Source organism: Macaca thibetana, chromosome 14 (genome assembly GCF_024542745.1).
Source record: "Macaca thibetana thibetana isolate TM-01 chromosome 14, ASM2454274v1, whole genome shotgun sequence".
Classification (NCBI taxonomy): Eukaryota; Metazoa; Chordata; class Mammalia; order Primates; family Cercopithecidae; genus Macaca; species Macaca thibetana.
In genome coordinates this window covers 17,117,451-17,189,539 of record NC_065591.1, presented here as the reverse complement: position 1 = coordinate 17,189,539, position 72,089 = coordinate 17,117,451, and the positions used below count along the sequence as shown (strand labels likewise).

At 38.6% G+C, this 72,089-nt stretch overlaps 4 protein-coding genes and 1 long non-coding RNA gene across 7 annotated transcripts; 3 read left to right on the top strand and 2 right to left on the bottom strand.

Moving 5' to 3' along the window:
• Positions 1-2,287: 2,287 nt before the first annotated feature.
• LOC126936433 (olfactory receptor 4C12-like) lies at positions 2,288-3,233 on the bottom strand. Its single transcript, XM_050759229.1, is given in 2 exon segments — positions 2,288-2,805; positions 2,808-3,233. Coding segments are annotated over 2 exon segments (909 nt in total). The 5' UTR covers positions 3,199-3,233.
• Positions 3,234-23,238: 20,005 nt separating this feature from the next.
• Positions 23,239-24,461, top strand: LOC126936108 (olfactory receptor 4C13-like). Its single transcript, XM_050758552.1, has one exon. The coding sequence runs from the start codon at positions 23,310-23,312 to the stop codon at positions 24,459-24,461; it is 1,152 nt and encodes a 383-aa protein (XP_050614509.1). The 5' UTR covers positions 23,239-23,309.
• Positions 24,462-36,080: 11,619 nt separating this feature from the next.
• Positions 36,081-41,270, top strand: LOC126936159 (olfactory receptor 4C45). Of its 3 annotated transcripts, XR_007719382.1 has the most exons (4): positions 36,081-36,165; positions 37,997-38,014; positions 38,130-38,271; positions 40,809-41,270. XR_007719382.1 is itself a non-coding variant. In XM_050758613.1 (3 exons), the coding sequence occupies exon 3, from the start codon at positions 38,157-38,159 to the stop codon at positions 39,084-39,086; it is 930 nt and encodes a 309-aa protein (XP_050614570.1). In that variant the 5' UTR covers positions 36,092-36,165; positions 37,997-38,014; positions 38,130-38,156; the 3' UTR covers positions 39,087-39,210. The 3 variants fall into 3 exon arrangements, 2 of the variants coding, with proteins under 2 accessions (XP_050614570.1, XP_050614571.1); XM_050758613.1 differs by lacking the exon at positions 40,809-41,270 and having other exon boundaries at positions 36,092-36,165; positions 38,130-39,210; XM_050758614.1 differs by lacking the exons at positions 37,997-38,014; positions 40,809-41,270 and having other exon boundaries at positions 36,092-36,165; positions 38,130-39,210.
• Positions 41,271-52,287: 11,017 nt separating this feature from the next.
• Positions 52,288-59,659, top strand: LOC126936193 (uncharacterized). Its single transcript, XR_007719389.1, has 3 exons — positions 52,288-52,397; positions 57,863-58,024; positions 59,302-59,659. It is a non-coding gene; the product is annotated as an uncharacterized LOC126936193 (long non-coding RNA).
• A 333-nt stretch (positions 59,660-59,992) lies between these two features.
• Positions 59,993-61,057, bottom strand: LOC126936154 (olfactory receptor 4S1-like). The gene is given in 2 exon segments (XM_050758608.1): positions 59,993-60,786; positions 60,788-61,057. Coding segments are annotated over 2 exon segments (933 nt in total). The 3' UTR covers positions 59,993-60,123.
• Between the last annotated feature and the right edge of the window lie 11,032 nt (positions 61,058-72,089).

The window sequence follows — 72,089 nt, the reverse complement described above, 5'->3', positions numbered from 1 at the left end:
GCACAACGTGCAGGCTTGTTACATAGGTATACATGTGCCATGTTGGTTTGCTGCACCCATCAATTTGTCATTTACATTAGGTATTTCTCCTAATGCTATCCATCCCCCTGACCCCACACTCCATGACAGGCCCTGGGGTGTGATATTCCCCGTCCTGTGTCCAAGTGTTCTCATTGTTCAATTCCCACCTATGAGTGGGAACATGTGGTGTTTGGTTTTCTGTCCTTGTGATAGTTGGCTCAGAATGATGGTTCCCAGCTGCATCCATGTCCCTGCAAAGGACATGCACTCATCCTTTTTTATAGCTTCATAGTATTCCATGATGTATATGTGCCACATTTTCTTAATCCAGTCTATCATTGATGGACATTTGGGTTGGTTCCAAGTCTTTGCTATTGTGAATAGTGCCACAATAAACATACATGTGCATGTGTCTTTACAGTAGCATGACTTATAATCCTTTAGGTATATACCCAGTAATGAGATGGCTGGGTCAAATGGTATTTCTAGTTCTAGATCCTTGAGGAATTGCCACACTGTCTTCCACAATGGTTGAACTAGTTTACAGTCCCACCAACAGTGTAAAAGCATTCCCATTTGTCCACATCCCTCCAGCATCTGTTGTTTCCTGACTTTTTAATGATCACCTTTCTAACTGGTGTAAGATGGTATCTTGTTGTGGTTTTGATTTGCACTTCTCTGATGACCACTGATGATGAGCATTTTTTCATGGGTCTGTTGGCTGCAAAAAGAGACATTCAGACTTCTAAGGTGAATTGTTCAGGCTTAATCTCATCCATCCTGCATTAATTTTGGGAGGTTTACGCTCAGGAATCAGAAAGTTCCTCATGACTTCCTAATATAATACCTACACACAGTTGAATATCTATAAATCATGTAGTTTTTTTCCAAAGCAGACAGAAATAAGACACTGATGATGAAGTAAAGGCAACAAAAACAGTGACATTTATTAAGCATCCACTGAGTGACAAGTACTATCCTAGACACTTTGCACATAGTGTCTCATCTAAGGCTTAAAATAACCCTATGAAATATGTACTACCATTTCATTGTACATATAAACAAAGATTAAAATAAGATATTGAGAGATGTGAAATACATACAATGTTACGTGAACTAGTGAGATAGAGTTCCATCCTAGCTCTATTGACACCACAGTCAAATTCTTCCACATCATCCAAAACTCTGCTGTTAACAGGACTTCCAGAGGTTAAAGAATCACCCTAAAAGTCAATCATGCCCTTGCCTGAAGTCCAAGGAAACAGTGATATGACATAATATTGGCCACACGTGAAGGTGTCTTTTCCATCTAAGGAGACGAGGACCAGGGCGAGACCCATAAAGATCCCGATCCAGAAAAAAACAAACATCCTGCTAGTTCTGAAGGAGACATAAGGCAAAATTGGCCCCAAATGGAAGTTGGGTCAGCACTAGTCAGTATGTTTGGCTTTTAAAAAATACTTTTAGGCTGACTCCTATAATCCCAGCACTTTGGAAGGCCTAGGTGGGCAGGTCACTTGAGCCCAGGAGTTCCACACTAGCCTAGGCAAGATGGTGAAACCTCATCTCTACTAAAAACACAAAAATAAGTCAGCTGTGGTGGCTCATGCCTATAGCCCCAGCTACTAGGGAGGCTGAGGTGAGAAGATGGCTTGAGCCTGGGAAGTCGAGGCTGCAGTGAGCTGAGATCATGCCACTGCATCCCAGCCTGGGTGACAAGGCAAGATCTTGTCTCAAAAAAAAACAAACAAAAAACACTTTTGCAATATTTACCATTCATACTGTTATAAACACTTAACAAATACTAACCACTTTAAATGTCCCAACAACATTTTGAGAGAGATACTATCATTAATATTTTTACAAATGAAGAAAATGTGAGAATAAACAAGTTAAATAACTTTCCTAGGTCACAGTCAAACCCGGGAAACTGACTCTAGAATCTGTTCTTACCTCTGCAGCATACTACCTTTTCTGAACAAATTTCTCACTTTATTTTGTCTATCCATACTCTAATTGCCTGTTTTGTTGATTTCAGATTCATAATAAAGTCACTCTTTGGTCCTTGAAACAGGGTTTGTCATGATAGAATTAGACTGACAAACGGATCAGCCTCAAGGACCAAAAGACAAAGGGCCAAAGGAGATTAGAAAACCAGGAGGAGAGAAATACAGTAATGAGCATGTTAGGAGGTGCTCCAGCTCCCAAAAATCTTATAGACTTCAGTCAGATCAGAGTATTACATATCACAGCAGTGGCAGAGAAATTACATATTAACCATGAGCATCTTCATAGCATTTTTCACCTCTGCATTTCTAAGGGTGTAGATTAAAGGGTTTAACATAGGAGTTATCATGGTATAAAACACAGCTACCGCTTTGTCAATGGAGAAGGTGGTTGCTGGACGTAGATACACAAATATGCAGGGCACAAAGAACAAGATGACTACAGTGATATGAGATACACAGGTGGAGAGGGCTTTGCGCCTCCCCTCCAAGCTGTGAGATTTCAGATTATATAGGATGACCACATAAGACACAATCAAGAGGAGAAAGTTCAACAGGCAGACAAATCCACTGTTGCCAGCAACAAAGAGACCAAGGGTATAAGTGTCCATGCAGACGAGTTTCAACAGAGGGATCAAGTCACACATGAAGTGATCTATGATGTTTGGGCCACAGAAGGGTAGCCAGACTGTGAAGAGGATCTGAATTGTTGCATGAACAAAGCCTCCAACCCAGGCTGCTCCCACAAGGAATCTACACACCTGTTGGTTCATGATGTCATGTAGTGCAGGGGTTTACAAATGGCCACATAGCGGTCATAGGCCATCACCGTGAGAAGCACAATCTCAGCAGAACCAAAAAGATGCCCAGCAAAGACTTGAGTCATGCACCCCCTAAAAGTAATGGTTTTTTTCACAGAAAGAGTATCAGCTAGCATTTTGGGGGTCATGCATGAAGAACAGCAGCCATCCATGAGGGATAAGTAAAACAGGAAAAAGTACATGGGGGATGCCAGGGACCTGCTGGTGCTAATGGTAAGGATGATGAGCAGGTTGCCTGCCAAGGTGACCGAGTAGACAATCAAAAACACAACAAATGAAAATTTCTGAAGCTCCATATTTCGAGTCAAGCCCAGGAGAATAAACTCAGTCACATTATTCATCCTCATCATCAGCTGTGTTCAGGTGACAGGTGACTGCTCTGAAAAATAAGTCATATTCATCCTCAACAATAAGGCTTTCACTTAGTGAATAAATATATCTTTGATGTCATATGTTTTCTAGCTTTACAATAAGTAAAAAAAAACACAAAACCATGTCAATTGTTTATTTGTTTCTATTTGACATTTGACAATGTAAGTATTAATAGTATGCATTTTCTTCTTTATAATTTTCTGGTTTGTTTTTAATTTTCTACAGTAAAAATGTGTAACTTTTACAATCAGAAAATAAAAATAAAAATACAAAATGTCAAGTTTCAAGAGCCATTCCATGATGTGGCCATATGTGTAACCCATTTACGGGTACACCAAGATGGATATACTTCACCTGACAACGGGTGCACATACTTAGCAGAGAAAATTCCAATTTGCTCTGCCAATTTTAAGTCATACAAAAAGACCAAGCACATAGAGAACTTCTTTCTTTCCTGAGCCATCCCTTTTTCCATGTTGCCTATCTGGAAGCTTCTTGGTGTCCTCAAGGCTGAAAATGGTGCTGCTACATTTGTCCAACCTCAAAGGCCATGTTGAATGGCCATTACAGTACACATAGCCTCATGATCATCTCTCTGTGTTCAACACTATGGGTTCTTGGAGCAAAAGTCTTGCCCTACTACAACCTAGTCTTATTAATTTTTGTATCCCTAGTGCTGGCAAAAACAAACACTCAAAGCATTAACTGAGAGAGAGAAGAAAAAAAAAGAGTAGGAGAGAAAAAGGAGAAGGGGAAATTAGAAATGTATAAAAGACTAAAGAAAGAGAAACGGACCTAAAATCCAAATATATTGTTTACAGTCCTGAATCCATAACTACTGTTAACTAAATATTAATGGATTTTATGTATCTGTGCTTCAATGTTTTTCATCTGCCAAAAAGGAGGACTAAATATACATTTCAGGCTTGTTGTGAAAAATGACATAATTTTAAACTTACTATTGTTGTTATATGATTTTATTGATTCATGGAAGTATCACTGAAAAAAACTTTAAAATTCATTTCTTAAATCTCCAAAAGTCAAACATTCTGAAAACTTAAGCTAACCAAGTGAAGACAAACAGAACAAGGAAAACAATAAATAAATATCAAAAAACTCAGCAGATTAAAAAAGAAGACAATACAGCAAGCTATTAAAATAATATTAACATGATGATTTCATAATTCTTTACTTCCTACTTGTTTGTGGGATTTATAACCTATTTTTTCATAAATTAATTAACTAGTTAAATCCATTTTTCAATACAGAGAAAACTTACTCCTTCCAAAATTGACTCTTATGACTGAGTGTGAGGATTTCCAGGAAACATTAAACCCATTTCACTATTAAAATAAATGCTTTGAGGATGCATTTTCATATCTACAATGATGACCAATATTAGATATTATAAAGCATTTACAGAAAAAGGGTGTGGGGAGAGGAAGTAAGAGGGAGAGAAGGGAAGAAAAAAGGGAGAAGGAGACAGGACAGAAACAGAGATGGAGAAGAAGAAAAGGAGAGGAAGGAGGAGAGAGAGAAAGAAGGAATAGGATGAGGAGAAAAGCTGAAACCAATAAAAAAGAGGAAAGAACAAAAGAAAGAGGAGGGGCCATGCAAGGTGGCTCACACCCTATAATCCCAACACTTTGGGAGGCTAAGGCAGGTGGATCACTTGAGATTATGAGTTTGAGACCAGCCTGACCAACATGGTGAAACCCCATCTCTATTAAAAATACAAAAATTAGCTGGGCATGGTGGCACACGCCTGTAATCACAGCTACTCGGGAGGCTGAGGCAGGAGAATCTCTTGAAACCAGAAGGCAGAGGTTACAGTGAGCCAAGATCATGCCACTGTGCTTCAGCCTGGATGACAAAGCAAGACTCTGTCTCAGAAAAAAAAGAAGAGAAAGATGGACATATACACAGTCACCTAAGAATGATTGTTTATTGAATAGGTGTGGTGTAACATTTCAAACAAGTGTTGTACTTGAAACCTAAACTTTTTATCAAACTTACTTGCTGATTGTCACCCTTAAGCTCAACAAGGGCCTACGTACAATTATATAAGTCACAAGTTGTTCTTACAAACTCTTCAGGAAAAGTTTACACAACTCACTATTAAGGGCTATAAACTATTGACTTGTCATCAATTAATGTTTTGCAAACTCAACAATACTTAATCAGGGTTTTCTTCAATTTAGTGTGTGTGCAATTAATGGTCATGTTAATTTACCATAAACTTACTGCAAATTTGTTATATATATATATATATATAGTGTTTCCAGAAGAAAAAAAAAAACCTGAAGTAAACCTTAACAGAAGAAAAACTGTACTTCTCCTACATGACAATTTTACGTGTGTCTAGGACTCCTCACTCTGGCCTGAACTTGTTCAGATAATAAATTATCACAGATAGTAAACACATTCATTTTGTGCTAAAATGGAATTTGGATTTGGGAAAGAGTGGGATGATTTCAGTAGCTCTAGCCCCTTTACACCTCTATGGAACTCACAGAAATCTTAGAGGCATTATAATTTTTAAGTAGAATCTGATCTGAAAGCCTTGATATGGACATAAGAACTAGACTGCCATTGTTAAAACTAGAAAAACAAATCCAATTACCAAGACAGAAGTTGATTAAAGGTCTCCTGGATGAGAAATCTCCTGTAGCGAATTCTTCCAAGTATTTTTTCAGAGCATCAATGCTCAGTGCTTAGCCACATAGTTTGGTCCTTGGGATTCAGCCTTCCTTCTTCCAAAATTTCAGTAGAACCAATCTGAAGACCCAAAGTATGTCAGGGAGATGCAATGCTTTGTGATTAGCTCTGCCCAGAAATCTTCACAGCTGCACCCTCCTCGACTTCCTTCAGTTCTCACAATATAGAGACACCAGTGTCATTCAGGTGGGAAACTCACATCTGTCCTGTTTACTCAAGGGAAGAGCAATTTACTCAAGGAAAGAGCAATTAATTTCACTGGCCTTTGCCGAAATGGCAACTAGATGCTTATCTCTTCTTTCAACTATACTTCTTGCCAGTGAAACATTTCTGACAAAGGTTAGAATTCATCTAGGATCATCATCTGGCTTCAGTCAGAACATGAATGCTTTATTTCTTTTTTATTTTTCAACAAAGGTTCATTCAACATCAAAAATGTATGAGGCACAATGTTGTTCAATAATAATGACGGTACAAATTCTTGAGTGCTAAATACCAACCCCTATATTAGACACATTATATTGGGTACCCTTTATGATGGGTACTATTATTATTCCTATTTTACAGATAAGAAAATTGAGGCACTATGAGTCTCAGTAAATATACAAGAGCAAAAAGAGTAAGTGGCACAACTGATGTTTAAATGTGCCTGTCTCAACAGCCCAGAAATTGTGTCTGCCCTCACAATGCAAGAATATAACTATGAAAAAGAAAAGAGTCATAAGGACTATCAAAAAGGACACAGCACTACACATCTGTGTAATGAGGATATGGCTTAAACTGGGATGAGGTGGAGCATTCAAAGATTATCGTCAGGAAATAATATTGAATTTGAAGCAAAAACTATTGTTCAAAGCCTAGATTACATAGGAAAGTAAGGGCTTTAGATGGCTCATAAATTTAGGAATTGAGCTCAACTGTGTCATTTGAACAACGAGCAGGGAATCTATGTGACCGCACTGTTGGCACTGTAGTTCATACATTTGTAGTTCCACCCTGTGTTGAACTAAATCTAATCAACCGCAGTTTTCCCAAGGCAGCTTCAAGTGAACAAGAGTGACTTCGTTGTCACTCTCAATTAGCTGTAAATTACATGGGTAGAAAAGTCAAAATGCATCAAGCCAGTAAAAAACCCCAGTTAAAACTGATTCACCTACATATAAGCAAAGACAGCTCAGTAGAAAGCACATAGACATTGGATAAACACAGACCAGTCTCTAATCTAAACTGAGTCATAAATACTGGCAAACTGAATGCAGGAGCATATCAAAAAGCTTATCCACCATGATCAAGTAGGCTTCATCCTTGGGATGCAAGGTTGGTTCAACATATACACATCAATAAATATAATTACATAAACAGAACTAAAGAAAAAAATGCATGATTATCTCAATATATGCAGGAAAGGCTTTCAATAAAATTCAACATCAATTTATATTAACAGCTCCCAATAAACTAGGTATTGAAGCAATGTACTTCAAAATAATAAAAGCCATATGTGACAGACCCACAGCCAACATCATACTGAATGGGCAAAAACTGGAAGCACAAAACAAGGATGCCCTCTCTCACCACTCATATTCAGCCTAGTATTGAAAGTTCTGACCAGGGCAATCAGGCATGAGAAAGAAATAAAGGCATTCAAATAGGAAGAGAGGAAGTCAAACTATGCCTGTTTGCAGATGATGTAATCCTATATCTAGAAAATCTCATCATCTCAGTCCGAAAGCACATCCAGTAATGGGATTGCTGAGTAAGCAACATACACAAATCAATAAGCTGATAAATAACTTCAGCAAAGTCTCAGGAAACAAAACCAATGTGCAAGGCTGGGCATGGTGGCTCACACCTGTAATCCCAGCACTTTGGGAGGCCAAGGCAAGCAGATCACCTGAGGTCAAGAGTTCAAGACCAACCTGCTCAACATGGAGAAACCCCTTCTCTACTGAAAATAAAAATTAGCTAGGCATGGTGGCAGGTGCCTGCAATCCCAGCTACTCAGGAGGCTGAGGCAGGAGAATTGTTTGACCCTGGGAGGCAGAGGGTGCAGTGAACCAAGATCATGCCAGCGCACTCCAGCTTGGGCAACAGAGTGAGACTCTGTCTCAACACAAAAACAAACAAAAAAAATCAATATGCAAAAATCACTAGCATTCGTATACATCAACAACAGTCAAACTGAGAGCCAAATCATGAACAAACTCTGATTCACAATTGCCACAAAAGGAATAAAATACCTAGAAATATAGCTAACTAGGGAGGTGAAAGATCTCTGCATGCAGAACTACAAACCACTGCTCAAAGAAATCAGACATGACACAAACAAATGGAAAAACATTCCATGCTCATGGATAAGAATAGTCAATATCATTAAAATGGCCATACTGCCCAAAGCAATTTATAGATTCAATGCTATTTTAAACCACCATTTTTTATAAACTAGTCTGTGATATTTTGTTACAGCAGCACAAAGGAAGTAAGACAAAGACCAAATTAAACAGAAACCCATCTACTGTTCATAGATGGAAGACTTAATGTAACGAAGGTGACAATAATAGTATAATAGTAGTCAAGAACATTTAGTAGAAAATTAATTTTCTCTTCAGCAAATGATACTGGGACAACTGGATACCCAAACACAAAAGAATAAATTTGGATCCCTTTCTCTTGCCATATACAAAAATTAATCCGAAATGAATCAAAGATCCAATGTAAAATCTAAAACCATTTAACTATTAGAGGAAAACAGGGGTAAATCATCATGATCTCGGGATTAGACAATGGTTTCTTAAATACAGCCACAAACAAGCAACAAATAAAAAATAGACAAATTGAACTTTATCAAAATTTAAAACTTTTGTGCCTCAAAGGAAACTATCTGGAAAGTCAAAGCCAATTCACAAAATGGGAGAAAATACTTCCAAATCATGTATTTGATAAGGATCTTGTATAAAAATATGTAAAGAATTCTTTACATCTCAAAAATAAAAAGACAAGCAACTAAATTAAAAATGCACAAAGGGAGTGATGTCAAAAGATAGAATAGGACGTTTCACATCACATTCCCTCACAGAAACACCAATATACATATCCCATCTGCACATGAAAATACCTTCACAAGAGTTCTAGATCACAGGTGAGAACTTACAGTACCCAAGTGGAATGCACAATCAAGAAAAGATGCGCTGAATGGGGGAAGAACAGCTTTGCTTTACCCAAGTCACCCATTCCCCAAGCCCATGCCGCACAAGGCTAAGAGATACCCTCTCTGTTCCAGGACTCTCCTATGTGGAAAAGAAAAGTGAAGTGAGCATTGGCTTCACTGCAGACGCCTATTCAGGCCTGCACCAACAGTCTCAAGCACAAGGCCTATTTGCATGAACATAAGCACCAGGCTCACCCCAGAGCCAGAGCAGGTTCCCACAGACCCAGGCTCCTAAACCACCCAGCACTAGGCCAACTCTCTTAGACCAAGGCACAAAACCAGTCCTAGTACCAATTAGGCCCTCACTAACCCAAAGCCAGGCTGGCACAAGTAGATAAGTCACCAGGGCTGCACCAGTGTCACACCACCCCTTCACACACTAAAGCTTCAGGCCAGCCTCTTTGCAAGACCGGCTCATGTAGATACAGGAACCAGACCCACCCCACTGCCAGACTGGCCCCAGTTCCAGGTCTATTCTATGGTTAGACTGCTATGTGGATCTAGGTTCCAGGCCTGCCTCAGTACCAGGCCAGTCCTCATGAAAATAGGCTATCAGACCACCTCAGCACCAGGTCAGGAATGCAAACCAGACACTAGACCAACTCCTATGGATTCAACCTAGATGTCTGCCCCAGTGAGCATCTGTGGAAGGCCAGTACCCATGGACCCTGGCACTAGGCTTAACACAGGTCCAGCTCCACCATGGAGGACTCAGTTTACACCCTACCCCAGTTCCAAGCTGTTCCTCAAAAATGCAAACTCAAGGCCTGTTCCAGTGCCAGGCCAGCCCACATAAACCCAGGTTCTAAACTCACCCTGGTGGACCCAGGCTCCAGGCTCACACCTACAGACCCATGTGTCAGGTCTGTTCCCATAGGGCTCTAATGCAAGGCCAACCCTGTGGAAACAGATAGCAAGGTTATCTGCCTGGAGACCTCCACAGTCAACCTGCCCACAGTCTCTTCAACTGTTGGCTCACATAGGAATTCTAGACAAGCTGATTGGTGAAGGACTTTCCCAGCAGAAGCCAGACTGTAAAGGCTAGAAGAGATGACAACTTCTTCAAATGCAAAGACACCAAAGCAAGTTTATAAGAATCATGAAGGATCAGACAAACATGGTACCACCAAAGGAAATAAATACATCAACAGTAATTGACCCTAAAGAAATGGAGATATATGAACAGTCTGACAAGGAATTCAAAATAATTGTCTTCAAGAATTCATGGGAATACATGATAACACAGATAAACAACTTTAAAAATTAGGAAAATAATGCATGAACAAAATTAGAAGTTCAATAAAAAGATATAAACCATAAAAAGAAATCAAACAGAAATTCAAGAGAGGAACACAAACAGTGACCTGAAAAATTCAATAGAGAGAGCTGCAAAGCAGACTCAACCAAGCAGGAGAAAGAATCAGCAAGCTTGAAGACAGATCGCTTGAAATTTGTCTCACTCAGAGGGAAAAAAAAAATAAAAATAAAGTTAAAAAACCCTTTGGTATTTCAGGAACACCATCCTGTATGTCAGTGTAAGTATTATGGGCTACCCAGAAGGAACAGAGAAAGAAAGAGAAGCTAAAAGTATGTTTAAAGAAATGATAATAAAGAAATGGTCCCCAAATGTAGGAAGGGATATAAACATTCAGACCCATGAAGCCCAAAGAACTACAAAAGTGAGGACATAAAGATGTCTTCATCAAAACACAACAGAATCAAATTGCCAAAAGTTAAGGACAAAGAGAGAAGTTTGAAAGCATTAAGTAAAAACTGATTTATCACATACAAAGGAATGATAAAACTATTAGTAGATTTGTCAGCAGAAACCTTGCAGGCCAGGAGAGGGTCAGATAATATATTCAAAGTGTTGAAAGAGAAAGAAAGAACTGTCAACACAGAATACTCAGCAAAACTGTTCAGAAATAAAAAAGAGATAAAACTTTCCCAAACATAATCTGAGGGAGTTCATCACCACTGGACCTGCCTAAAAGGGAATACTAAAGGAAATTCTTCACACTTAAAACAAAAGTGAGCTGAAATGAAAGGACACTAACTAACGACATGAAAGCATAAACTCATTGGTAAAGATACACTATTCTAACTCTATAGTAGCCTAGAAATAAACCCACATACATCTATTAACTCATCTTTAACAAAGGTGCCAAGAACACACAGTAGGAGGAAGAAGAGTCTCTTCAATACATGGTGTTAGAAAAACTGAATATCCACAAACAGAAGAATGAAATTTGACCCTTATCTCACACCATATACCAAAAGCAAATGAAAATGGATTGAGATCTTAAATGCAATACCTGAAACTATAAGGTCAGTAGAAGAAAACAGGAGAAAGAAAATCTTGATTTTGGTCTGGGCAATGATATTTTAATATGATACCAAAAGTACAGGTCACAAAAGCAAAAATAAATGAGTAGTATTGCATCAACTGAAAAGCTTCTTCACAGCAAAGGAAACAATCAACAAAGTGAAAAGGCAATCTAGGGAATGAGAGAAAATATTTGCAAACCATGTATATGATTAGGAGTTAATATCCAAAATACAAAAGGAGCACATACCACTCAATAGCAACAAAATTAAAAATGGACAAAGAGGAGAATAAACATTTCTCAAAAGAAAATATACAAGTGTCCAACCAGTATATGAAAAGATACTCAATATCACTTATTATTATAGTAATGCAAATCAAAATCATAATGAAATATCACCTCACACATGTAGGATAGCTATATCAGAAACAAAGATGTTAGTGAAGAAGTGGAGGAAAGAAAACCCTTGTGCACAGTTGGCAAGAATGTAAAGAGGTTCCCCCCAAAACTAGAAAGCTTCTGATCCAGCAATCTCACTTCTGGTTGTATATCCAAAGAAAATGAAATCAGTATCTTGAAAAGATACCTGTATTCCATGTTTATTGGAGTATTATTCACAATACAAAATATAGTAACAACCTAATTGCCTGTTGGTAACTTAATGGATAAGAAAAGTGATTTTATATATATGTATAAATATTATTTAGCATTAAAAGAAAAGAAATTCTTGGAAAAAAACTACTTTAAAGTTTATATGGAACCAAAAAAGAGCCCGCATTGCCAAGACAATCCTAAGTCAAAAGAACAAAGCTGAAGTCATCACGCTACCTGACTTCAAACTATACTACAAGGCTACAGTAACCAAAACAGCATGGTACTGGTACCAAAACAGAGATATAGACCAATGGAACAGAACAGAGCCCTCAGAAATAATACCACACATCTACAACCTTCAGATCTTTGACAAACCTCGCAAAAACACGAAATGGGGAAAGGATTTCCTATTTAATAAATGGTGCTGGGAAAACTGGCTAGCCATATGTAGAAAGCTGAAACTGGAACCCTTCCTTACACCTTATACAAAAATTAATTCAAGATGGATTAAAGACTTAAATGTCAAACCTAAAACCATAAAAACCCTACAAGAAAACCTAGGCAATACATTCAGGACATATGGGTGGGCAAAGACTTCATGTCTAAAATACCAAAAGCAATGGCAGCAAAAGGCAAAATTGACAAATGGGATCTAATTAAAGAGCTTCCACACAGCAAAAGAAACTACCATCAGAGTGAACAGGCAACCTACAGAATGGGAGAAAATTTTTGCAATCTACCTATATGACAAAGGGCTAACATCCAGAATCTACAAAGAACTTAAACAACTTTACAAGAAAAAATCAAACAACCCCATTAAAAAGTGGGCAAAGGATATGAACAGACACTTCTCAAAAGAAGACATTTATGCAGCCAACAGACACATGAAAAAATGCTCATCATAACTCGCCATCAGAGAAATGCAAATCAAAACCACAATGAGATACCATCTCACACCAGTTAGAATGGCGATCATTAAAAAATCAGGAAACAACAGGTGCTGGAGAGGATGTGGAGAAATAGGAACACTTTTATATTGTTGGTGGGACTGTAAACTAGTCCAACCATTGTGGAAGACAGTGTGGCGATTCCTCAAGAATCTAGAACTAGAAATATCATTTGACCCAGCCATCCCATTACTGGGTACATACCCAAAGGATTATAAGTCATGCTGCTGTAAAGACACATGCACACGTTTGTTTATTGCAGCACTATTCACAATAGCAAAGACTTGGAATCAACCCAAATGTCCATCAATGACAGATTGGATTAAGAAAATGTGGCACATATACACCATGGAATACTATGCAGCCATTAAAAAGGATGAGTTCATGTCCTTTGTAGGGACATGAATGCAGCTGGCAACCATCATTCTGAGCAAACTATCACAAGGACAAAAAACCAAACACTGCATGTTCTCACTCATAGGTGGGAATTGAACAATGAGAACACTTGGACACAGCGTGGTGAACACCACACACCGAGGCCTGTTGTGGGGTGGGGAAGGGGGGAAGGATAGCATTAGGAGATATACCCAATGGAAATGATGAGTTAATGGATACAGCACACCAACATGGCACATGTAACACATGTAACAAACCTGCACGTTGTGCACATGTACCCTAGAACTTAAAGTATAATAATTTGAAAAAGAAGAAATTCTTCCATTTGCAGAAACATGGATAAATCTGCAGGACATTATGCTAAACAAAATAAGCCAGGCACAAAAACACAAATATTGCATGTCATCACTTATGTGTAAAAACTAAAATAATAAAACTCATAGAAACAGTGAATAGTATGGGGTTTGTGAGGGGCTAGAGCAGGGAGAAATGGGAATGTTGGTCAAGCTGTATAAAGTTGCATTTATGTAAAATAAGTTGTAGAGCTAAGGTACAGCAAGGTGACTATAGTTATTACTACAGTTTTGTATATAGTACAGTAGATTTAAGAAGGTAGAGCTTAAGTTTCTCACCATACCAATAAAAATGATTAACTATATAAGATGATGAGCATGTTAATTATGTTGATTATGGTGATCATTATCCAATGTATACATATATAAATCATCAAGTAGTACACCTTGAATATAAAAATTTTTTGTCAAATATACCTCAATAAAGTAGGAGGAGGGAAAGAAAAAGAGCATTTGGAATCAAGTCCTTTAAAATGGCTGCCATTAATTTCGTACCCTCAGCGCTCTAGATCTCAAGCAATCAATAACATTTTTCCAAAAAAAGGTTTTATATTAGATGAAAAAACAGCAGCTCTTTCTGTAGCATGAGTCAACAGGGGAACTACATGAGGTGCCCACTCTGGAATTATGCCACCTTGCCATTTAGGTGGCATTCAGCTTTCTTAGAAACCTGGGTTCAGATAGGAAAAAGGGACTCTCACAGGCTTAAGTTTTAAATATAGAGAATTCAATTCCCCATTCAGGATGGGCATTTTTCAAACATGTCTCTCCAGGATATCTGCTTCTAAGACAAAGTCTTTCCATCAAAGGAGATAATTAATTCCTGGGAGAGAAAGCAACAGCTATGAGACAAGGTCTCTGAATCTTTGTAGAAACCTCTTTAAATACACATGCAGTACAAGGTAAAAATGTTTTTTTTTTTGTTTTTGTTGTTGTTCACATCTCCAGAGCAAGATTCATCATGAGCTGAGTGACTCATTTAAATGTATTTCCTCCACACTTTCTTCATCTTGCCCTGAGGGGACCAGAGCCATGTCAAGAAGAGCAGTTTTTTGTGAAAATGTTCAGAGGCTTTAGGCTAGAAGAAAATATTTAGACTTACAGACTTTCTTAACAACTGTTGATTTGATGTTGAATCATCTGAATAAGCTCTTTGGAAGGGTGAAATACCTTTCACATTGAAACTTACTTATTCCAAGAAAAGATAATTTCAAATAAGATTGTGTCTGAGAACCCCTAAACATCATTAAGATCATCAAGGACTACTAAGGTAAGTTTTTCAATAGCGCTGAAGCTTACCAAAGATTGTTACTTTCTATATATAGTAATCAGTATTTTTCAACACTTTTCAAAAAGAGTAATAGAGTCTTGCATTCTCACTCCAATTCTTCAAAAGGTAGTTGTTAAATATCATTAACCTAATTTGACAGTTGAAATATTTGAGGCTTACAGAGATTAAGCAATATATAGAACCCATCTCTCTGATATCAGGTACCATACTTTTGCCATGAGACACCTCCTTAGTGAGTGAGACAAGTTGTGAGGACTAAAAATTTAAACACACTTCACACACACAAAAGACGTAAATATAAATATTAAATGGCAAATCATCAGCTGATTAGTCCAAGCACCAACATGGAGAAACTTTCCTGGGATCACTTGCTATGAATAAAATAAATCCCTGTAGCTTCTTGAAAAGGAAAATTGGAGATCTTTGTGAACTTAATGCATGGTCAAATGTTTCTCTGTATTATATTGATCACACTGTCAATTTATCGTGCCTCCTAGGCTTATACAGCCATAAAAGTAAATGAAAGTCCTGTGTATGTCCCTAACAGTAGTATATTCATATATGCTCTCCCAATTAATTCTCTCGTAACAGTATGTGAGGTGAATATTATTCTTATCATTTTATGGATGATAAGATTAAGATGTAAGGTGCCAAGAAATATACCCCAGTTAAAAGAAGTTATAGGTGGAAAAACAAGGATTCTAATCTGGTCTTTCTGATTCTCAAACTAACACCCTTAACTATTGTGATAATGGTTTTTAACACTTTGCACAAAATTCTGGCCAGGGTCCCATGCTTTGGAAGGGGGTTGAGAAGGAATGGATAGTGCTGACAGGGAGACTAAGCAAAAACAGCCCTTCAATGAATGTAATACCACATTTTTCTTAATATTTAGGCCCCAGTTCCAGGTCTATTCTATGGTTAGACTGCTATGTGGATCTAGGTTCCAGGCCTGCCTCAGTACTAGGCCAGTCCTCATGAAAATAGGCTATCAGACCACCTCAGCACCAGGTCAGGAATGCAAACCAGACACTAGACCAACTCCTATGGATTCAACCTAGATGTCTGCCCCAGTGAGCATCTGTGGAAGGCCAGTACCCATGGACCCTGGCACTAGGCTTAACACAGGTCCAGCTCCACCATGGAGGACTCAGTTTACACCCTACCCCAGTTCCAAGCTGTTCCTCAAAAATGCAAACTCAAGGCCTGTTCCAGTGCCAGGCCAGCCCACATAAACCCAGGTTCTAAACTCACCCTGGTGGACCCAGGCTCCAGGCTCACACCTACAGACCCATGTGTCAGGTCTGTTCCCATAGGGCTCTAATGCAAGGCCAACCCTGTGGAAACAGATAGCAAGGTTATCTGCCTGGAGACCTCCACAGTCAACCTGCCCACAGTCTCTTCAACTGTTGGCTCACATAGGAATTCTAGACAAGCTGATTGGTGAAGGACTTTCCCAGCAGAAGCCAGACTGTAAAGGCTAGAAGAGATGACAACTTCTTCAAATGCAAAGACACCAAAGCAAGTTTATAAGAATCATGAAGGATCAGACAAACATGGTACCACCAAAGGAAATAAATACATCAACAGTAATTGACCCTAAAGAAATGGAGATATATGAACAGTCTGACAAGGAATTCAAAATAATTGTCTTCAAGAATTCATGGGAATACATGATAACACAGATAAACAACTTTAAAAATTAGGAAAATAATGCATGAACAAAATTAGAAGTTCAATAAAAAGATATAAACCATAAAAAGAAATCAAACAGAAATTCAAGAGAGGAACACAAACAGTGACCTGAAAAATTCAATAGAGAGAGCTGCAAAGCAGACTCAACCAAGCAGGAGAAAGAATCAGCAAGCTTGAAGACAGATCGCTTGAAATTTGTCTCACTCAGAGGGAAAAAAAAAATAAAAATAAAGTTAAAAAACCCTTTGGTATTTCAGGAACACCATCCTGTATGTCAGTGTAAGTATTATGGGCTACCCAGAAGGAACAGAGAAAGAAAGAGAAGCTAAAAGTATGTTTAAAGAAATGATAATAAAGAAATGGTCCCCAAATGTAGGAAGGGATATAAACATTCAGACCCATGAAGCCCAAAGAACTACAAAAGTGAGGACATAAAGATGTCTTCATCAAAACACAACAGAATCAAATTGCCAAAAGTTAAGGACAAAGAGAGAAGTTTGAAAGCATTAAGTAAAAACTGATTTATCACATACAAAGGAATGATAAAACTATTAGTAGATTTGTCAGCAGAAACCTTGCAGGCCAGGAGAGGGTCAGATAATATATTCAAAGTGTTGAAAGAGAAAGAAAGAACTGTCAACACAGAATACTCAGCAAAACTGTTCAGAAATAAAAAAGAGATAAAACTTTCCCAAACATAATCTGAGGGAGTTCATCACCACTGGACCTGCCTAAAAGGGAATACTAAAGGAAATTCTTCACACTTAAAACAAAAGTGAGCTGAAATGAAAGGACACTAACTAACGACATGAAAGCATAAACTCATTGGTAAAGATACACTATTCTAACTCTATAGTAGCCTAGAAATAAACCCACATACATCTATTAACTCATCTTTAACAAAGGTGCCAAGAACACACAGTAGGAGGAAGAAGAGTCTCTTCAATACATGGTGTTAGAAAAACTGAATATCCACAAACAGAAGAATGAAATTTGACCCTTATCTCACACCATATACCAAAAGCAAATGAAAATGGATTGAGATCTTAAATGCAATACCTGAAACTATAAGGTCAGTAGAAGAAAACAGGAGAAAGAAAATCTTGATTTTGGTCTGGGCAATGATATTTTAATATGATACCAAAAGTACAGGTCACAAAAGCAAAAATAAATGAGTAGTATTGCATCAACTGAAAAGCTTCTTCACAGCAAAGGAAACAATCAACAAAGTGAAAAGGCAATCTAGGGAATGAGAGAAAATATTTGCAAACCATGTATATGATTAGGAGTTAATATCCAAAATACAAAAGGAGCACATACCACTCAATAGCAACAAAATTAAAAATGGACAAAGAGGAGAATAAACATTTCTCAAAAGAAAATATACAAGTGTCCAACCAGTATATGAAAAGATACTCAATATCACTTATTATTATAGTAATGCAAATCAAAATCATAATGAAATATCACCTCACACATGTAGGATAGCTATATCAGAAACAAAGATGTTAGTGAAGAAGTGGAGGAAAGAAAACCCTTGTGCACAGTTGGCAAGAATGTAAAGAGGTTCCCCCCAAAACTAGAAAGCTTCTGATCCAGCAATCTCACTTCTGGTTGTATATCCAAAGAAAATGAAATCAGTATCTTGAAAAGATACCTGTATTCCATGTTTATTGGAGTATTATTCACAATACAAAATATAGTAACAACCTAATTGCCTGTTGGTAACTTAATGGATAAGAAAAGTGATTTTATATATATGTATAAATATTATTTAGCATTAAAAGAAAAGAAATTCTTGGAAAAAAACTACTTTAAAGTTTATATGGAACCAAAAAAGAGCCCGCATTGCCAAGACAATCCTAAGTCAAAAGAACAAAGCTGAAGTCATCACGCTACCTGACTTCAAACTATACTACAAGGCTACAGTAACCAAAACAGCATGGTACTGGTACCAAAACAGAGATATAGACCAATGGAACAGAACAGAGCCCTCAGAAATAATACCACACATCTACAACCTTCTGATCTTTGACAAACCTCACAAAAAAACACGAAATGGGGAAAGGATTTCCTATTTAATAAATGGTGCTGGGAAAAAACTGGCTAGCCATATGTAGAAAGCTGAAACTGGAACCCTTCCTTACACCTTATACAAAAATTAATTCAAGATGGATTAAAGACTTAAATGTCAAACCTAAAACCATAAAAACCCTACAAGAAAACCTAGGCAATACATTCAGGACATATGGGTGGGCAAAGACTTCATGTCTAAAATACCAAAAGCAATGGCAGCAAAAGGCAAAATTGACAAATGGGATCTAATTAAAGAGCTTCCACACAGCAAAAGAAACTACCATCAGAGTGAACAGGCAACCTACAGAATGGGAGAAAATTTTTGCAATCTACCTATATGACAAAGGGCTAACATCCAGAATCTACAAAGAACTTAAACAACTTTACAAGAAAAAATCAAACAACCCCATTAAAAAGTGGGCAAAGGATATGAACAGACACTTCTCAAAAGAAGACATTTATGCAGCCAACAGACACATGAAAAAATGCTCATCATAACTCGCCATCAGAGAAATGCAAATCAAAACCACAATGAGATACCATCTCACACCAGTTAGAATGGCGATCATTAAAAAATCAGGAAACAACAGGTGCTGGAGAGGATGTGGAGAAATAGGAACACTTTTATATTGTTGGTGGGACTGTAAACTAGTCCAACCATTGTGGAAGACAGTGTGGTGATTCCTCAAGAATCTAGAACTAGAAATATCATTTGACCCAGCCATCCCATTACTGGGTACATACCCAAAGGATTATAAGTCATGCTGCTGTAAAGACACATGCACACGTTTGTTTATTGCAGCACTATTCACAATAGCAAAGACTTGGAATCAACCCAAATGTCCATCAATGACAGATTGGATTAAGAAAATGTGGCACATATACACCATGGAATACTATGCAGCCATTAAAAAGGATGAGTTCATGTCCTTTGTAGGGACATGAATGCAGCTGGCAACCATCATTCTGAGCAAACTATCACAAGGACAAAAAACCAAACACTGCATGTTCTCACTCATAGGTGGGAATTGAACAATGAGAACACTTGGACACAGCGTGGTGAACACCACACACCGAGGCCTGTTGTGGGGTGGGGAAGGGGGGAAGGATAGCATTAGGAGATATACCCAATGGAAATGATGAGTTAATGGATACAGCACACCAACATGGCACATGTAACACATGTAACAAACCTGCACGTTGTGCACATGTACCCTAGAACTTAAAGTATAATAATTTGAAAAAGAAGAAATTCTTCCATTTGCAGAAACATGGATAAATCTGCAGGACATTATGCTAAACAAAATAAGCCAGGCACAAAAACACAAATATTGCATGTCATCACTTATGTGTAAAAACTAAAATAATAAAACTCATAGAAACAGTGAATAGTATGGGGTTTGTGAGGGGCTAGAGCAGGGAGAAATGGGAATGTTGGTCAAGCTGTATAAAGTTGCATTTATGTAAAATAAGTTGTAGAGCTAAGGTACAGCAAGGTGACTATAGTTATTACTATAGTTTTTTATATAGTACAGTAGATTTAAGAAGGTAGAGCTTAAGTTTCTCACCATACCAATAAAAATGATTAACTATATAAGATGATGAGCATGTTAATTATGTTGATTATGGTGATCATTATCCAATGTATACATATATAAATCATCAAGTAGTACACCTTGAATATAAAAATTTTTTGTCAAATATACCTCAATAAAGTAGGAGGAGGGAAAGAAAAAGAGCATTTGGAATCAAGTCCTTTAAAATGGCTGCCATTAATTTCGTACCCTCAGCGCTCTAGATCTCAAGCAATCAATAACATTTTTCCAAAAAAAGGTTTTATATTAGATGAAAAAACAGCAGCTCTTTCTGTAGCATGAGTCAACAGGGGAACTACATGAGGTGCCCACTCTGGAATTATGCCACCTTGCCATTTAGGTGGCATTCAGCTTTCTTAGAAACCTGGGTTCAGATAGGAAAAAGGGACTCTCACAGGCTTAAGTTTTAAATATAGAGAATTCAATTCCCCATTCAGGATGGGCATTTTTCAAACATGTCTCTCCAGGATATCTGCTTCTAAGACAAAGTCTTTCCATCAAAGGAGATAATTAATTCCTGGGAGAGAAAGCAACAGCTACAAGACAAGGTCTCTGAATCTTTGTAGAAACCTCTTTAAATACACATGCAGTACAAGCTAAAAATGTTTTTTTTTGTTTTTGTTGTTGTTGTTCACATCTCCAGAGCAAGATTCATCATGAGCTGAGTGACTCATTTAAATGTATTTCCTCCACACTTTCTTCATCTTGCCCTGAGGGGACCAGAGCCATGTCAAGAAGAGCAGTTTTTTGTGAAAATGTTCAGAGGCTTTAGGCTAGAAGAAAATATTTAGACTTACAAACAGACTTTCTTAACAACTGTTGATTTGATGTTGAATCATCTGAATAAGCTCTTTGGAAGGGTGAAATACCTTTCACATTGAAACTTACTTATTCCAAGAAAAGATAATTTCAAATAAGATTGTGTCTGAGAACCCCTAAACATCATTAAGATCATCAAGGACTACTAAGGTAAGTTTTTCAATAGCGCTGAAGCTTACCAAAGATTGTTACTTTCTATATATAGTAATCAGTATTTTTCAACACTTTTCAAAAAGAGTAATAGAGTCTTGCATTCTCACTCCAATTCTTCAAAAGGTAGTTGTTAAATATCATTAACCTAATTTGACAGTTGAAATATTTGAGGCTTACAGAGATTAAGCAATATATAGAACCCATCTCTCTGATATCAGGTACCATACTTTTGCCATGAGACACCTCCTTAGTGAGTGAGACAAGTTGTGAGGACTAAAAATTTAAACACACTTCACACACACAAAAGACGTAAATATAAATATTAAATGGCAAATCATCAGCTGATTAGTCCAAGCACCAACATGGAGAAACTTTCCTGGGATCACTTGCTATGAATAAAATAAATCCCTGTAGCTTCTTGAAAAGGAAAATTGGAGATCTTTGTGAACTTAATGCATGGTCAAATGTTTCTCTGTATTATATTGATCACACTGTCAATTTATCGTGCCTCCTAGGCTTATACAGCCATAAAAGTAAATGAAAGTCCTGTGTATGTCCCTAACAGTAGTATATTCATATATGCTCTCCCAATTAATTCTCGTAACAGTATGTGAGGTGAATATTATTCTTATCATTTTATGGATGATAAGATTAAGATGTAAGGTGCCAAGAAATATACCCCAGTTAAAAGAAGTTATAGGTGGAAAAACAAGGATTCTAATCTGGTCTTTCTGATTCTCAAACTAACACCCTTAACTATTGTGATAATGGTTTTTAACACTTTGCACAAAATTCTGGCCAGGGTCCCATGCTTTCGAAGGGGGTTGAGAAGGAATGGATAGTGCTGACATAGAGACTAAGCAAAAACAGCCCTTCAATGAATGTAATACCACATTTTTCTTAATATTTAGGAGTTTCGATGTATCATTGTGTGTGTGTGTGTCTGTCTGCGGATGAAATTCCTTCATATAAACTTGTCTCTGAAGTTGTATTAAAGTAATTATAAAAATTATGGCCATATCAAAGGGAAATTACCAGTTCAACATTGTTTATTGTAACAATATAAAGCATGAGTTTAGACTTTGGAGGGAAAAAATTAACAAGCATAATCTGAAACTTAATATTGGGTCCAGCCTTGATTATCTGCTCAATCTTGGGAGGAACCTTAATTTCTCTGTGCTTCTGTTTCCTAATGAGTAAAATAAGTATAAAAAGACAATAGTAACTAATACATAGGTTTTCGGTGAGGATTAAATAAGCAAATGTCTGTAAAAGCACTTGAAACATGCTATGTTCAGTAAATATTAGTTAATATTAACACTATAACTATTAATATTAGTCACTGAGATTGTGTCCTCATCTGTAAAATTGATAAAATGAAATCATGTGTGCAAAGCACATTCTACAATGTCATACTCGTAGCAATTATTCAAAGGTGTATATTATTAGCTATAATAAAGTTAATAGGACTTAGATAATAGATTGTGAATTCTTTTATAGCAGCTCTTATATTCTTTCTTTACATTTTCATCACAAATGCACTGTTATTCTTATGTCAACTACTCTAAATAGTCTGCTAACTAAGTTCCATTATCTGGCTTCCAGCTCCTTACTGGATCTCAGCCCACATCATAAAAAACACACAAAGACCTTCACTAGAGATATATCCCAAGAATTCCCCTTCTTCAGATTCCTCTGTATCATTTCACTCATATTGTGCATAACATTTCACATTTCATTATTTTCTAAATTAAAAAAAAAAAGCAAATTTTGAGCTTTGCATTCATGTGCTTTACATATATATTCTATAATCTTTTCAGGCTTAGTTGCCACTATGTGTGCAATCATTCAACTTTCAGTCCTTTCAGATGATTAAATATTCACAGATGGTCTCCTGCCTGTGTGCCACAAAAGTTTCTTATGTCAAAATTCTTAGCACGGTCTTCACCAGGGAGGCAATTTGAGGAAACTTCCAAAACTCAAAACTTTTTTCCTATCTCAGAAAAAATCCTCAAATCACAACCCAGTAGAACCCAAGAATTTATTATATTACATATTACAATGGAGAAGTTTAACAAATTTAAAGATGTATTAATAAAAATTGTTTTCTTTTCAGGTAATATAATTAACCATCATTTGAAATACATGGCGAATAGAAACAATGTGACAGAGTTTATTCTACTGGGGCTTACAGAGAACCCAAAAATGCAGAAAATCATATTTGTTGTGTTTTCTGTCATCTACATCACCACCGTGACAGGAAATGTGCTCACTGTGGTCACCATAATTGCCAGCCCATCATTGAGGTCCCCCATGTACTTTTTCCTGGCCTATCTCTCCTTTATCGATGTCTGCTATTCCTCTGTCAATGCCCCTAAGCTGATCACAGATTCACTCTATGAAAAGAAAACTATCTTATTCAATGGATGTATGATTCAAGTCTTTGGAGAACATTTTTTCGGAGGTGTTGAGGTCATCCTACTTACTGTAATGGCCTATGATCGCTATGTGGCCATCTGCAAGCCCTTGCACTATACCACCATCATGAAGCAGTGTGTGTGTAGCCTGCTAGTGGGAGTGTCATGGGTAGGAGGCTTTCTTCATGCAACCATACAGATCCTCTTCATCTTCCAATTACCTTTCTGTGGTCCTAATGTCATAGATCACTTTCTGTGTGATCTAAACCCTCTGCTCAATCTTGCCTGCACTAATATCCACACTCTAGGACTCTTCGTAGCTGCCAACAGTGGGTTCATATGCCTGTTAAACTTTCTCTTGCTCCTAGTCTCCTATGTGGTCATACTGTACTCCTTAAGGATCCACAGCTTAGAGGCAAGGCGGAAAGCCCTCTCTACCTGTGTCTCCCACATCACAGTTGTCATCTTATTCTTCGTGCCCTGCATATTTGTGTACACGAGACCTCCAGCTACTTTACCCATTGATAAAGCAGTTGTTGTATTTTACACTATGATAACTCTTATGTTAAACCCCTTAATCTACACCTTGAATGCTCAGATGAAAAATGCCATTAGGAAATTGTGTAGTAGGAAAGTTATTTCAAGTGTCAAATAAGTGTGACTGGAGCCCAACATGATTCAACTGAGGCAAGGGTTGAAAGGACATTTTGGGTAATGTCAGCAAGGAATACTTATTGGATAAATAAAATAATTAACCACTATGATCAATACATTATGCCTTGAGGGGAGTCAAAATGGGTTCAAGAAAAAGGAGAAAACCTAACCATGTATTATTCTCACAAACTGGGAAAATTCTACCAATTTGGGGCTTAGTTTCACCAGCTTCATCCATATGTATGAAACTCATAGACCTTCCTTCTAATAAATGTAAAATAAGTAATAAATATATCTATATTAAGTAATAATGTCCGTAAAAAACAGAGAGGCATTACTCTTATCCCCATTTACCAAAGAGGAAACTTAGAGAAGTTGACAGTGTCAAAATAGAAATATCAAATAGACAGTAACCAGAATCTCACTGATTTCCCAAACCATGTGCTTAACTACCATGATACCCTGCCAGGCAATGATGACAGAAAAATCAGATCATCATAACAGCTATCATTTATTGAGATAGGGACTATGCCAGACACATTGTATATGTTAGTTCATTAACTAAAAATATAACTTTTTCATTAATAATTATTTCATTTTTATATATCGAAATTGATGGCCTTTGTTTTCTGAAACATTATACTATCTAACTACCTCAGGGCTATAAAAGCAAAGAACTATTTAGCATCTGATGGGTAAACAATGAAGTTTATACCATGATTCCAAATGTCCTTGTAGGCTTCAGAACCATTTTGTATTGCTCACGTTACTCTTTTTATACTGATAATCGACCAGAAAGAGTGATGGTTCAAATAGAGAAGATGTTTTGATATCAAGGAGAAATTTCTATTTATTAAATATACAGTTATACTCCATAAAATACTTGCCTGATAGATAACAATAGTTCCTACAAGGTACCATGTCTGGTATACCATAAACATAGAATCAATGAATAAAAGGATTAATGAAAATGAATAAATTCAATAAAATATAAAGCAAAAGTAGTAGTGGAGGCTAGGACCGTTTTTTCTACCTTCAAACTAAGGATTCTGGTTGGACCTCACAGGGAAACTACATTTTTTCACTCTTATTGAAACAATGAGAAAGAAATTGAAACTGCATTCTCAGCATATGAACATATAGTTTATCTTGATATTTTTCCTACCCCCAGTAAGATTTTATTATCTTATGTATATGGGCTCTTTATATTTTTCTATTAATCAGTTTGCTTTTTGGTAACATTTTCATATTAAAAGCTGTTTTGTTTGTTGTTTTTTGCTTTTTGATTTTGACATGCAGTCTCTCTGTTGCCCGGCTAGAGTACCGTGGCACGATCTTGGCTCACCACAACCTCCACCTCCCGGGTTCAAGCAATTCTGTCTCAGCCTCCCGAGTAGCTGGGACTACAGGAACCTGCCACCATGCCTGGCTAGTAGAGATGGGGTTTCACCATGTTGGCCAGGATGGTCTTGATCTGCTGACCTAGTGATCTGCCCACCTCAGCCTCCCAAAGTGCAGGGATTACAGGTGTGAGCCACCACACCCAGTCTAAAAGCTGTTTTTCAAATCATAAAGCTACACACAAAGCAGTTTCAGGATAACCGTATTCCACTTATTCCTTGCATTCTTTATTCCTTAATCAACAAATAGTTTTTATCCCCAGGAACGTATCAAGCACATCAATAGTTCCTGGGGCTTAGTGGTAAATAAAGAGAAACCAGGGTCCTCTTTTCACAAAAGTTAGGATCCTCTGAGAGACTTCAAGAAGAGAACAGAGAATTACAACATAATACTATCAATAGTAAGAGCATGGAATTACAGAGTGCTGTGAAAGCATGTTAGAAGGACACACAACAAAGACCTAGGAGATCTAAAAAGAATTCCTAGATGAAAAGACATCAAAAACAGTAGCTGACCAGGCACAGTGGCTCACGCCTGTAATCCCAGCACTTTGAGGGGCCAACGAGGGCGGATTACCTGAGGTCAGGATTTCGAGACCAGCCTGGCCAACATGGCAAAACCCTGTCTCTACTAAAAATACAAAAATTAGCTGGGTGTGGTGGTGCATGTCTGTAGTCCCAACTACTTGGGGGGCTGAGACAGGAGAATCACTTGAACCTAGGAGGCAGACGTCACAGTGAACCAAGATCTCGCCACTGCACTCCAGCCTGGCTGACAGAGCAAGACTCTGTCTCAAAAAAGAAAAAAAAAGAAGCCAAAGGGAGAAAAGGAATCAGCAGAATGAGTGGGCATAAGGTTGAGCTAAGAGTGCGTCTATGAGAGGGAATAAGTAACAAAGGCCAGAAGATGAGAAAGAGTAAGCAGGAAACCCAAACAATTCAATATGACTGTAATTATCAATTTATCTATTCATTCAACAATTATTTATTGAACCCCACTGTGTGCCAGAGTAGGACACTGAGATTGTAAAAGGGAAAATACAAGACATAAAGCTGGAAAGTAGGATGTTTTGTAAGATCAAAAAGGGTCTCATAATTGTGTTAAAACTAAATACTAAGTACCAGGGAGAACATAGTGAAAGTACTTTTAAACTAGCAAGAAACGTATTTGGATTTGTTTTGGGAATGATAACTCTAGCTGCAGTATGGGAAATGGATTGAAGGGTCAAGCCTCCCAAGAGAAGAGCAATTAGGAGGTAATTATAATGATTTAGGTGTGGATAAATGGGGGTCTGAACTTTGGTGACTCCCAAGAGATACCGAGTGTTAGGGACACTGTTGCATCCAACTCAAATGCCCTTTGCCTGGTAAGTGAACTCCTGCCCCACCTGCTATGTCTGGGCTGCTAACAGCTCACAGTACCACCCTTCCCTGGACAATTGCACCACAGAAAATGGGAGGTGCCACACCCAGAAGATTATGCCCACCGTCAGGGCCCAGCAGTGGCCAATGACTAACAGACATGCAAGTTTAAAAGGTTGTTGTAATACAGTGTATCCTCCAGAGCTTCAATGGCTCCAGACTCAAGGCAGACTTCAGTTGAGACCACATCTGAAGCCAGACTCCAGTTGAGATCATGTCCTTTCTTCCCTCTACCATAACTAGCTTCCCTTAACCCCTTTTCCTTATAAGTCACTTTTGTGAAAATTCTCATCTCAGATCTGCATCTAAGAAACCCAAACTAACACAGAGCAATAGAGACAGTTTAAGATACATTAATGAATTTTAAGGAAAAGAACTTGATACAGGATGAAGATTAGAAAGAAAAGAGTCATGGATGAAACTCCGTTTCGGCTTCAGAAGGAGGATACTGAGATGGAACAGAGAAAAGATGAACCTGCTTTGCCAGCTGAAGAGGCCTCCCCACCTCTAGTAGAACCTTCCCTTCACCCTTAGTGGAAGAAACCTCTTCACCCCCACTGAAGGTTTAACCTCACATTGCCTAAGGAAATTGTATGTCCTTCCCTGAAGCAGTTTCCCAGCAAAACAATGGTGATTTCCCTCAAGACCCACCTTCATCATCCCTCTTTGCTTCTAGACCATAACTAGACTCAAGGTTAAACTCCGCTGTGTAAGGTTAAGCTGTGGTGTGGCAGATGGCATCTGAACTCACTCCCAGAAGATGATAAACGTTAACTTTAGAACAAATCAAGAAAACTTGATTTGAATGCAAATAAAGCAATGTCCTTCCCTAAAAAGTCTTGAGTTTATCACACAGTTTCAGTCAGGTTAGCTGAAGGTGGATTAGTAAGGGAGTGGGGAAAGAGAAAACAGATGTAGGATTATTCTATTTATCTCTAAGTGCTCATGGAACATACACACAATAGAAAATACGCTGGGCCACAGTACAAGATTCAATACATTTCAAAGGACTAAACCATACAGAACACATATCTGATAATAGTAGGCTTCAACTAAAAATTTATAACAAAAATATAACTAAACATCCCCCAATTATTTACAAATCAAGCAACACAATTCTAAATTATTCATATATTAAAGAAGTGCCAATGAAAATTTTTAATGAATTTTAACTGAAAGGCAGTAAAAACAAAAAAAAAATACTAGATGCAGCTAAAGAATTGCTCAGATGCTGCAATAAAGACACATGCACATGTATGTTCACTGTGGTACTATTCACAATAGCAAAGTCTTGGAATCAACCCAAATGTCCATCAGTGACAGATTGGTTTAAGGAAATGTGGCACATATATACCATGGAATACTATGCAGCTATATAAAAGGATGAGTTTGTGTCCTTTGTAGGGACATGGATGCAGCTGGAAACCATCATTCTCAGCAAACTATCGCCAAGAACAGAAAACCAAACACCGCATGTTCTCACTCATAGGTGGGAACTGAACAATGAGATCACTTGGACTCGGGAAGGGGAACATCACACACCGGGGCCTATTATGGGGAGGTGGGAGGGGGGAGGGATTGCATTGGGAGTTATACCTGATGTAAATGACGAGGTGGGAGGGGGGAGGGATTGCATTGAGAGTTATACCTGATGTAAATGACGAGCTGATGAGTTGATGGGTGCAGCACACCAACATAGCACAAGTATACATATGTAACAAACCTGCACGTTATGCACATGTACCTTAGAACTTAAAGTATAATAAAAAATATATATATATAGCTTTAAATGCAATTACTAGAAAATAAAAAAGATTAAAGGAAATGAACTAAGCTTTCGTCTCCAGAAGCTAGAAATAGTAGAGCAAAATAAATGCATAAAATGTGGTATAATATGAATAGTAAGTAGAAGACAGATATACTTGAAATAAAATTAATTTAAAAATAGAGAAAATACATAAAGGCAGGGTGGGTTTTGTGTAAAAATTAATAAAACTAATGTCCTTAGCAAAATGGGTTTTAAAATATAAGAAAAAAACAAATTATGAGAATCGGCAATGAAAAGGCTATGCTGTAGATTCTACAGATCTTAACAAGATAATAAAAGGACATTACAAATGAATTTTGCTAATGTCCTTGCCAGTTAAAAAGAAATGAACCTCTGCCTTGAAAAACACAGCTTTCTATTTTTTGTCATCCACCAATGTCTGTAAAAACAATATTTCGATTGAATAAATGAAATACATGCATCCTCCATTTGCAAAGAGTCTTACAAGTTAATAAGAAATCATTCATCTACAAAATGGGCTAAGGGCAAGAACAATTTCCAAAGGAAGAAGAATGAATGGTCAATAAACATATGAAAAAACTTTCAACTTCATTAGTAACCAGAAAAATGCAAATTTAAAATATTTTGTACTAAGCAACTTTCAATTTTTATTGACAAATAATAATTGTATATATTTATGGGATAAATAGTGATGTTTTGATACAGATAATATACAGTGATTAATTTGGGGTAATTAGCATATCCATTATCTCAGACATTTATCATTTATTTGGAAAAACACAACTTTCTAAACACACACACACACACACACATACATACACACAAACACACAAGCAAAACCTGAATAACATACATGTACTGAATTCGCTCTTGAAAAATTTTCCCCTTACTTCTCCCAGAAATATCAAGATTACATCCTATGTATCTTTATCAGTGAATTCCACATTTCACTCTTAAAAAATACTACCAATTTTATATCAACATTTTCAGGGATTAGAGAAAATGAAAAAGGGCATTACAAGAAAAAATATCAGATAAATATCTCTCATTAACACAGACACAAAAATTCTAAACCCAACATTGAGCAAATAAAATACAGGCATATATAAAAATAATAATGTATCATGAGCAAGTAAGTTTTGTCCCAGGAATGAAATGTTGATTTCACATTCAAAATCAATTCATGGCCACATGTGGTGGCTCACGCCTGTAATCCCAGCACTTTGGGAGGCTGAGGTGGGCAGATCGCTTGATCTCAGGAGTTCAAGACCAGCTGGGGCAAAATACTGAGACCTCCAACTATACAAAAAAAAAAAAAAAGTTTAATTAGCTTGGTGTGGTGGCATGCGCCATAGTTCTAGCTACTTCGTAGGCTGAGGTGGGAGGATCGCTTGAGCCCAGGAAGTTAAGGCTGCAATGATTGGCGACTGTGTCACTGCCCACCAGCCTGGGCAACTAAGTAAGTTCCTGTTTCAAAAAAAAAATGAATTCATATAATTCATTGCATGAACAAAATTAAGTAGAAAAAAAGTGATCAATTCAATAAATAGAGAAAAAGCTTGATAAGATTTAACATACGTTCATGATTTTTAAAAAGTTTAAGAAAACTAGGAATAGAACTTCCACAGTACGATAAAGCCTATTAACAAACATCCTACAGACAACAATGTACTTAATGAGGAAATACTAAAAACTTTCTCTGAGAGTCCGGAACAATGCAAAACTATCCATTATAACTACATCTATTCCACACTGTGCTGGAGAATCTAACCAGGGCAATAAGGCAAAGGAAAGAAATAAGTGGCATTTATAAAAATGACTAGGAAAAACTTTAAACTGTCATTATTTGCATACAACAATTTTGTGTGTGTAGCAAATCAAAATTTATAAACTATTAAAACAAATACATTTATGAGATAATACATGGTATTAAAAAATTTACAATTAAAAAATATGCAACTACAAGATGACTGACTAGATTCAGATGGGGTGTACCTCTTCCACAGAGCGGAACCAAAATATCAAGTAGATATTCATACTTTAAATAGATCGTCTGAGAAAGAGCACTGAATTCAACAAAGAGGCAACAGCAGACACTGAGGGTGAAGGAAGGGAGGAGACATGGGGCTGCCTGTTTGGGGTTGCTGGGAGACAAGAGCTGCCCCAGACCCAAAGAAGGGGGAAGTGAAGGAACCCCAGAGCTCCACATTCCTGGGGCAGACTTCTAGAATCCTAGCTACAGGAGAGTCCCTCAACCCCCATAGGCCTCCAGACTGGCATAGACAGCTGTCTGGAGATCATGCACAGGTGCTTCTCAAACTTACATGGAGTCTCACAGACTTCCAAGCACTGGGCAGCTGGAGCATGGTGCCATTCTGGGAGCCCATTACCCAAGGATCTCTGTCCTGCCCTGAGGCTGCCCCTGCCACTGCTGGCTGTTGGGCCAGGTAGTGAGAGGGGAGGCCAGGTGCTCTCACGTGCCTCAAGGAGAGGTTCCACTGCTTCTACTGTGGGACTGAGGTCATTTGGACCACATACCCCATGCCTGCCAGTCTCTCCCAAACCTGCCTGCCTAGCCATTCCTATGGAGAGAGGACCACCCTTCCAAGTGGCAGGCCCACAGTGCAGCCACTGTTGCCCTACCTGAGTGTTCCTCCAGTGGCCAGGGACCAGCTTGCCCTCCCTATCACAGCCAGCACTTGAGTCCAGGGACCCCGAGGACAAGGCTGTTGGCCTGGTCCTATCCCTGCACAATTCAAGCATGTCATCCAGGAGCATGGAGATGAGATCTGTGATCTGCTCTGATGTGATCTGGAGCCCCCACAGTCAGAAGTGAGAGGAGAGTGTGGTGTGGGTTCATGCTGTGGCACAGGAGCTGGTTACGCCTCCCTTCATAGGACCAGACCAGGAAGGGTGTGGCCTGAGATTCAAGGTTTCTGCCCCAGACAGGGAGTTTCAAGGCCTGGGGAGGCTTTGACATCTGAACCCAGATAGCTTAGGATGGGCCTAGTGGTTCTAGCCAGCTGCTGGTGGTTTGATGCTGTAGGGAAACCCATGGGGTTGGAGGTTTGGGGGTGGAGCAGATCCCACTGCCACTTCCAGCTGCTGATTCATGGCCACCCCTCCCCCTAGCATGAAGGTACTTTGATGCAGCAGAAGTGCCTCTGCCCCCTCCCTGGAGGGTTGCCCCAGTAGCCTGAGACCTGACCCCAAACCCACAGCAGAATCAGCACTTGCACCAGCCTTGGAGAGCCTGGTCCAGGACTTCCCAGACCCAACCATGCCTGGCTTTGCCCCATCCAACCACTGCAGCAGCAGGGCATGGGACAGGGAGCCCTGGGAGTTCCATGGCCCCACCCCTTACATAGGACACCCAGACCTTCTGTAATGAACAAAATCCAAGGAAAAATCCCACTGCTACCTCTCTCCTGGAAATGCCACCTACTGGCTTGGAAGTCAACCTGCACAGCTTATTAAACTGCCCACACAACTACACAGTGCTCAGCTGGCTCGTATCACAAATGCCACCTACAGACCTGCAGATAAAACTAAACAACCCAATACTATCCCTGCTGACAGAAGTGCACAGGGCTGGGGAATAAAATTAGAGACTTCCCCCTGCTGATCTCTGCAGGAGGCAGTGATCCCTCTCACATGCCCTACTGACTGTTGCTACCACCTACAAAAAACAGTATTTGAGAAAACCATTACACTAAGGCTATCTATCATCAAAAAATTCGTAGATTTGGCCCCTTGGAAGTACCCAGAAGCTAAAGGGCCCTACACAATATATCCTACAGTCACACCCTTAAGAAAGGAATAAAGTTCCATCCAAATAAAAGTAAATCCATAAAGGAACCAGCATTGAATTCTGGGACCATAGGAAAAAAGAGTGTTGTGACACACCCAAAAGATCATACTACCTCTCTAGCAATGGACACTGCTCCCCACATCCCAGCTGCTCCAACTTCAGCCACAGCTCAAAGGGATCCTAGCACAGCTCCAGTTACCACTCTAGAGGGCACAAGCCGTAAGCTTTGGCAGCTTCCATGTGGATTAAGTCTACAGATACACAGAGTACAAGAGTGAAGGTGACTTGGCAGCCTCGATCTACATTTCAGAAAACGTATGAGAAAGCCTAGATGCCCAGGCAGAAGCCTACTGCAAGGGTGGAGCCCTTATAGAGAACCTCTAACAAGGCTCCACACAGAGTCCCTACCAGGGCACTGCCTAGTGGAGGTATAAGAAGGGAGCTGCTGCCTTCCAGAACCCAGACTGGTTGAGCTTGCAACATCAGCATGGAAAAGCCACAAGGCAGAGAACCCCAAGGCTTTGGGAGCCCACTCCTCACAACAGTGTGCACTGGATGTGGGACATAGAGTCACAGGAGATTATTTGGGAGCTTTAAAGTTTAATGACTGCCTTGCTGGGCTTTGAAATTGCATGGGGCCTATACCCCCTTTCTTTTGGCTGATTTCCCCCTTTTATAAAGGGAATGTTTACCCAATGCCTGCACTACTATTGTTTCTTGAAAGTACATAACCCATTTTGCTTTTACAGGCTTGTAGATGGAAGAAACTAATCTCCAGATGAGACTTTGGACTTGAACTTCGAGTTAATACTGGAATGAGTTAAGACTTTGGGGGACTATTGGGAAGGAATGATTGTATTTTGCAGTGTAACAAAAACATGAGATTGAGGGAGACAGGGGTGGAATGATATAGTTTTGATATTTGTCCCTACCCAAATCTCATGTTGAAATATCACCCCCAATGTTGGAGGTGGGGCCTAATGAAAGTTTGGGTCATGGAGGTGGATCCCTCATGACTTAGTGATGTTCTCATGATAGTGAGTTCTCATGAGACTGGGTTATTTTGAAGTCTGTGGCATCTTCCCCCAACTTTGCTCCTGCTCTGACTGTATGACATACCTGCTCCCACTTCACCTTCCACCATGAGTAAAAGCTTCCTGAGGCCTCCCCAGAAGTCAAGCAGATGCCAATGCTATGCTTGTACAGCCTGAAGGACTGTGAGTCAATTAAACCTCTTTTCTTTATAAATTACCCTGTCCCCGGTATTCCTTTATAGCAATGTAAGAATGGTCTAACATATTCACCATCATAAAAACTTGCAAAAGTATAAAATTTATGAGTCTCATAAAGCAGTTACACAACTGAAACTACAAAGCCACTAGGTAACAATTACCATTATGACAGAAACAAAAACATATCAATGTCCACTGTTAATGTAAATGATTAAATTCTCCACTTAAAGGATATAGACTGATGGAAGGGATTTAAAAAAAAAAAAACATCCAGGCTGAGCCCGGTGGCTCATGCCTGTAATCCCAGCACTTTGGGAGGCTGAAGCAGGTAGATCACCTGAGGTCAGGAGTTCGAGACCAGCCTGGCCAACATGGTGAAACCCTTTTTCTACTAAAAATACAAAAATTAACTGGGTGTGATGGCACACATCTGTGTAATCCCAGCTACTCAGGAGACTGAGGTAGGAGAATCGCTCCAGGACAGTCCATAAGGCCCCATTCTATTGAGAATAGAGGAAAGTTTTGCTTTTGTTTTCTGGTCCCGGACTTTGGGAGTGTGTCAGTTTGTTTTGAAACCAAAAGTTGAGAGCAGAAAAGGTGATTCCATGCAAAGTTGCAGTCAGTTCTTCATCGCCTCAGAAGCTGAAGGAGAGAAGAGTAGCAGAGCCTTCTTCTAGAGTGTCTCTATTCTCCACCTCTGGATGTCATCATACATGAGTGCTTGGCTGAGTGTCACTGATTCTCAATGGCAATGTGGGAAAGCATGGTACCTACTCCAAGTCACACCATTCTGTCTTGGGGTAGAAAGAAAAAATACATACTCTTGAATTCATCATGAGAACATGTCTTCTAGGTAATCATCCTACAGGAAGTCAGTATCTCTGTCACTTTAAATTGCCCAATCTTTGGTAGTTGGAAATTCTGCCATGTAAGTCCCCTGGGTCAGTCATTAATAAAAATCTCACAATCTCCGAGAGTAATCAGACACATGACCTTGAATACCGGCATTCCCCATTCTTCAGAGCAACCATACTACTTAGACCAGACATGGGTTCAGAAAAAAATGTATTCTCTAAACTCCGACCTTTGCCTAAAACCACCCCATATCCTAGGCTAAGCTCAACAATGCCACAATTAGCAAAACAGCCCTATAATGAAGGTTTCCAAATCTTATCCTAAACAATAGCCACAGACATATCTTTAACCCAAGTTCAACTGCATTTCTAAACCAGCCACTAATGACGTTTGTGGGTGCCAAGTGAGAGTAAATGAAGGACCTGACTATTGCTTTGCTAAACATTCCAACAAGGCCAATTACTAATCCTCTGGGTACTTGAAACGTCAATGCATTGCCAAATCCTGAAGTCTGTGATAGTCTATTTAAAGATTTCTCTAGAGTCAATGAAGAAAGAATTACAAAAAAGGACCTGTGTGCAAATGATAGCAGCAGAGACAGGAACCAAAAAGATGAAGATGTGTTTGGGAGACACCACTCCTGAGCTTAGTGGGTTTCTAAGAAAATAGAATTGAAAGAAGAACTTGAATCAGAAATAAAAGGAATTCTCTCACCACATTTTTCAGGGACTCAAGAAAGCAAAATTTCATCAGAATAGATTTGAGAAAACAATATCCAATCAGGTGGATTTGATTCACTTATTCATTTTATAGTTGCATTTTCCAAATTTGAAGAATTTTGCATTATTCCTAGTTTTTAATTTGGACTGAATATAGTCCTAAGAGATCTGAAAAATAGATATATTTTGAAGATTGGCTTATACATTCATAGGAACCCCAGGAAGTGAGTAGACACTAAATCCTAGAGATAATGAAGTTTTCTAACTGAAACAGCTTGTTTTCTTAGTAAATTCAGACTGACAATGGAAAGCAAAATAAACTGAAACGTCAGAATTGAGAGAGCCGTCTAGAGAATTCCAGCATCCCACTTGTCAGCTGGTAGAGTCTATTTGTGGCCGTGTTCCACGCCTGCAGGAGAAGAAAGCGGTGACCACACTCAATCTAAAATGAAGGAATCCACAATCAGCTAGATCCAGGTCAGTGAAAACTAAATCTTTTCTCTCAAATTTTAAGCAGATTAACTTGTTTTAGCCAATTTGTTTTCAGTGAAGTAGTCTTTGTCATTACATACCCGACTTAAAGTTTAGTATTTTTCTCTGAAAATGAATTTGGACACACTGACATATAAAATATCAACAGAAAAGTCTATGCATAATGTTGCCAGACCAGGCCGGGCGCGGTGGCTCACGCCTGTAATCCCAGCACTTTGAGAGACCGAGGCAGGTGGATCACGAGGTCAGGAGATTGAGACCATCCTGGCTAACACGGTGAAACCCCGTCTCTACTAAAAATACAAAAAAAATTAGCCGGGCACGATGGTGGGCACCTGTAGTCCCAGCTACTCGGGAGGCTGAGGCAGGAGAATGGCATGAACCCAGGAGGCAGAGCTTGCAGTGAGCCGAGATCGCGCCACGGCACTCCAGCCTGGGCCACAGAGCGAGACTCCGTCTCAAAAAAAAAAAAGTTGCCAGACCAGATGCTGCTAAGAACTACTGAAGTCACTTTTAAAACATTATGGTTAACATTTATGTCTCACTGAATGCACTGATTCTGTAGATTTCTGTTTGTCATGCTTGAAATGTTTTTCCCCTTTTTGTGACTTCCATATTGCTACATTGAAGTTAGAATTGGTGAATTAAATCCATTAAGAATGATTAACCATATAGTCACCATCTACAGAAGCCACGAATAAAGAGGAAGCAACTTAGCAACTGAGTTTTCCTGAAAACCAAAGATATTTTTACTCACCTTTAATGAAGCTCAGAGGTCATGATGCTGACTGATTTCTGTTTCTAGAAATTTTTGAGGAAAACTATGTGGTTACACTTTTGCCAGGGATTAGGGAAAGAAGGAGAAAAGGGGGAGGAGAAGAAATAAAATATCTTACACTCTTTTGTAACAACATGTACTTACTCTTGAAGCTCTTGGGATTATTCAAAAACATCTACATTCTTAAATATATTCAGTGTTTTCAGGTAGCAATACAAATTTCCAGTTGTTTACCAGTTAGCAATGAAAACTACAAGTTCATCTTAATTGACCAAACTTATGCCAAAAGAGAAAACTGCATTATCTCAGGTGACCCTAACATTTCTGTCTTGCCAATAGAAAACTCAGGGAAAAAATCATGACTCATTTAATTCCATTTGTTAAGATGTGAGTGGGGAAATATATCTAATCCAGTGTATAATTCTATATGTGATAAAAATCCAACCAAGAGGAAAATGTATTTATGAAATATCATTAAATTGTATAACTTGGCACCACTTACATAGCCACGATTAAAGATGCAGAAAGAGTGAGCATGAAAAATAAGGGTCATTGATAGGGATGGATGCAACATTCAGGGATGTTGAATGAATTATCCTCAATGAGTTGTTATTGCGATAGTTACCCAGCATTCCAAAAGAAAAATATCTCCATTTACAGCTCTGTCTCTATCTGTGTACATGTGCATTTATATGATAGAAAAGGACAACAGATCACAGAACACAGCAGCTTAGATTTAGTAAGGCTTTGCACTTTAGTATCTAATATGCATATTAGTATCTAATATACATACTGGATTCATATACCTATAAATAACCCTAACAAAAGAAAGTATAATTTCAAAACATTTGTTATTGATAAGATTTTTCCTCTCCAAAAATGAAAGAAAGCCGTATGTGAAATTGTAGAGCCAGAAAGGAAGTTTGGAAGTCAACATTTAGAACAAGATCTTGTTTTATTGTGGTACTTGTAAGATATTATCACTATTTCATTAATATATGAATTAGGAGAAATCTAATCTTCTGTTCCTCTTTACAGCTCTGCAAAACAGCAGAGGTGAGTGGCAATGTAGCTCCATCACCCCCAAAAACCAGGACTAAAGAGGTGATGAAATATTTTAGTACTGAATTTAAAATATCATCATTCAGAAATACTGTTTTTTTTTTTTCAGATCAGCCATATACACACAACCTAAGCTATGAAAAACATGAACAATGTATCAGAATTCATCCTGCTGGGCCTCACTCACAATCCAGAACTGCAGAAACTCTTGTTTATTATGTTTTTAATCACCTACTTGATCACATTGGCAGGTAACCTGCTCATCTCAGTCATCATCTTCATCAGCCCAGCCCTGGATTCCCCCATGTACTTTTTTCTGTCCTGTTTGTCCATTATAGATGTTTTCTACTCTTCTTCCATAGCCCCTAAAATGATCTTTGACTTGATCTCTGAAAAGAACACCATATCCTTCAATGGCTGCATGACTCAGCTCTTCGCAGAACATTTCTTTGCGGCTGCTGAGATCATCTTATTAAGTGTCATGGCCTACGACCGCTATGTGGCCATCTGTAAGCCCTTGCACTATGCAACCATCATGAGTCAACCTATGTGTGGATTCCTGATGGGGGTGGCTGGGATTCTGGGATTTGTGCATGGAGGGATCCAGACTTTGTTCATAGCCCAGTTACCATTCTGTGGCCCCAATGTCATCGACCACTTTATGTGTGATTTAGTACCTCTTCTAGAGCTGGCCTGCACAGACACTCACACCTTGGGGCCTCTGATAGCTGCCAACAGTGGATCATTGTGTTTCCTCATTTTTTCCATGCTGGTTGCTTCCTATGTCATCATCCTGTGCTCCCTAAGGACTCATATCTCTGAAGGGCGTCACAAAGCTCTGTCTAGTTGTACCTCTCATATCTTTGTTGTCATCTTATTCTTTGTCCCTTGTTCATACCTGTATCTAAGACCTCTAACCTCCTTCCCCACTGACAAAGCTGTGACTGTGTTTTGCACCCTATTTACACCTATGTTGAACCCTTTAATCTACACCCTCAAAAATAAGGAAGTGAAAAATGTCATTGAGAAGCTCTGGAAGCACATAATGAAAACTGATAATAAATAAATCTTATGACACAAACATTTAGGCAACAATATCTGGTGATATTTTATAGAGATTTATTCTATTTCTTGATCGATGAAACTTGGGACAGTCAATTATCTTATCCTGTCTCCATCAATTTTTATTAGGAGGACATATAGTAGGCTGCGCTGACATATTCTTTAAGGCCCAGTAGTAGTGCCAACAGCCTATGATACTTTTAGGAGCCCTTGAAATGCTTAATTTCTTTAAAAGAAGAAGAAGAAAATGAATATAATCTAAGTACAACTGGATTATATTTCTCTTTATACCAATACACTCATAAAATACAACTTTTAATACTTTTTATGGAGGAAAGAACTTACAAGGGCAAAAGTTTCAAGGGCTCACAAAACTTATATTGTTGTCCTGCTTGTGGGTATGAAACGGATTGACAGCAACATTTTTGACACCTTTCATACCCAGCACTACAGCTAGAATGAAGTTTTATTTTACAAGAGGACAAACAACTATATATGAAAGGGCTAAAAAGAGCATTTTCATGAAAACTTACTTTTAAAAAATTATATCTCCATTCTCTATAGTATACAATATCTACAAAAAGAATTGAAAGTTTTTTTTTTTTTTTTTTTTTTTAGACAGAGTCTCACTCTGTCACCCAGGCTAGGGTATAGTGGTATGATCTTAGCTCACTGCAACCTCCACCTCCTGGGTTCAAGCGATTCTCATGCCTCAGCCTCCCAAGTAGCTGGTGTTACAGGTGCACACCACCATGCTCAGCTAATTTTTGTATTTTTAGTAGAGACGGGGTTTCACCATGTTGGCCAGGCTGGTCTCAAACTCCTGAACTCAGGTGATCAACTCACCTTGGCCTCCCAAAGTGCTGGGATTACAGGCGTGCACCACCGCACCCAGCAAGAATTGAAAGTATTATTGACTGGAGCAAAAGAAATAGATTTGATAAATATAACTGATAAAAATAACAATAAAGTTAAGGCAAAAAATATCTGTACATTAAAATCAGGTTTAGACGCCAGCAAAGGAAAAGAAAGCTCTGAAAACTAAACAGCTGTCATAGGAAATTGCCAGAGACATAGAAGTTTGTGTCATGAAACTGGATGACAGTGATCACAAATCTAGATTATAGAAAAGAATCCATACCATGAATGCAATGAAATGCTAAAAGATTCAGATATAGTCAGATGCTTTGAAGTTAGGGATTAAGAACCTTGGATCAAACAGACTTGATTTCTCACCTGGTCACCGCAGTAATTATCCTTATAAATGTAAGCAAATCTTTTAACCTCTCTACCTGTTCCTTCATCAGTAAAAGGAAAATAACATTACATTTTTTTTCAATTATGATAATTAAATGATTTAAATTGAAACCATGAGTCAGCTGAAAAGTATTAAAAATTGCTCCAACACTGAATACCCTTCAGGGATGTCACCAGAGTCTAAGGTGTGCAGCGAACTGCAGTTCCTGACAAACGATAACAAGAACATTACTACTCTTCTTCAGTCCCCACAGGCACAGCAGGATTCAGTGTCTGTCTCAGACCACTGCATTTCAAAATCTAACATTAATGTCATCCATTTACACATACAGACAGCACAACAGTAGGTTGTTTTCTTACCTAGGACACTTACTAGAGCCAGCAACCAGGTCTTTGGAAATTAAAGTCTATCCCATCACTTACTTTCTCTTCTGTTCTGAGATGAAAATACTCTTCAATGTCTCTGCAGTTACAAATGAGAGAGCTGGTGAGAGCCACTGGGAGATGCCTGAGCAGAACTAAGTTTGGAAGCTCTGATGAATGAAAGATCCCATCCTGTTCTGGTCCTCTGAAAGAAGGAGAAAGAAGAGTCAGTGCCAGGGACCAGAAGATCTGTCTCTGTACTGAGCTCGTGGTTCCTGTGGGAGAGCCCAGAAACATGTTTTCAGGAGAGCATTTCCAACTCATGGAGTTGCACATCACCAGATACGGACATTTTCTGTGTTCTCAGGACTTTATATCAGGTCACATCTTGCATACAATGCCTTTTTAAAAATAAATGCATTGTCATAATTTCCTATCAGTGCCTATTTTGTAAATACATGCAAGCAACAGTATGTTTTTTAAAAGTAAATGTATCCTTTTAAAATGTAGTTGTGTATCATTTGACCCAGCAATCCCATTACTGGGTATATAACCAAAGGATTATAAATCATGCTACTATAAAGACACATGCACACGTATGTTTATTGCAGCACTATTCACAACAGCAAAGACTTGGAACCAACCCAAATGCCCATCAGTGATAGACTGGATAAAGAAAATGTGGCATATATACACCCTGGAATACTATGCAGCCATAAAAAAAGGATGAGTTCATGTCCTTTGCAGGGACATGGGTGAAGCTGGAAACCATCATTCTCAGCAAACTAACACAGGAACAGAAAGCCAAACACTGCATGTTTTCACCCATAAGTGGGAGTTGAATGATGAGAACACATGGACACAGGGAGAGGAACATCACACACTGGGGCCTGTTGGGGGGTGCGGAGCTACGGGAGGGATAGCATTAGGAGAAATACCTAATGTAGATGATGGGTTGATGAGTGCAGCAAACCACCATGGCACATGTATACCTATGTAACAGACCTGCACATTCTGCACGTGTATCCCAGAACTCAAAGTACAATTTTTTAAAATGTAGTTGTAGTTCCCAAGAAAAACAGAATGAGAAATAAGATAATATAAAAACAAGAATAATGCCAATTGTGATAATGATTATAACTAATTTTATTAAGCACTTTCTGTGAATAAAGTCCTGACCTAAGCACTCACTTTATGTTTTATATGTATTGGAAGCAGTGAATTTCTTTTTTTAGCATTTTATCTGACAGATAAAATTGCATATATTTATCATGTACAACATGATGTTTTAAAATATGTGTACTTTCTGGAATTGAGGTGGATCAGCAGGACTTGCTTTCCGAGCACCAGTCACAACCCTGCTGGTCAAAGCAGGATGCAGTAAAGAAACTGACTGAAATCAGCTAAAACCAAGATGGCAATGAAAGCGACTTCTAGTCACTCTCGTTGCTCATTATACTCTAACTATAAAGCATTGGCATGCTAAAAGACACTCCCAACAGTGCCCTGACAGTTTATAAATGCCATGGCAATGCCCAGAAGTTACTTTATATGGTTTAAAATAGGAGGAACCCTAGGTTCTGGAAACTCTCCACCTCTTTTCCAGAAAATTCGTGAATAACCACCCACTACTTACCATAATTAAGGAGTAGCTATAAATATACCTAGCCAGCAAGCAACGAGCACTACTCTGCCTATGGAAAACCTTGCTCTGTCTATGGAACAGCCATTTTCTTGTCCTTTGTTGCTCTAATAAATTTACTTTGTTTGTTCTGAATTCTTTCTGGCACAAAGCCAAGAAACTTCCCAGGCTCAGCCACAGTTGGGGGGTTCATCTGCATCATCTTTCCTGGTGACTACAAAGGGACCAATAATGTGAAGGGACTAACGAGCTGAAGGGATCTGAGGGAGACATTTACCTGAACCCCAAATTAAGACCAATTGGCACCATTTGGCCTTCATGGATGGGAGAGTGTCCCCTTTGTTCACCCTCCTATTCAGACGATTGTTTCTATTCAGGCCTTTTTGTTTCTTTTGTTATTTTGAGAGGTCCCTCATTGCACTCTGGATTTTTTTTACATTCCCTCTTGGATTGTAGGTTAGAGTCCCACCCTACGGGCAGTCTTGGTCTTTGTCATATCACCATTTTCAGCGGCCTCCTCTAGTCCCTCTTTTTCCTCAACCAAAATGCTTTCTTCCCTTTTTGTGGAATTCAGACTATGAGAATCCTGTCACCCTATTTTTTGGGGGTGGGGGTTAAAAAAACTAAGAATTTTATTGGCACAAATTACTGGTTTCTATCCCATATTTTCTCAACTATCATTTTTTATTTTGTATTTTTTACTTTAAGTTCTGGGATACATGTGCAGAACGTGCAGGTTTGTTACATAGGTATACATGTGCCACGGTGGTTTGCTGCACCCATCAACCCATCATCTAGGTTTAAAGCCCCACATGCATTAGGTATTTTTCCTAATGTTCTCCCTCCCCTTTCCCCCCAACCCCCAACAGGCCCTGGTTTGTGATGTTCCCCTACCTGTGTCTATGTGTTCTTATTGTTCAACTCCCACTTATGAGTAAGAACATGAGGTGTTTGGTTGTCCATTCCTGTGTTAGTTCGCTGAGAATGATGGTTTCCAGCTTCATTCATGCAAAGGAGATGAACTCATTCTTTTTTGCTGTCACCCTATTTTCACCTCTCCTTCTATACTTTGCTTATTACAACACCTCTTTTCTTGTATTCCATTTGCCAGTGGATGCAGTCATCACTCTACTGCTCACTCATATCTCATAATTCACTTTTATCACACCCTGCTAACTGTACTTACACCCTCTTTGCAGGAACTGGTGACAACTTCCCCACTGACCTTTCTTGAGAAAAAAAGGTGAGAATTTAAAAGGGAAAATAACTGGGCTCTCACTAGACTTAGAGAAACTTCTGTAGAGATCCTCATTAGACACAGGGACGATGGTGAGCATCCCGAAAAACTCACCACTAGGGTGCCTTTTAGGCAATTGGAGCAAATTCATATTGACAGCTTCAAGAGAAAGAAATTCATTTCCTGCTGCAATACCATTTGGGTCCAATACAAATTGGAAGACCAAGAAATTTGGCCTAAAAATGGTTCTTTACATTATAATACTATTTTACAGTTGGACTAATTCTGTGAAAAGGAAGGAAAATGGACAGAGGCCCCTTATGTACAGGTGTTTACAGCCCTTAAACAGAACCCTCACTTAAGGGAGAGCTGCAGGATGTGTCTGGCTCATGTTACTTCCAGATACCAAGAAGCTGCACTTCCTAGATGATACCCTCCTAGATGCTCTCCCTAGGAGGCCCACATGCCCCTTGGAGCCTCCTCAGTTCCCTGATTCTGAGGGGAGTCCACTAGTTCTCCAGTACAGGATTTCACCTAAGGTCATCAGACATCCCTCCCACTTAGCCAGTTAGGCCCAACCTATACCCCCTGCTGCTTGAGGAAATAAGCCCAACCAGTACCACCAGGAGTGAGGCCCCATATCAGCCCCTAAAATTGAACCTGTGTCCATTGCAAGAGGTAGCTGACAGATACAGGGGACCAATCAGAGTACATGTGCCTCCTTTTGAGTCTGATTGGATTTTATGCAAGGAGAAATTTGGCCCATTTTTGGAGGATCCAGGGAAGTTTACAGAGGAGTTTGTTAAATTGACCATATACTTTGACTTAACTTGACAAGACTTGCAAATATTATTGTCCACCTGCTGTACCATAAGACAGAAACAAAGGATTCTGGGTACTGCCCATGAATACGCAGATGGAGTAACTGCTTGAAACAAAAGCCATGCCATTTATCACGTGGAGGGAGATGCAGTTCCAGACCTGGACCTCAGTGGGATTGCCAGAGGGGTTCCCAAGATTTCAAATGCAGAAATCACATGGTAACTTATTTAAGAGAAGGTATGGAAAAGTGTATGGTTAAGCCAGTTATGACGAGGTTACAGAAGTAACTCGGGGAAAGAAGAACATTCTGCTCTGTTTCAGGACAGTATGGCTGAGGCACTCAGGAAATATACTAATGCAGACCAGACTCCTGGGAAGGGCAAGCTCTCGTAGGTGTGCATTTTATTACTGGATCTGCCCTTGACTTAGGAGGAAACTACAAAAGGCAGAAATGGGACCTCAAACACCCAAGAGCCAACTCTTAAACACGGCCTTTGGAGTAGACAACAATAGGGGCAAGGCAGAGGAGGTGAAGAAAATCCAAAGAAATAGCCAAAAAGCACAATTGTTAGTGGCTGCCTTAAACTCCGTGCCACCTCAGGATTACCCATTCTGAGAAAGTGTCACGAAATCGGCCTCTGGAATGTCCAGGTGAGAGTCCCTGACTTGCTGTCCCCTGGGCCAGTGTGTTTTCTGTAAGCAAGAGGGCCATTGGGAAAGGGACTTCCTCAGGCTCTGGAGAAAGCCTCGGCCACCCACACTCATAAAGGCTGAGAGAACAGAGGATTGAATGGGCCCGAAGTCCTCCATGGTTTCCACTGGACATCTTGCCATCTCCACAGAGGAGCCTTGGCTAACTCCTGATTTGGTAGGTAAGAAGACAGTTCTTATTGGGTAAGAGTTCTGACCCATTTCTCAGGGCCAGTGTCTTCCTGCTCTTATACCATAACAGAGATTAATATCCAAGAATTAGGAGATTCACCCACTGCCTTGGTTACAATGTGCGGGACCATAGGTTTTAAACCTGGGTGCCCATTGTCTTTACTGGGAAGAGACTTACATTCTGAATTACAGGCCACAGTTCAATTTGAGGAGCCTTATGATAAGGCAATGGGCCACGAAGAGCTCTAAGTGCCTACCTTAATACAGACAGATAAATAAAAGACCTCACTTCCACTGCATGTTACTTCTCAAGTAGACCCCTCTGGGAAATAGAAGTTGCTGGTAGAGCGGTTAATGTACCCTCAGTCCAGGTTACCTTGAAGCCCAATGTTGGTTACCCATGGAAGAAACAATATCCATGAGACCTGAAGCACAATCGGTCATACAACCCCTGATAGCAAAGCTTCTAAAGTATGGACTACTGCAACCCTGGCAGTCCCCATGTGATACCCCCATCCTGTCTGTAAAGAAAGAAAATGGGGAATACAGATTTAACACCCGAGGACACTTAATGAGGTAGTAGTCTCTGTCTACCCAATAGTTCCTAACCCTTACACAATGTTGACCCAAGTCTCTGAAGATGCTACTTGGTTCACAGTATTAGATTTAAATGTGCTTTCTTTTACATACCTTTACACCCAGACTTCCCAGTATATTTTTGCTTTTGAATGGACTGATCCCAACCTTCATGCTATATCTCAGTTTACCTGGACTGTCTGTCTTAGGGACAGTCTCATCTCTTTGGGAATGCATTGACAAAATAATTAAGGGAATTATAGTTAAAGAATGGATCCATTTTACAATATATAGACGACCTATTAATTTCCAGCCCTACTAGGGAATACTCTGATAAAAGTACAATTCAGGTCCTTCATTTTGGGAGAAAACAAGGGTATTGTGTATCGCCCACCCCAAGCACAAGGCCTAGATTTCTGTTCAACATGTTAAACACTTGGGATACATGTTCCCTCCTGGGACAAGGACCCTAGCCCAGAAACAAAAAGAGACCATCCTGGCACTTCAGCCCCTTCAGAGTAAGAAATAGTTAAGAACCTTTGTGGGAATAACTGGATTATGCTGGATTTGGATTCCTGAGTTGGGGCTTATAGCAAAACCACTCTATGAAGGTCTAAAAGGGAATGATCATGAGCCTTTGAACTGGGATGGAACCTGCCAACAGGCATTTCTAACCTTAAAAGAAAAGATGGGAACAGCCCCTGCTTTGGGACTCTCAAACTTAGAAAAACCTTTCACCCTCTATATGGCTGAAAAACAAGGGACAACTTTGGGTGTTCTAACTCCAAGGCTCGGGAATAATCCTAGACGAGTGGCTTCTCTAAACAGCTGGAACAGGTGGTAGCTGGATGGCCAGGATTCTTGCAAGCTATGGCCACCATCACTCTATTGGTAGAAACAGTCAGTAAGTTTACCTTGGAGCACCATTTAGATGTTATGACCTCCCCATCAAGTACGGAAGGTTCTAGAGGCAAAAGGACATCAATGGCTAATAGGAGGCCAGTTACTTAAATATCAGGCCCTTCTGCTTGACATCCCCAGATGTTACCTTTAAAGTATGTTAAGTTTTAAACCCTGCTACCCTGTTCCCAGACTCCACATCCCAAGAAACACATCCCCAATTCATCCACTCATATGTGAAAACCATGAAACAGACCTACTCCAGCAGGTATGACCTTAAAGATGAGCCCCTGATAGCTTTGATGTTTTGTGGTCTACAGACAGGCGTAGCTTTATTCATAAAGGAGTAATAAAGAAGGCAGGTAATGCTATAGTTAACGAAGAAGAAGTTATTAAGGCCAAAGCTTTACCGTCCCAGACTTCGGCTCAAAAAGTGGAATTAATTGCTCTAATAAGGACCCTCCAACTGGGAAAAGAGTCAATATATTTACTCATTCTAAATATGGGTTCCTGATACTCCATGCTCATGCTGCCTTGTAGAAAGAAAGAGGACTACTAACATCTAAGGGGTCTCCCATGAAACATCACAGAGCTCTTAGAACTTTTAGATACTGTCCAGCTCCCAAAAGAAATAGCAGTTATTCATTGCAGGGGACACAAAAAGGGAGACATGTCTATTATTAGAGGAAATGCTCTGGCAGACAGAGCAGGCAAGGCCACTGCTACAAGAAGATCAGTGCCACTGGCCACTGCACTAATGCCTATACTCCACCCATGTCAGCAGAATCATACTATGCACCTGAGGAAATGAAACGAAGAGAAAGAAAGGCTTACAAAAAGAGTCCCTCATGGCACTTGCTAGAAAGCAGTAAACTTTCTCCCCAAGGCTGAGCAATGGAAAATAATTAAGCATTTCCCTAACTCCTCACATTTGGGATGGAATTCTCTCTTCAAATCGGTTTCCCAAATATTCTTGGAGAAGGGACTGTTCCTGACTGAAAAAGGGGTCACCAGGGCCTGTGAACTCTGTGCCCATAATAACCCAGGAAGCCACCTACTCAAACCTTTATAACATCAAGGAACATACCCTGGGGAAGACTGGCAAATAGATTTCACTCAGACTGCCTTACAGAGTACTACAATACTCGCTAGTCCTTACAGCCATTTTCACCAGGTGGATAAAACTTTTCCCGCAAGGACAGAAAAAGTATTGGAAGGGTCCAAATTCTTACTTAAAGAATTTCATCCCAAGGTTTGAATTACCAAAAAGCTTGCAAAGTGCTAATGGACCCTCCTTCATAGGGAAGGTGACCCCGCAGGTTTCCTCCATCTTGGGCATTGGACATTACCTGTCGTCGTCGTTCCTCCTGGAGGCTTCAATCCTCTGGTAAGGTAGAAAGAGCCAACCATGCTTTTAAAAGGACATTAGCAAAACTCTGTTGGGACACCTGGGAGGCCTGAGTTTTTCTCCAATCCATAGCCCTCTTGTGCATAAGGAGGGCTCCAAGAGGAACCCTAAAACTTAGTCCATTTGAAATAACCTATGGAAGGCCCTTTTTAACTTCAGATTTCCTGTTTGATGAGGAGACACCTAGAACGCTCACTCATATGATCAACTTAGGCCAGTTTCGAAAGGCCTTTCAAGAATATGGAAATAAAGCATTTCCCTTTCCCACAAAGGAAAAGAATAAGTCCCCTCTTGAATCCGGGACTTAGTCTTACTGAAAACCTGGAAAGAAGGGAGGCTTCCCCAAGGATCTATTACGACCAAAATAAAAAGCCCCTATCAGGTGTTGTTAAATACCCCCGTGCTGCTGTGAAACTTCAGGGAGTCACTAGTTGGGTACACCTGTGTAGGATTAAACTTATTTTCTCATGAGTCCCTGCAGGTGTGACAGAAGAACACCACCTACACTTGTGAACCGCGAGAAGATTTAAAGCTGTTGTTTCACAATCACACAGATAAGTAGTATGACAAGGAAAAGTATGTGCAGTAATAAACCACACCTGTTGTTCTTATGGTAACAATTCAGAGTTAGGTGAACTGCACGCTCAAGGCCTTCCACCCTCCTGCAACTCTTTAAAATTAAGGAAGAGTGTATAATCTCTGAGGGGAAAATGAAGTCGATCAGCAGGGCTTGTGTTCCAAGCACCAGTCACAACCTCAGCTATGAAGCACAGCTGGTCAAAGCCCTAATTTTGGGGTTTGCCTGCATCAGAATGGTTAAATCAAGCAAATTAACATATGCATTACCTCACAGTTATCCTTTTTGTGGTGAAAACACTTAAAATCTACCCTCTTAGCATTTTTTAAGAATACAGGATATCGTTATCTACTATAGTCACCATGCTGTACAATAGATGTCTTGAACTTATTCCTCCCATCTAACTGAAATTTTGTGTCCTTTGACCTACACCATGAAGGCAGCAATTTGTGACCTTAAGTTATTTCTGTGCTTACTTGTTTAAGCCTCAAAGCACGGAATTTACCTCTGTCTAAACTATTTCATTATTTGAACATAATTGTGACCCTACTCACAGTAAACTGTCAGTACCAACAAAACAATGATATTGTATTTATAATTATGATGGCTATTTTTAATTTACTTGAGTGTTTATTATGTGCAAAGTACTTTATATTCTTTCTGTTATTTGTTAATAATTCTCACTGCCGCTCAATAAACATGATAACCTTGATATTCCCACTTCATAAATTAGGAAACCAAGAGACAGAAAGGTTAATTACAGTGTTCAAGGTTAAGTAGCTAAAATTTGGCTTAGAGAGAATTGTGGTCTAAGCCTGTCCAACCCAAACCCCTCATGCTTTGCCAAATTCTATTCTGCTTCCACTTAATATAAGCAAACAGTTGTCTTAAATGTCTTATATTTACATTGAAATTGTCTTCTTGAAACCCTTTGGCCTTCTTTTTTTAAATAAATTTTATTGCGTATATCACTTTTTGAACTAATTTGCAGGTGAACTAGTTTTCAAAGACAGATCAGGCTGAAAATGTTGTGTCTGCAAAGAACCAGCTAGTGACTTGTCAGTAATTCATAATTCCAAAATGTTTTGATTCACACATATCAGGAAACTTCTTTGAAATTAACTCTCTTTTTCTCCACCTGCACCACTTTGTACGTGAAGGAACAGCCCATAACTTATACAGTGCTACTTTCCTCTGATAAATCACAAAAGAAAAAAGTAGCAAATGTTTTTATATGACTATGCATTCATTTTGATGTTGTTCATTCAAACAAAATTCCACTTGAGGGAGAGGGGTTCAAGAGGAGTGAAAAAAAAATGATTTTTTAAAGTTGCTTGCCAGTGGCCACATAACAATCAGCTGCAAAATAAAAAATCTCAAACACCGGTCTTCTCTTTTTACTTAACCAGTATATTTTCCACACTACTTAAAATTCAGAGGATTACATTATTTCTAACCTTTATTCTTCTGTGACCCTTTTCTCAGAGCAAGGAAGGAAACTTATTTATCAGGCTCCTATCACCTGCCCAACACTCATCTTCGTACACACTTTCCTCTTACAAGGGCATGACCTAAGGAATAAAATGTCCATTTATAGTTGAAGAAACGAAGCATCAGATAAGTTTATTTGCCTAAGTTGACTTGTAAGCTGAACAAATAAATAATTTAACCCTAGAGTGTAGTTTCCACCTTTTAGGTTGGCAGAGGCTTAACCAAGGGTGTAGATTAAGTTGAAGTTATGACAAAACAGCAATAATTGAGAAGTGAAGAGGTCTTGGAGGTAATGTGATGGGAGGGGGTCGTGGGGATCAGTGAAAAGACTGGCCTTGAATAGGAGGATAAGTCAGAATAATTGTCGGTGTAAGTAAAGGCACAGGGAATTCATGGGATCAGGAGAGGGGCACCAGCACAATATCTTAATTTGACTTCATCTAAAGAAAAATCTAAATTGTCTGATGTTTAGGTTTAAAAAACACATAAAAATACAAAGGAGAGAAAAAAACAAGTGCCGTTTTCTTATCATCAATAAGCTACTATTTTAAAGTCTAACATATCTGTTTTATGGGGTTTCTTTCCATTTTTAATTACACAAAGTCATGTGCTGATAGCTTGTGCTTGTTAAATTAAGATATAAAAAGTAGAAGTAAAAGGCTCCTCTGCTCTTCTACTTCTCAGGACAAAAAAAAATACTATTCTCTGCCTTCACACACACAAATACGTACTAACACACGCACACACAGAGAAAATATTATTGACGTTTAGTGGTTTTTCTATCAATGTTATCATACTAGATGCATCATTTTCAACTTACTTTGCACTCAACATTGTTTTTCAGATTGATCTGTATTAACAAATAAAAATACAATTCATTTCTTGTAACTGACGTACAGTAATCCACCATACGCCATGGTTGCCAACGCAATCCCCTGGTTGATTACTTCTATGTTTTATTACAAACAATTCTGTGGTGAAAATCCTTGTACATGTTTCCATGTAATGAAATTCTTAGGTATTAAGAATATCTAAATTAGTTGTTCTCTAAATAGATAACTGTGAGTGAATCAAATGGTTAGTACTTACTTTAACAAACACCACCAAAGAGCTGTCCATGCTGACTGTGCCACCAGCAGTGTACGACAGAGCCGCCACTTCCCATCTCTGGCCACACTTGATATTGTCAAGTGCTTTAGTCTTTGCCAATATGTGAAATATGTGAAAATGGATTCTTATTGTTACTATAATTGGCATTTCCCTGATGGCCACCAAAGTATTTTAAATGTTTGTATAAACAGTAAATTTTTTGTTTACACATTTTACCTATGTATATATTGGTTGTTTAGCTTTTTCTTCTTATACTGTAGCAGTGCTTTTTATATTCTGATTCTTTGGCTATTACACATGTTGCCAATACCTTCTCCCAGGCAGTGTCTGGTCTTCTGACTCTGTTTATGGTGTCTTCTTATCATTCAAAAGCAATTTATTTATTACACTGCCACATTTATTGATCCGAATTTTCTCTCTCATTTCAGAAAGCTTTCTCTGGCCTAGATCATAAATATATGCTCAAACAATATCTTCTATTAATTTTTAAAAAGAAATGTTTGAGTTTAGGATTTTTTTCATCTGAAATTTATTTTCATAGTCATGTAAAGTAGGAACTAATTTTATGTTAAAATCTTCAAGTGGCTTCACATTTTCTTACAGGATTGAGGCCAAATACACTGTGTCCTGAAAGCACGTACTGATTCTGTGACTGTAAATTTCCCTTTTCATTCCTCACATTTTTAGTTGATTCATCCGACTCCTTTTACTCATACTTCAACATTCAGTGAAATATAGCCTCTTGCATGTAATACTCCTTGATCCACTCAGTGTTGAAAACCCTTCACTCCTCTCCCGACTGTAGCTGGCTCACACACTACTGTTGCATTGTAACAGTAGTTACAATGCGTTGTGAAGTCATCACATTGTGAAGTCATCCATTTACATGCCAAGATTCTACTCTTGATTCTGAAATACCCCTTAAATGATGACCACCCTACTGTGTCTTCTCATGCCTCTAACTTATGAATGAGCTTATTCCTCTAGAACGGGAATGTTCTTTTCTACTTTTGTTCCTAACTCTGACTCGACTCTACTCGACTCTCCTAGGTTTGTTTTTTTTCCCCCTAAAGATGCAGTCTTAGATGTATAAAAATATTTGGCTGAAAGAGTATTTGCTGCAGTACTCTTTATAATAGCCAAAACTAGAACCAATCTAAATTCATTCATAGGGGTTCAGTTAAATACATTTAGTAAGGTTATATAATAAATACTAAACAGTCATCCATACTGAGTCACAGAAAAAATTTACATTATGCAGATATATATCAGGCATATATTGAAATATGAAAATCAGATTAAACAAATCAGTATGGAAATAAAATATTATCCCATATATTACATATCACATATATTTATGTCACATACCTATCATATGATATAGCGTATATAAAGAGAGGGAGGGGGAAATAGAGAAGAAAAGGGAGGAGGAGGAGAAAGAATGGGAGGAAAAGAGAAGAAAAGGTGATGAGGACTAGAAGAATATCTACCAAAATGCTGATAGTGATTATCTCTAGGTAATGGGCTAAAATGTCGATTTATACAAGTGTGTTGGACGATGTATGTTGACCATCTTTATTTTCTTATTTTCTAAATTTGCTAAAACAAATATTGATTATGAAGGAAAGACATTTTACATGGTCTCTAAAATGAATATACAACTATCTTTGTAAACAAGATTAGTAATAATTTTTAATTACTAGAAAACTATTCAGAATATTTACCCATGTGTTTAATCTAGCAAGTTGAAATTTTTCAAAAGTAAGCAATATTTATAAGTTAATGGGGATGTCGTTCATCATAATTTGGACAATAAAAATAGGGGTGCACTAGTATTAGTCTTTTTGCTATTTGATATTTTAACTGTACCGAAAATCAGGGTACTTTAAATTATAACTAAAATAAGTGTGCTTTTCTAAAAAGTCTTTTGAGATAAAATAGTAGCAAGCTGGCCAAAAGACACGCTATTTTTTAGCGATCCTCATGGTGATTTCATATTTCTTAGTTAATTAAATAATACTTTTATCATCTAACAGCAGAAATGAATGGGTGCAGAATTCAAGGTCTCAGTGATAGCTAACTATTATTAATTAGCTTCCCTAAATGTGACAAAGTGAAAGAAGGCAACATTTCTTTTGCCAAAAATTGTGCAATTATCATTTTTTATTAGACACAGAGTTATGGGGACGAAACAAGAAATATTTCCTGATAATCTCCCAAATGTTGTGGAAACTAATTTCTTGGAGATGAATTTTGTGCTTTTTGCGACTTTTTTAACTTTTAGTTTAGATTCAGGGGTACATGTGCAGGTTTGTTAAATAGGTATTGTCGGGGTTTGGTGTACAGATTATTTCATCACCCAGGTAATAAGCATGGCATAGTACCTAATAGGTGGCTTTTCAATCCTCACCCTCCTTCCGCCCTCTACCCTCTAGTAGTTCTTGGTGTCTGTTGTTCCCTCCGTTGTGGCCCTGTGTATTCAGTGTTTAGCTCCCATTTATAAGTGAGAAAGTGTGGTTTTGGTTTTCTGTTCCTGCGCTAGTTCACTTAGGATGATGGCGTCTCGCAGATTAATTTTGAATATTTCTTCCTATAACAGAGAAATTTCTTTTCATATAAATTTCCAGGTTGTTTTTTCTTAGTGTAAAAAGTGAATATGTTGTAACATGAGGAATTACAGACCATTTGTCCAACAGAGGGTAAGTTTAATATAAATTATGGGAGCCTACAATCTTAAAAGGTGAAGCTTTGGAAGGGATATGGTGGAGTTTGTAAAACCAGGGAAAAGATGGAATGAAAGTGGACCTACATTTTAGATTCCAGAATTTGAAATGAGAAGGCTTAGGTAAAATAAAAAGAAATGCCATGTTGTATTACTCAACAACAACAAAAATTACTCTAAAGGCAGCATGTATTTCAAGCCTAAAAGAGATAGAAAAACAAAAGAAAGCAATTTCTTTATAGAAGGTTAGGAAAGGGTTGAGGTGGACATGGTGATTTCAAATAAGCATGTTAGGAGTTCACCACGTGCCAGAAACTGCATTAAGAACTTTAGAGAGATTATCTAATCTAATTGTCACAATAACACTTTGAGACGTGTATTATCATTACTTTTTATTTCCCCAGCTTTATTGAGGTATATAGGTGATGCCTTGAAAAAGAAAGAAATTCTGTCATTTGCGGCGAGGTATATGGACCTGGAAGACATTATGCTAAGTGAAATAAGTCAGACACAGATAGACAAATACTGCATGACCTCACTTATACGTGGAATCTAAAATATCTTTACTTTTATTTTATAGACAGGCATCAGAGGTTTCTAGAAATCTCATCACTTTACTCAAGGTCATACCACTAGCAAGCATAGAAAATAAGATTCAATACTATGCAGCCATAAAAAGGAACGAGATCATGTCCTTTGCAGGAACGTGGATGGAGCTGGAAGCCATTATCTTCAGCAAACTAACTCAGGAACAGAAAACCAAACACCGCATGTTCTCACTTATAAGTGGGAGCTGAACGATGAGAACACGTGGACACAGGGAGGGGAACAACACTCACTGGGGCCTGTTGGGGGAGGGTGGGGAGGGAGAGCATTAGAGAAAAGAGCTAATGCATACTGGGCTTAATACCTAGGTGATGGGTTGATAGGTGCAGCAAACCACCATGGCACACGTTTACCTATGTAACAAACCTGCACATCCTGCACATGTACCCTGGAACTTTTTAAAAATTAACTAAAGAAAATAAGATTCAAACTCAGATTATTCTGTCTCCAGAGCCAAACTCCTAACCTCTCTGCTATAGTGTATCAGCGAGATTGCTGATGTCACACAGAGTAACGAAAAGAAATAGAAGCCAGGCCTGGATACGGAAGAGCCTGCTATATATGGCTAAGTGTTAAGTAACATTTTGTCTCGTGTTTCTACAACTCAATTAATTATCACACAGACTCAAATCATGTCAACATGGATTGCTACTTAAAGATCTGGATGATGGATCAAAAATAACTCATTTGAAACTTTGGTTTAGGCAATTCAAAACTAGATAATCTTGATTAATTGACTAACCACATCAGTAAACAGAGTTTCCTCATTTCTAAAATAGGAATAATAATCATTCATACCATGTATATTTCATATAGTAGTTTTATAATCAAATTACACAATTCAAGTGAAAATACTAAATAAACAATAAAAGTCAATGAAGGCTGGGCATGGTGGCTCATGCCTGTAATCCCAGCACTTTGAAAGGCCGAGGTGGGCACTTGAAGCCAGGAGTTCAAGACCAGCCTGGCCAACATGGAAAAACTCCATCTCTACTAAAAATACAAAAATGAGCTGGACATGGTGACAGGTGCCTGTAATCTCAGCTACACAGGAGGCTGTAGCACAAGAATCACTTGAAGCCAGGAGGTGGAGGTTGCAGTGAGCTGAGATCGTGCCACTGCACTCCAGCCTGCGTGATTTTTTTTTTGAGACTCCGTACCAAAAAAAAAAAGTCAGTGAAGATGAACTAATGCTTAAGATGGAATACAATTAGACATGATAGAAAAAAGTAAGGCTTGGTTTGTTTCACTTACAAAAATAAAGTTATTTTTATTTCCTGCTTTACCACTCATTATTCACCTGCAATTTCTTACCATGTAAAGAGCTTTCTCATGGCATTTTTTACCTCTTCATTTCTCAGGGTATAGATGAGTGGATTCAACATAGGTGTCAGAATACCGTAAAATAATGCCATGCTTTTGTCTATAGATAAAGTAGAAAATAGATGCATATAAGTAAATATACAAGGTACAAAGAACAAGGCAACAACAGTGAAGTGGGTACCATCAAGATTGGCAAAAATGTTACGAAGTTTTGGCTGTGCCATGTGTTGAACAAGAATGTACCTCATCAGAATCTCCTATACATTGCTGTAGGGAGTGAATATTGGTACAACTGCTTTCAAAAGCAATTTGGCATATTTTTGGAAAAGTCGAACATTTGCATACCTTTCAACATAGCAATTCAGTCCCTGGGTATATGCCCCAGGAAAACTTTTCCACACAGACAAGAATGCTCATAACAGCCCTCATACAGCTGAATATGGAAACAGCCCAGGTATATTTAAAAAAGAGTAGTAAAATAATTATGGCATATTCACCCAATGAAATCTTGTGCAATAGTAAAAATGATGAAATACAATTACATGCAACAACAAGGATGAAATATTATGTTTTTGAAATATTTTTGAAATATTATGTTAAGTAAAGATAGCAAATCAGAAGACTACAAATGTATAACACCATTTTTATAAAATTAGAAATAAGAAAAATTAAGCAATATATGGGTTAGGTATATATACACATATGTTAAAGCTATTTTCATAAAGTAAGGAAGTCGTAAACCAAACGAGAATATTGGTTAAGGCAAAGAAATAAAATAGAGAAGACACATATGACACAAGTTATTAGGAATGTTCTTAAATTGATAAGTTCATAGATGATCATTAATTATGAATAATTATGTTTTATAACATATTAATATACAATTTTATTATTTATTACATATATTAAATAATACACATATTATTTGTATCAAATATTTTTAACTAATAATATTTTTAAAATCTTTTATGAAAGAAATCAGCCATGGGGTACCCTCTCACCTCTAGCCTACCTTCCTTTTCTGCCTTCACTGTGGACACTTTCACCTTCCAAGGAGGAGGAGTTCAGAGTCCCTTCCCCAATACCATACCTACCACCACATCCTTTCTCTGCTCTCTCTCCAACCACAGCAGAATAAGTAAAATTTATAATAACAATTACATCTTGTTTGTGTTTATAACTAAAAAGTCCTCCAGGAAAACTCAGTACTGAAGGGTAAATGTACTGACAGAGTGGCTGAATGAACAGTCAATGAGCTTCATCTACTGGTAACTTTCAGAATACCTGTAGTAGGAACATTAAAATGGAATTGTCTCTTAGAGAGAAAAAGTAGTGAAAAACACAATTAAATCTTCTTAATTTGATGTTTTTCCCTCTTGTGATAATTGTGTCAAGTCCATAAATCTATGGGAACTATTTGCAATATTTTCTTTTTATAAAATCACCTAAAAATAATTCTAAGGAAATATGTGAATAAAATGAGGAAAAAATAAGATTGACCCAGATTTCACGTAATCTATATTCCTGAACAAAATAGAATCATAGGATATCTGAGCTGAAGGTCCTTAGAGATTCGAAACAATCTCCTTAATTGTATGCATCAGGAAATGGGAGCCCTGAGAACTTGGATGGAGGTGGGGATGGCCCTGCAACTGGAACCCTGTTTCCTGACTTTCCATCTAGTGTAATTTCCACGGTATCATACAGCAGCCTCTTCTCTTAATGCCAAGTTCTCATACCTTAGGCAGCTCCTCCTATAGTATTTACCCAGTCTTCTCACTTGTAGCTGAAACTCAGATGACTTTTTCCCCTGAAATACATGATCTACTTCCTCCAACCCAATTTCTCCCTTTTCCCTCCCCAGCATGAAGCAGGAAGAAACATCTGCCATATCAAGCATACCTATGATTCCACACCCTCAAATGGCTCCTGAGTTGGTCAATCTTCTATAAACAGAAGTCTAGGCAAAGAGTGGGATTCCTGAGTAATTGCTTTCTGGTCACCTCTGATCTGACAAATCCATGATGTAAGTGCTTCAATTTCCTCAAAGAAAAGAGTAGAGGCAAGGCATGGTGACTCACCCCTGCAATACCAGCATTTTGGGAGGCTGAGGCAGGCAGATCACTTGAGGTCAGGAGTTCAGGACCAGCCTGGCCAACATGGTGAAACCCCGTCTCTACTAAAACTACAAAAATTAGCAGGACGTTGGTGGCACGTGCCTGTAGTCCCAGCTACTAGGGAGGCTGAGGCATGAGAATTACTTGAGCCTGGGAGGTGGAGGTTGCAGTGAGCTGAGATTGTGCCATATATACCTGTCTTCATCTACATAAATATATATACATACATGCATGCCTGCATACATGTGTAAGACATACATACCACTATCACTCTACTTTAAAATACTGTATGAAAGCAGTAGTGAAAGAGCATTAAACTAGCAATCAGTAGTCTTTGTGTGTGGCCTATGTACATAGTTTAGCCTGTCTGTATCTCCGCTTATCTTTAAACCTGAATAACCATTCATGTTCCCACATTGCTCCAAGGAGTTTTATAAGGGGATTATTTATTCAACACAGATTAAGCTGGTGCATGAAAAATTCTGAGAATATTATGCTTTCAAGGTGTCAACTGCTATTTTATTGCTATTATTTTTTCATAATCAAGATCAACATTTGCATTTGTGTTAGTTCAGCATCAGATGGTACTAATAAGTCCTCCTTACTATCACCACTCTCACCCAACCCTCATCACATTCCTGGCGATTATACCTCATTCATTAAGTTGTTGAAAGGATTAAAGAAGTTAATACAATTAAAACATTTAGAAGAGTGTCTGCAGATTGGAAGAATTCAGTAAGGGTCAGCTTTTATCACACATTAAAATACAAACTCCATGAGAACAAGGAGTTTTGCATGCTTTCTTTTGTGCTGTATTTCTAGCCCCAGGAATATCACCCAGCAAATGCTAAGTGTTCAATAAACACTTTTGGAGTAAATGAAATAATCTGATAGTTTGGTTACAAGGGCTTTGAGGGAAAGGCAGGGATAGAGCGGTGAATAGGAAGAGAAAGGGGAATTGAAGATTTAAAAACAGCTAGCAGCCACCATTGAACAACAGACTTTGATGTAGGTCTTTACAAAGTCTTATAGGTCCTCTCACAGCCTTCTGAAGCTGGTATTGTCAATGTCTCCTTCTGTAAATATGGAAATTGAGGCCCAATGAGGTTAAATGACCCATGAATGTTTAAGAGCTACCTAATCCAGCTCTTCTAATTGCATCCTGTACAAACTTGGCTCCCTCTAGCGGCAAAATGGAGCAAAGCAACAGGGGTTAAAGAGGGCTGCAGTCCGCTGTTGGGCTGGAGAGAGGAATCAGCACCCCTGAAAGAAGTGCTGACAATTTGTTCTTCCTGGCTCTTCTCTTCATCATCCCAAGTCATCATCACCACCATTCCTTGGTCCTTCAAAAGTTCCTGGTCATCCCTGCTTGGTGTCCATTTTGTCACACTTTATCAAGAGGTCCTGAGGTGGGAAAAACCCTGAAAGCTGACTTAGGGACCTGTGTTCCAGTCCTTGCCCTGCTCTGGAGTTAAAGTGTAAGTTTCAGTAAATCCCTCGACCGCTCCACATTATTTATTTACTTATTTATTTATTTACTTATTTATCAGCCTGCTGAGAGTATGGAGGGATAAGAGTAAAGTGGCTCTTTACTCTTAAAAGAAAAATGAATTTCACTGAGCACTGTGTTAGCCAACACAAATGAATTATGTAGTGATTTTATTCATTTATCAATGAGATACCTGGACTTCCCAGACACTCCCTCATTCACAGGCCCTCACAAGTTTCTTGAATGAGCTCTTAAATATCACACTAAGAACCTTCTGGAGTCTACTCTCCTTGAGGGAAAGACTATATCTTACTTTCATTTGTATTCTCACTCACTGTAAACATTCAATAAATATTTAATGAATAAAGGATTGAAAGAATATGTGGGGTTATTATAACAACAAGAGCTAGGAGGATAATTGCCATTGCAAACATCAGACTGGAAATACAAAGGCTGTGTTAGATGCTACAAGATGGAAAGTCTCCCAATTTCCTGGCTGGATTGAGATTCTCTGGAGTGTCACTTCTCCCCTAAGTTCTTCTTGATGCTAAACAGCTTCCTCATGGCATTTTTCACCTCATTGTTCCTTAGCGTATAGATCAAAGGGTTCAGCAAAGGTGGCATCACAATGTTAAAGAGGATGATAAGTTTGTCAGCAGCCAGGGTGGTGGAGGGACGAATGTACATGAACATGGGGGGCATGAGAACCAAAAGGACAGTGATTATGTGTGAGCCACACGTGGAGAGAGCCTTACGCCGGCCCTCAGATGACTGGTTTCTTAGCTTCAGTAAGATGATAACATAGGAAATGAGAAGGATAAAGAAGGAGACTAAAGAAATCATACCACTGTTGGCCACCACAATGAGACCCACCATGTAGGTGTCTGCACAGGCCAACTTGAGCAGGGGATGAACATCACAGAAGAAGTTGTCTATCTCATTGGGCCCACAAAACGGCAGCTGAACCGTGAGGAGGGTCTGCAGGATGGAATGCAGGAAGCCAGCTAACCAGGAGGCCCCCGCTAGCAGGCCACACTTCCGGCGATCCATGATGGCTGTGTAGTGCAGGGGCCTACAGATGGCCACATAGCGGTCATAAGCCATGGCTGTAAGGAGGAAGATCTCAGTGCCACCAAAGAAGTGGGCAGAAAAGAGCTGGGTCATGCAGCCATTGAAGGATGTGAAGCATCTTATGCTCCACAAAAGTGTCAGCAATCATCTTGGGTATGGTAGCAGATGGATAACATACGTCAGCAAAAGACAAGTGGCTCAGGAAGAAATACATGGGAGACTTCAGAGTCTTGCTAGCATTGATGGTGATGATAACCAGAAGGTTCCCCAGGACAGTGAGCACATGAAAGAGGAAGAATACCGCAAAGCATGCATGCTGCATCTCTCTGCTCTCAAAAAGGCCAAATAAAACAAACTCAGTCACGTTGTTCTTGGCACCCATGGATTATCTGCCCCGATGACTGACAAAGTGGCTGGCTGGCTCTGCAAAGACATAGATTATGAGATATAAGAAAGTTTTATGAGATACGACCAAGATTATGGAGTAAGAAAGATACTAGCCTTCATCCCCAATACCAAAAAAAAAAAATTATATATATATATAGAGAGAGAGAGAGAGAGAGAAAGAGAGAGAGAGAGACAGAGAGAGCACGCTATGCACAAACCAAAATAGCTCTGAGAGGGCTCAAGGGCCCATTAAAGAATCTGTAGCAATACAGAGGAGCAAAAACATGGAGAATAACCACACAGAAAGGATAGCTAGTGATATCTACATACTCGAGATGCCAGGAGATGGTTAGGAACAAAGAGGAAAGGCTGAGGCAATTAGAATCAGTAGAAACCTTGCAAGCCAGAAGGGATTGGGGTCCTATCTTCAGCCTCATAAAACAAAATAATTGTCAGCCAAGGATTTTGTATCCAGCAAAGCTAAGCTTCATAAATGTAGAAAAGATAGTCTATTTCAGACAAACAAATGCTGAGAGAATTTGCCACTACTCAGCTAGAACTATACAAAATGTTAAAATGAGGGGAGGGGCCAAGATGGCCAAATAGAAACAGCTCTGGTCTGCAGCTCCCATCAAGGCCATCACAGAAGGCAGGTGATTGCATTTCCAACTGAGGTATGCAGTTCATCTCACTGGGACTGGTTAGGCAGTGGGTGCGACCCACTGAGAGTGAGCAGAAGCAGAGTGGGGCATCATTTCACCCACGAGGTGGACAGAGGCAGGGGACCTCCCTCCCCCAGTCAAGAGTAGTGGTGAGGGACTGTGTTACCTAACCAGGGTACTATGCTTTTCCCCAGATTTTTGCAATCCAGAGATCAGGAGATTCCCTTGTGAACCTACACCACTAGGGCCCTGGATTTCAAGCACAAAACTGGGCAGCTGTTTGGGTAGGCACTGAGCTATAGGAGTGAAAAACAGTGGCACATGGAACTCCAGTAAGAGAGGACAACCGTCCACTCCCCTGGAAAGGGGGCTGAAGCCAGGAAGCCAAGAAGTCTCACTCAGCAGGTCCCCCTCCCATGGAGCCCAGCAAGCTAAGACCACCGGTCTGAAATTCTTACTGCCAGCACAGCAGTCTGGAGTTGGCCTGGGATGATCAAGTTTGGTTGGGGGAGGGGCAGCCACCATTACTGTGGCTTTAGTAGGCAGTTTCTCCCTGACAGTGCTAAGGAGACCGGGAGGTTTTGACTGGATCGAATTCACCACAATATAGCAAAGTGGCTGTGGCCAAACTGCTTCTTTAGATTCCTCATCACTGGACAGGGCATCTCTACAGGAAATACAGGAGCTTCAGTCAACGGCTTACAGACAAAACTCTCATCTCCCTGGGACACAGCACCTGGGTGAGGGATGGCTGTGGTTGCAGGTTCAGCCGACTTCATCTTTCCTGCCTGTTGGCTCGGAAGAGAATGGCAGATCCTGACAAAGGGGATTCTCCCAGCACAGTGCACCAGTTGTGCTAAGGGACGGACTGTCTCCTCAAGTGGGTCCCTGACCCCCATGCCTACTGACTTGGAGAGATCTCCCAACAGGGGTTGACAGACACCTCATGCAGAAGACCTCTGACTGGCATCAGGTCGCTGCCTCTCTGGGATGAAACCTCCAGAGGAGGTCGAGACCATCCTGGCTAACCCGGTGAAACCCCGTCTCTACTAAAAAATACAAAAAACTACCGGGTGAGGTGGCAGGCGCCTGTAGTCCCAGCTACTCAGATGGCTGAGGCAGGAGAATGGTGTAAACCCAGGAGGCGGAGCTTGCAGTGAGCTGAGATCCGGCCACTGCACTCCAGCCTGGGTGACAGAGCGAGACTCTGTCTCAGAAAAAAAAAAAAAAAAAAAAAAAAAAGAAGAAGAAAACCGTATATGCATGGGCTTATTTCTTGACTTTCTATTCCGTTCCTTTGGTCTATGTGTCTGTTTTTATGTCCATACTGTTTTTATAACCATACTGATTTGATGATAATAGCTTTGTGACATAATTTTTATTTTTTATTTATTTTATTTTATTTTATTTTCTTTGAAACAGAGTTTTGCTCTGTCACCCAGGCTGGAGTGCAGTGATGTAATCATGGCTGACTGCAGCCTGCACCTCCCAGGTTCAAGAGATTCTTGAGTCTCAGCCTCCCAAGTAGTTAGGATTACAGGTGTGCGCCACTACACCTGGCTAATTTTTGTATCTTTTTTAGTAGAGAAGAGGTTTTACCGTATTAGCCAGGCTGGTCTCAAACTCTTGGTCTCAAGTGATGCACCTGCCTCAGACTTCCAAAGTGCTGGGATTATAGGTGTGAGCCACCACACCCAGTTGCTTTGTGACATAATTTTTAATCAGGAAGTGTGATGCCTCCAAGTTCTTTTCCCTCAAGATTGCTTTGGCTACTTGAAGTCTTCTGTGGTTCCATTTGAATTTTATTTATTTATTTAAAAAAGTCTAAACTTTAAAAAATGTCACTGGAATTTTTACATGATTACAATGGTACAGGTTACATTGAGTCTCTATATCACTTTGGATGGTATGGACATTTTAGCAATATTGATTTTTTCTATCCTTGAACATGAAATATCTTTTCATTTGTCTATGACCTACCATGCTGAAGATACCCAATCTCTGATTTCAGAAGGAAAACTGGGTTGAAACTAAATAGTACTCTCATTGTTTTTTAAATAAACCAAAAATATATTGTTCACTATTGTGTATTAGGCACTGTGTAAGCACTTTACACACCTTATATCATATTATCATCGTAACCTCATGAATTATATATTCTCTTCATTTTAGGGAAGCAATGAGACTTATAGATACTCAAAATAACTTTTTAAAGTTATAACATTGTAAGTAAGAAGGCTAACTCTGATAATCTGTCTTCAACTTAAATTCCTGTTTAAAATCCGTAGTCACCTATGTCCAAAATGGTAAAATCATTTCATATTGTCTCATCTTTCTATCTGAACTTTGGCTCCAAATGTAGGCTCCAGAATCACTTATCCTCAGGCACGTATGAGCTTCCTTTCCCTGATTGCTTGTCAGGTGGTTGTTGTTTTAAACACTAAATTTTATTTTTTAGTGTCACAGAATTTGAGCAGGTAGTACAAAGAGTTCCTATATAACTTCTGTACCTACACATGCATAGTATCCTCTACTATCAACATTCCACACACCACAGTGGTACACTTTTACAACAATAAACCTATATTGATACACCTGTATAACTCAAAGTTCTTAGTTTACACTAGGATTTGCTCTTGGTACCGTATGTTCTATGAGCTTGGAAAAATACATAATGACGTGTATCCACTGTTACAGTATCATGAAGAATAGAGTAACTAACCTAAAAATCCTCTGTGCTCAAGACTTGGAACCAACCCAAATGCCCATCAATGATAGACTGGATAAAGAAAATGTGGCACATATACACCATGGGATACTATGCAGCCATAAAAAAACATGAGTTCATGTCCTTTTCAGGGACATGGATGAAACTGGAAGCCATCATTCTGAGCAAAGTAACACAGGAACAGAAAACCAAACGCCACATGTTCTCACTCATAAGTGAGAGTTGAACAATGAGAAAACAGGAACACAACACAGGGAGGGGAACATCACACACAGGAGCCTTTCAGTCCATGGGGGGCAAGGGAAGGGACAGCATTAGGACAAATACCTAATGCATATGGGGCTTAAAACCTAGATGATGGGTTGATGGGTGCAGCAAACCACCATAGCACATGTATACCTATGTAACAAACCTGTACGTTCTGCACATGTATCCCAGAACTTAAAAATAAAAAGCCTCCGTGCTCCACTTATTCATCCCTCCTTCCTCCATAAACCCTAATATCCACTGATATTTTTACTGTCTCCATAGTTTTGCCTTTTCCAGAATGGCATATAGTTGGAAATATACAATATGTAACCTTTTCAAATGGGCATTTTCACTCAGTGATATGTATTTTGTTTTCTCCTTTTCATGGCTTGGTAGTTCATTTCTTTTTAGTACTGAATAGTATTTCATTGTCTGGATATGCACATTTATTTATCCACTTACCTACTAAAGCACATCTTCATGGCCTCCAAGTTTTGGCAATTATGAATAAAGCTGCTAGAAACATTTATGTGTGAGTTTTTGGGTGGGCATAAATTTTCACCTTATTAGAGTAAATATCAAAAATCCCAACTGCCTGATTGTATGATAACAGTACATTTAGTTTTATAAGAAATTGCCAAAGTGTCTGACATCATTTGTCTATTGTATGATCTATTTGTCTATTTCTTCACCAATACTACATTATCTTGATTGCTGTACCTCTATAGTAAGTCTTGAAGTTGGGTAGTATGAGTTCTCCAACTTTGTTCTTTCCCTCAGTATCACATTAGCTATTCTTGGTTTTTTGCCTTTCCATATAAGTTTTAGAATTAGTTTGTCAATATTTACAAAATACCTTGCACTGGCATTAAAATGAATATATAGATCAAGTTGGGAAGAATAGACATCTTGATAATATTGAGTCTTCCTGTCCATGAATATGAAATATTTTTTCATTTATTTAGTTTTTTGATTTGTTTTTTCCTTTATTTTCTTTGAGACGGAGTTTCACTCTTGTCATCCAGGCTGGAGTGCAATGGTGTGATCTCGGCTCACCACAACCTGTGCCTCCCGGGTTCAAGTGATTCTCCTGCCTCAGCCTCCCGAGTAGCTGGGATTACAGGCATGTGCTACAACACCTGACTAATTTTGTATTTTTTCTTAGCGGAGAGGGGGTTTCTCCATGTTGGTCAGGCTGGTCTCAAACTCCCGACTTCAGGTGATCTGCCTGCCTCAGCCTCCCAAAGTGCTGGGATTAAAACTGCGCCTGGCCTTGATTTGTTAATTAGAGCTTTGTAGTTTTTCTCACTTGTACACATTTTGTTAGATTTATACCTAAGTATTTCATTTTTTTAGAATGCTAAAGTAAATTATATTGTGTTTTGAATTTTAGATTATACTTGTTCATCGCTGGTATATAGAAAAGTGATTGACTTTTGTGCCTTAACCTTGTATCCTGCCACTCTGCTCTAATTATTAGTTCCGGTATTTTTTTGTTGATTTAAAAAATTTTCTACATATATGATCATGTAATCTACAGACATTGACAGTTTTATTTCTTCCTGTCAGTATACTTTTTATTTATTTTTCTTGTCTTATTACATTAGCTAGGATTTCCAGGACAATGTTGACAAGAAATGATGAGGAAAGACATTCTTGCCTTTTTCCTCATCTTAGTAGGAAAGCTTCAAGTTTCTCACCACTAAGTGTCATGCTAGTTGTAGATTCTTAGTTTACAGATTTTTTTTTTAGAATCATAAAAGAAAAAATAGGTGTTAGATTTTTTCTTCAGATGCTTTTTCTGCATCTATTAATATGGTAATTTGATTTCCCTTTAACATTTGGTGCAAGGGATTATGTTAATTGATTTCTGAATGTTGATCCCACCCTGCATACCTACACTAAATTGTACACCAGGATCTACTGAGATTTAGTCCAGATATGCAGGATGGAATCAACATTAAAAAATACCTGGACTAAATCTCAGTTGATCCTGGTGTGCAATTCTCTTTATATATTGTTGAATTTAATCTGCTAATATTTTGTTGAGGATTTTTGCATCTATGTTAATGAGAGATATTAGAAGTTTTCTTTTGTTGTAATGTCTTTGTTCTTGGGAATAGGGTAAGGCTGGCTTCATTGAATGAGTTAGGAAGACTTCTTTCCTCTTCCAGTTTCTAAAAGAGATTTAGAGAAATGGTATAATGTCTTCCTTAAATGTTTGGTAGAATTTACCAGTGAACCTGTCTGACCTGGAGCTTTATGTTTTGGAAGGTGCTATAGACTGAATGTTTGTGTCACCCTGAAATTCTTGTATTAAAATTCTAACCCCCTATGTAATGGTATTAGGAGGTGGAATCTCTGAGCAGAGACTAGGCCATCAGGGTGGAGCCCTTATAAATGGGATTAATACCCTAAGAGGCCCTTAGAGAAGGCTATGATTGGGTATTTCATTTACTCCAAACAGGTTAGGCTCTAATAAAACCCCAGCAAGTTAGGGTGTGGCTAACAATAGGTTCTTCTGAGGGCAGACCTTGTTAAGAAGAACAGAATACTGTGGATATTTAAAAATGTTTTTCTCCATCTCCAGGAAGATGAATTTATCACTTATTTCCCTACTTTGCCATAGCAATTATTTTCCTTTTATCTAATACTTGATTTTTTTCCCATTGGATAAATTTTTAAAAAATGTTATTTAACATATGGACAGGACTTTTTCTAACATTTTCTATGAGTATCAGGTAGGGATCATGAAGTTAAAACTCACGAAAGTGTGAGAGACCCCCCACCCTGTCCTGCCCCACCAGACCTGGACTAGTTCCCCTAGAGTTTTTATCTTTCAGGCTTTTCCACATTAAGAACTTCATCAATTAAGTTCAAGGTTTTACTACCTACATCTACCCTCCTTGCCACTGGCTCCTGTGGGGTTTCTGCTTGTGGGTTTCTGCTCAGGGAAGGTGAGATTCTCTCTATCTGCCTGTCTATCTCTGCAATTTTGAGGACAGTGGTTTGCGCTGTGAGTTCACTTCTATGATGGATTTAAGATGAATTGTTGATATTTTAGTTTGTTCAGCTTTTTACTTGTTGTTAGGGTACAGTGGTGACTTCTAAACTCTTTACATGCTAGACTAGAAGTCCCCCTCCTTACTTTTATTTAAAAAGAACTTTAAATGAAATACAAATTCCTTACCAAGATCTATACTGCCCTGCAGGGTTTGGCTTTTGTCCATCTCTTCAACCTCAGTTTGTTCTGTCTGTTCTTTTTTCCACTTCCTTTCAGGGACTAAGACCTTCCATTGACTTGCACTTGCTCAGCTCTTTAAATATTGGAGCTTTGCAGATGTAACAATACTTCCCATGGGGCAATGTTTCGTCCTTTGACCTCAGCTAAGTATCACCATTTAAAAAGACCTCTGATTGCCTTCTTTACAGTAATATCGCACTCTTATTTTTCATCACAATACTCAGTATTTTAAATACTGATCACAGATTATAATTTATTAAATTGTTCTCCTGACTTTCTTAGAAGACATAAAGTTAATGTAGGCAGGACTTTTATGCTGTTTTTTTTTTTTTTTTTCTGTTTCATTAACTATTGTATCTTAAGCTTATGGTATAGAACTTGGCATGAAAAAGATGCTCATAACAATTTTTTAGTATAATAAATACATGGATAAATCATTATTACAATAAATAAAATATTTTAAAAACATATCCAAACCTACACTTTTAGGCAGAAAAAATGGAGTATTAGATAAAATTTAAAAAAATTGCTATCGCAAAGTAGGGAAAATGTGATAAATTCATCTTCTTAGGGACAAGTGGCTGGGTTGATATTTTATTCTTGGTTGGCAATCCTACTATAACTGTTGTGAAGCTATTTTTTCTCCCTGGTTACATTTTTCTGACCCTAGTTATGTGATTGATCTAACAATATCTCTACATGCAAATGTTCTTTAAAAATACGTGGAAAGTCCCGGTGAACTTAATTAAGCAAGAATCAGTCTTGGACAGAATCCAGTTCCAGGACTCCAAGATTAATGTGCTTATAATGTATAAAATCTTCAATAATATTTGCCCCTGTCAGGTAGAAGATACTATCCTTTTAAGGGCTAATTATTTCAGAAGATGTTTTGTTAAGATGTTTTGTTTACATTGTACTATGGCTTCACAGCCTTGGAGCTTCTAAATCCAACTGGGCTCTGGGTAGGTTTCCCAGCGGAAGTGATACTTTCGATGAGTTTAAAGGAGAAGGCTTACCACATGATATAAAAAAGGCACAAGAATTTCCTCTCCAAATTTCAAGCATGAATGCTTGGCCATAGGAAGACAAGAGAGTGAGATGAGCTAAAGATTGGAATGGCAGTTATTCTTTATTGAAATTACTAGAAAAGAAGTTATGAGATAAAAATTTCCCTCTTAAAAAGGCTAGTTGCTGTCTTCTTATGTAGACATGGGATATGTTTGTATTTTTAATAAATTATCCTAACATGAAAAGTTTTAATTTTTCTTTTTGCACCGTGGAATTTCTTTAAAATAGTTCTACAATGCAAGTCATAATTTTCTGAAATACTTAGAAACTCTGAAGAAAATGGACAGACATGGCCATATGATGTCAAATATATCCTCAAGGAATGGTACAGCTTTTTGCCTTCTCTGTGCATATTGGATTGAAGAGAGACTTCCAGCTTTTTGTGAGTGAGGTAAAATGGTTTTCAAATCATAAATAAGCTTCCCAAAAGTAAGATTTTAACAGGTGATAGTGAAACCAAGCTTTGCAGATGTGTGAATTTTTTTACTACATAGGAAATTATATCACTTGATTTTATAAGAATTGAAATGTTGAAAAACTTTTGCTGTTGCAAAGTTGCTGGTTAAGTTTTATATGATACTTGTCATGAGTATATTTAAAAAATAGAAAAGTTAAGTCAGCAACCGTGATATATCCTAAAAAGTTATGCCTCCACCTAGAGAGGTAGGAGACTCATGTTGAAAAGGTGATTTCTCAGATGGCATCAAGACTTCGGTCCTCTGATAACATGACCCCTGGCATAGATCCTGAGATGAATTGAGTTAGTGGATGCTTGGTGATGCCTGGGAGTCTATCTTATTTGATTGGTATGACACAATGTATGTGTTCAATTAACACTTGTTCGTTGAATGAATAAATGAAAGATTGAACTTATAATACACATTTCTATAATATTTACCATTAATTTAGAGGTAAACTGCTTATAATTACTGAGATGGGCATCTGCAAAAGAATGGATAGAACTAAAAAGATGCAAAAGCATTTCGAATGTTTGAGGAGTGGTAAAAAGCCTTGAGCAGGTAAACGTAGAAAATTGTAGGAAATTAGCTGAATAAGTTTCCTGGATCCCAGTCGCCTAAGATCTTGTAGGCCAAGGTAGGGATATTGGATTTTATTGAGTATATAATAGGAATATCCTATGGGGGTTGTGATCAAAGGAGTAATAGGATCTGAATAATATAAGAACAAAAAAAGGATCATTTGGGCTGCTTCAGGAACATAGATTGTCGAATGCCAAAAGGAAAGTAGGTAGACCTGGCTATTGCAGTAGACCAGGAACGAATGCGGATAGTGAGAATGATCAAGTTTGTAATGTATTATAGAGGAAGAGTCAACAGGACTTATTAAGTATATAAATAAACAATGTAAGAAGAATAAGGGGTGAAGGACACTGTTAAAATTTGGTCTGAACAATAACACAAAGGGAGTACCATTTCACTAGTTAGGTAGAAAAAACCTAGGTAGGAATAGATATATTATGAAAAATTAAAAATTTGCTTTTATAAATCCTAAATTGAGGTCTATTTGGAGGCATCAGTTAGATAGCTGCAGATATGAGTTTGAAAATTAGGGAAGAAATGGAGTAAAGACATACAATTTTAGAGTGCTTCAGAATTTACAAGTTACGGAAAGGAGAAATATTCAAGTAAAGACTCTAAGAAGAAGGTTTCGGTGGGTCTGTAAGATCTCTGTAACTGTGACAGTTATGGACCATAAATTGTGTTGTATGACAATTATTGTTTCATTGTGTTCCCCCAACAAATTCATATTTTGGGGCCCTAGCTCTTTGTACTTCAGAATATAACCCTATTTGAGGTGGGTCTTTGCAGAGGTATACAAGTTAAAATAAGATGATTAAGGTGGACCCTAATACAATATGATTGATGTCCTTAATAGAAGCGGAAATTTGAATACAGACTTGTATACAAGGAGTATGCTGTATTAACATATAGTTGGTTATCTATAAACCAAGGACAGAGCCTGGAAAGATCTCCTTCCCTTATAGTCTTCTGTAGGAACCAACATTGTTAATATTTAATTTTGAATTTCTAAGATCTAGAGCTATGAGATGATACATTTCTATTGTTTAAGGCACCCAGTTTGTACTACTTTGTTGCAGCTGTTCTAGCAAAATAATACAGCTTTTGGTACTGGGAGTGGGGTAGTGCTGCAATAAATATCTCAAAATGTGGAAGTGGCTTTGCAACTGGGTAATGGGTAGATGCTTGCAGAGTTTGAGAGTGCATTATAGAAGGAGCCTGGGTTGCCTTGAAGATACTGTGGGTAGGAATATGGACATTGAAAAGTGATTCTGGTGAAGGCTCAAAAAGGAAAGAGGGGAACTGAGGAGAAAACATCTGTTGTCTTAGAGAATACATATTTCATCATGAGCTGAATGCTGCTAGAAATATGAATGTTAAGGTACTTGTAGTTAAGGTCACAAATGGAAATTAGGAACATGTTATTGGAAAGCGGCGGAAAAGCATCATTATTATAAGGTGGTGGCCCTAGTAAATAATACAAAGAAATTTGGTCTATAGCCTTGCACACATAATGCATTCTACCCACTATGAATATATATATTACCTGAAGTGAGTCTTCAATGTGATACTTCAGTGAGTTTATACATGGCATATCTTTTCATGGAATTCCCTTTTCCAGCCTCTTCTCTCACTTCTCCTTTAAACTCATCGTAAGTATCACTTCCGCTGGGAAACCTACCCAGAGCCCAGTTGGATTTAGAAATTCCAGTGCTGTGAAGCCATAGCACAATGTAAATTATCTATAATCACACTTGCTAAATTTGTTTTTGTCTGACCACTTTATTGTGCAATTCTGACAGTACATTGAAGATTAACAACCAAATTGGCAATAAATAAATCTAACGGATATTTATATAATGATAAATAATTTTCTATACGGACCTTTGCTCAAATGGCTTGTATACCAGAATCATCTTTGACATATAGTATTTACTTGGCCCTTAGTTTTAGATATTATATTCTTTTCTCTTCACCATTGAAAGGGTAAAATCATCTTATGTTTGTATTCTCTGTTGAAGTCATCTTTTGACCCA

Bases quoted from the DNA above. Each gene is read 5' to 3' on its own strand.
- LOC126936159 (XM_050758614.1), top strand. From the start codon at position 38,157: ATGAAAAACATGAACAATGTATCAGAATTCATCCTGCTGGGCCTCACT.
- LOC126936108 (XM_050758552.1), top strand. From the start codon at position 23,310: ATGTCAAAATTCTTAGCACGGTCTTCACCAGGGAGGCAATTTGAGGAA.